Below are 72,089 nucleotides of genomic sequence, written 5' to 3' on the forward strand. Positions count from 1 at the left end.
ACTTGTGAAGTAAAAGCTGTTGGAAGTGTTTCAGGGCTTTGAAAACTGCAAGAAGCTCTAGGAGATTCGAAGGTGTATTTGTTGCAAGAAAAGTCCATTTTCCTTGGACATAGTTGTCCTGAAGGTGGGCTCCCCAACCCCATTGACTGGCATCTGTGGTAATATCAATCCATGGGATGTTTCCTAGAGGAAAACCTTGGAAGAGGAATTTCTTCTGCATCCACCACTTCAAGGATTTCTGAACATGATGAGGAATACTGATTGGCTGAGATAGACTCCCCGTTTTGAATTGGTAAAGAAAATGTCTTTGAAAAGGTCTCATCCTCTATTGAGCCAATCTTGTCAGGCCTATGGTGGAGGACATGGATCCTAGGAGACTCCGTTTTTTATGCCGAGGATACACTGGATGCCAACATGTCTTTGACTTTTCTCTGAATCTTTCTTTCTGGAGACAGTTGTATCAAACCTTTTGCAGTGTTGAAAGAAGCTCCCAGGTAAATCATGTTCTGAGATGGGATCAGATGGCTCTTGACGATGTTGATTTTCCAACCCTGTTGAAATTGCATACATATGAGACCGTGACTTGTTGGCTTTCTGCCAGAATTAAGATGTCGTCCAGATAATGATATATTGCAATGCCTTTTTTCCTGAGTTCTGCAATTAGAATAACAAGAGCCTTTGAGAAAGTGTGTGGAGCTGTGCTTAAGCCAAAAGGAAGCGCACGGAACTGAAAGTGACCTTCTTCCACTGCAAATCTGAGATATTTTTGATGCTGAAGAGCGATGGGAATATGAAAATATGCATCTGCCAAGTCTATTGACATATGCCATGCCGTGTGTCTGTTGTGCCCGTTTCTTTTCTACATATCTCCTGGCCTTTGCCGCTTAAATAGGCGTGTGACGTCATTAGTGATCTCACCGTCTTTCCCGCGCATGCTCAGATCGCGGCAAAAACAATTAAGCAATTGCAAAACGGATACCGGCATAATGAAACTAAAAGGTATTTGTTTGACCCGTGGGCGCTCGTCCTTGCTTATGCGCTAACACTTGCGCCCAGGACATAATAGATTTATTTCCCATTTAAATTGGGATGTTAGTATGAAGCGTGCATGCGCAAATCTCACACGCATGTGCGGATGGAATACTAGGACGCCAAAAAAGTTACAGAGAAGTATGAAAAGCTATTTAAAAAGAATGATGCAAGTAAATGAAGGTAAATAGGCAGGAGGGGGAACCCACATATAGAGGCATACTAAAATACATGATATAAGAGTATTTTATGTATACATACATGCAGGCTGCCAATATGGAGAAATATAAGGATGCTTCCATGATAAAATCTTCTCGCCACTTCCTGTTACCTCTTGGTCACTGCAGGGAATAAGATTATTGGCATTTTTATTCTCTTGCTACCCCTAGGGTCACAGCAAGCAAACCCCCGGTCACTAAGGGGGTATCTTCTGGGGGACACCTTTGCGCAGGGACGGATACTGAAGCCTCAGGTAAGCCAAAAAGAAAAACTGATTATAGTCCTGAAATAGACTAATTTGGTCCTACATGGATAGGACAGGAACAAATAGACTGAGGGAGGATGTACTTGTACATTTATTTTAAATTAGTTCCTGTCTAATTAGGGATAGGGGAGGAGCTACCCATTGTTGTGCTGCCATGGATATGGCCAGGAAATATAAATATATCTATCAAATTGCATAGAGAGAGCACTCCCAGGACTCCAAATGTTGATCTTTATTTTTACACCTTTGGAGTCCTGGGAGTGCTAGCTCTACGCAATTTGTTATACTATGCCGATAAGCACCGGGCAGAGACACCAGTAAGTGGAGTGCAAGACAATTTTTTTTGTTGTGTGTGTGTGTGTGTGTGTATATATATATCCCTCCTTCCTCCTCCCCAATGACCAATTTCTTCATCACACACGTTCATTTATGGTAGGCCGGATATTCATAATAATGGGAATAAACATTGTATAAGGAGCACACAAAGAGCACCTCTGGGCATATAGATGGCTGCCAAAAGCAAGTTGGGCCTTGACAAGGTGGGTGACCGATAAAGCTATGGGTAGACATTTTTTTATTTTATTTTGGTCAAGATATCAAATCAATTCTAAAACAAGAGCTTTCATTTTTAACAGAGTGACAGATTATCCACCCCTTTGTTCTCAAGGGTTTAAGGTAAAAATAAACATGTTTCCATTTAGGAAATGCGACTGCAAAAATATTAAAGGTGTTATCCATAGAAGTGAAAACATTGTTTGAACCTTTTCTTTGTGAGATTTTATTTTTACCTAAAGTTTCCATGACATTAACAAATGGTATTTTAGTCACTGTTTGTCAAGTGCATTAAAAAGGTTTTCCTTATTCTGACTTTTCCTAATGGTCCATACATTAATCAAATGTAATCATGGATCCATAACCACTAAAGCACTCTACAGAGATTATGGAGCCAGGAGACCCCAGGCATCAAACAGTAAGTAGTCAAATCAGTGGTTTGACACTTACTGTTTGAGGGTTTGACACTTACCAGGCACTCAGCCAGCGAATACTGTTCTTACACGGATTGGAAGGAATCAACAGTACAAATGAAGACTCAGGGACCTATGAATCAGCAATACAAGACCAGGGGAGCTCAAGAGACCTGCTTACTGTGGGATAGTCAGGGAACTCCTGGCACCATACCCACTACAGAGGGATGTAGTGGTCATGGTGCTTCAAGTGCCCCTTTAAATTAGGTAATGGTTTATAACCACAATGACAATTTCCAAAGCACAAAGCAAAAAACAATTTTGCACACTGCACAAGCAAAATACATTTAAAATGTATAGCTGCACTGCATTAGATACATACAACGGATTTCATACAATGCTTTCAAAATTAAAATTTATTTACTGCAGCATGCTAAATAATCATACAAGACAGTACTAGATTTTCACTAATTGGGAACTTAATTCAAGTATTCTAAATAAATAAAAATTTCATTTAAGCAAAAACAACACACATACCATACAACACAATACAACATAACACTAAGGTTTGTAAGAGCCAGGAACCTACCTTTTGCCCACTTCTGTATAAGATGGTCTAGAACAGGGCTCTCCAAACTCTGTTGCTGAAGTACAACTCCCATGACTCTCTGGCTATTTCCTTCAAATAATTATGGGAGTTGTAGATTAGCTAAATCTGGAGGGCCAGATTGGAGAACCTTGGTCTACAATAGACATGGAAAGTGTGGGACTGCATATGACAATAATAATACTCCTTTAAGACCCACTGGTAGAGGCATCTCAAGCTGAATGTGCAGCAGAGCCATCGTAGATGAAAATCTGGCCTATAATAGGCCCGCAGATGTTCCATTAGAATATGTTTTTTCTACTCCGCAAGATATAAAGGTGACTGAACTCTGACAATAAGGGAGCCTGCTTAGACGCAACAGGTTTTGGGTCTACATTAGCCGAAATTCTACTTGTTGGCCTAAAATGCTTTGCTAATCTTTAGTTGGACTTCTTGCATAGCTGGAAGGCAATTTAAGGACAACCCTGATTTCAGTATGTATATCAAAACACCAAACCATTACTTGAACTTTCAACTTTTTAGAAGGGACATAAACTTGCTACAGCTGACCAAGAACATAAGTTCTATGTATAACAGATTAATTATATATTCTAGAATATAAATTATATAATTCTATATTATTCTGATACAATGACTTTATACTTCACATCACCAATTTTACTGAAATGTACCATTTCAATTTAATTAAATCTAACAAATAGTTTAAATAATAGATATGAGCTTTAGTAACAAGGTTTTCAAACCAGTAAATGAGGCAAAAACATTTTTTACATCACAATTTAACCGCTTTAATACACTATATGAAGTTAAAGAGCAGCAGTCCGGTCATTTCATGTATTCTTAAAGAGTGATACCTTCAGATTTTTCTGAAAAGAAAAACAAAAGCACATCAATTTCCTATAATGAAAGGCAGACTAGAGAATTAGAAATGAAATACTTATTGATAAATGTAGCTGTATGGATACATTCACACACTATGTTTATAAAAGGTTTTCTTTTTTTTTTAAATATATTTTATACAATTTAAAGAAGAAAAAAAAAGTTTCAAAGTTAGCCCATTAAGGACAGAGGCCATTGTACAAATTCTGATCAAAACAAAATGTAAACAAAAACTGGAATTTGCGTTAAAAGTCTGTTCAACCATAAATCACCTCTTTCATGTTAAGTGCACCAACACATATATAATTTTGTTCAGGAGAAACAAGGCTTTCATTTCACAGCAACTATTCAGTTATATATAACAATTATGAATAAAATCTTTAAAAAGTTTTTTAATGTCATAATACGGTTAGCTTTTACTGCAATAAAATACACATTTCTATTCAGCGATGTCTCACAAGTACAACAGTACCCCTTTTCATGAACAGGTTTGATGGTGTTTTGGAAGGTTACAGGGCCAAATTAATATAGCACGTCTAATTTTTCAATTTTTACACATTAAAAATTTGTCAGGTTGGTTATGTTGCCTTTGAATGAGAAATACCCCCATGATGGCTTACCATTTGCAAAAGTGCCTAGGGTATTCAATATGGGGTATGTCCAATCTTTTTTAGTAGCCACTTTGTCACAAACACTGGTCAAAGTTAGCATTCATATTTGTTTTTGTGTGAAAAATGCAAAAAAAACAATGCTAACTTTGGCCAGTGTTTGTGACTAAGTGGCTACTAAAAAAGACTGAACATACCCCACTTGCAATACCTTGAGGTTTTCTACTTTTGCAAATGGTATGCCATCATGGGGGTAATTCTCATTCTTGGGCTACCATACGGTCTGAAATGCGACATTATCAATCTTGCAAATTTTAATGTGTAAAAAAACCTGAAATGCAAGCCTTATATTTGAATCAAATTTTCCAAAACACCATAAAACCTGTACTGTTATACTCGGGAGACTTCACTGAACATCAATATTAATGTTTCAAAACAATAATATAGTCAGTGAAAGTGTCGTTTGTGTGTGACAAATGCAAAAAACTTCACTTTCACTGACAATATCATCGTTGTAAAATAATTTACGATTTTGAAACACTAATATTTGTGTTCAGCCTAGTCTACCGAGTAAAACTGCACCCCCCCATGTACAGGTTTTATGGTGTCTTGGAAAGTTATAGGGTTAAATATAGTACTAGCAAATTAAATTCCATATACTTTCGGCATGGGTTGTCAGGCAGGTCCCGCTAATTGTAATTAATTAAGATACCTAATTATGTAAAAATATTACATAAATATATGTGTGTGTATATATTTGTGTTAAGGGCTCATGATAGTACAGAAGATACAAACACTGATAAGTGTAGGATGGTATTAAAAGAGCAAGTCGGTTGTGGTGTGCCGGAACCGACGATGAGGTAGGCCTGTAAATAAAGAGGGCCCACAAAGAAGAAATGTAAAGAGAAAAGGAGTTAATAATGAGGAGTGGGTGGGAGGGTGATGCAGCGCTGACCTCGAACGATATGGAGCCAGGTAAGGGGTGTCCCTTAAGTAGGGAAGAGGTGTGTCATACGCCCCTCCCACAATTACAGGCCAAAAGGCCTTAATACTTGTGTTAAGGGCTCATGATAGTACAGAAGATACAAACACTGATAAGTGTAGGATGGTATTAAAAGAGCAAGTCGGTTGTGGTGTGCCGGAACCGACGATGAGGTAGGCCTGTAAATAAAGAGGGCAAAAGTAGAAAATCAAATTTATTACATACCACCAATATACATACTTTAACCAGACATGTATTGAAAGGCATTTCTTACTTCTTGTACCGGGTTAGGTATGTATCTAGAGTAAGCCGATGATTTCCAGCGCCCTAGTGACTTGATAACATGAACTGGAATGTTTGCACTGGATGCTGTGGAGGCCGCTCCTATGCGGAAGGAGTGGCCCGAATAGTTAGCTGATTTGAGGCCCAGCTATGTAAGTAAAGACCTGACGTGTGTCATAAAGGTGGTGGTAGTGAGTACCGAACCTTGTAGACTGAAAGTGGTTGAGATGGTGGTTCGTTGTTATGCTGGGTATATGAGTCCAGTAGTTTGACGGGGCTCCACCTGTTGTGAGTAGGATAGTACTTAACCTCTACTGAAAGTGCATGTTGACTGGTTTTGGAGTGAGGCAGAGTCAAGATATAATAGTCCATGTGTTTTGTTAAGTGTGAATGAAGTAGGATGTGAGTGGACTGTGTTGTGCTGATGGCGGTAAATTCTCTTGGTCTCAAGAAACCATAAACAAGGCTACGTATATGGCGGTTTTAACGATGAGGTTTGTGTTGTTGGCAAAGGGTTTAAATCTAGTGAATTGTATAAGTCTTTAAAAATATGGAAATCTATGGGTAGCCTCTGGGCCGTACGTGGGGGTTCGGATCTCTGAATACCCCTAAGGATGTTCTTAATTGGTAGGAGGACACTTGATTTGTCTGGTTGTAAAGTTAGCATGTGATGTTGGATGCCTGTCAGATATGGTTTGATTGTGTTGTATGATAGTTTGAGTTTGAGGTGGCAAAAAGAAGCAAAGCCCAACCAGGATGTCACGATGAAAGGTTGTAAGATGTTGTGTTCAGAAAGGAATCTTTAAATCAAATGAAAGCTCTATCGTAAGTTTCCCAGGTATTAGTAGACAGTGCTAATTGGGACAATGTTCTGCTATGTTGCATAATAGCATCTAGTCCATTACTAGATGGTGGAATAGTGGGGTGTTCGTGGCTGTGAGTGCGGCTGACGGGAGTATTTGACGAAAAGCCTGGAAATTAAAGCGAGACAAATTGTCAGCAGCAGTGTTACATACACCTGGAACATGAATACAAAACAAGAGAAAATTATGACATGCAGCCAGCCAAGTGAGTTTCCTCAAGAATCTCATAATAGTCAGTGATTTGGATCGGCCTTGTTTATAATGTGACAAGTTACTTGGTTGTCTGAGTAGCAACGTACAGACGAACCTGCCCATAAATGCACCCATGCCACGGCAACCGTCACGATGGGATATATCTCAAACAGAGCTGAGGTAGTGGAAAAACCCTCCAGGTCCTGAAACTTCTGAAGGCCAGCTGCCCCAAAGCCATTCGTTGCTGAAAAACTGCTGCAAAACCTGTGGTAGACGCCGCGTCTGACCAAATGGTAGGTGAGGAGTCAGACAATTTTGGAAGGAACATGCTTTTACCATTCAAGGTGGTTAAAAATGTTCTCCACATAATTACGCCTGCCGTGGCTTGGGTATCCAGGGGTGACCTGTGTCCATCATGTCTAAAAGTGGGAAACATGGAAAGGAGTTGTGAGATGAAAGCCCGGCCTTGAGGTATGATGCGAATGGCAAAATTCAGTGACCCAAGCAGAGAGACTGTAATTCTTGCGGTTGCAAGTACCGAGTCGTATGTAGAGATTATGTTGATCAGAATGTTTTCTACCTTGGGCGTGGCAGGCTAGCTTGCATGGTGGCTGAGTCTAGTATGATACCCAGGAATGTGATGAAGGTATCTGGTCCTTCAGTCTTGGTGGAGGAGACTGGGACACCCACCTGTTCGAATAGACTGATGGTTTCTTTTAGGCTACTGGGAGGGGAAATATTCTCCTCGACCAGTAAGAAATCATCCAGATAATGTATAACTGTAGGGCATCTGGCTATATTTAATAAAACCAGCATAGGGTTTCGGCGAATACGTCGAAAATGGCCGGACTACTTTGGAACCTAAATGTTAAACGTGAGCAAAACAGTAGTTCCCTGCCCACTTGATACCATGCAGGTGACACAGTGTAGGGTGGATAGGCAGTAACTTGAAAGCATTGTGATATCAGTCTTACTGAGCCATGCTCCGGCCCCTGCCTGCATGATAGCCGTAATGGCGTGATCTATGGTGGAATATTGCAGTGAAAATTCCTCAGAGGGTATGAGGGAGTTCAGACTATGAGTGGCAGAGGTGTGAGGTGTTGATAGATCAATGATAAGTCTGTTTGTGAGAAGATTTCCCCGTGACAATACCGATGGGGTTTGTCCGCTATGTGGTGAACGGAGGGGACTGGAAGGGCCCCCATAGGAAGTTCTCTGCCACTTCCTGGCTATGAGTGTCTCCACCGCTGTAGGGTTTGTTGTGCGGATTGTAAATTAGGACATTCCAGGATTCCGGAAGGCATGTGTGAATCCTTCTGATAAACCCGAGATAATGAATTCCACCAAATGTCTAGATGGATGATGTGGCAGTAATGTCGTAAGTACAGAAATGTTTATTGATGTTAAGTATAGTTTTGGGATACATTTTATTTGGACACAGATTTAGCATGTGCCCTGAAACAGATGGCTGGAGAAAGTGATTGCAACTCAACCAGTGCTGGAGGGGGCGCAGCGGCCGACCCAGCCATGGTAAGGGGTGTAGTGACCGATTCCCCAGGGGTGATACTGGCAGGCTAACTAGGCCTGAAAGGCGAAAAATTAATCTTGTTTTGTGACAGGTGAGGCCCTGCTAGTTGCCAAGTGGCTATGAGAGGCTCTGTCTATGAGTTGGCGCGAGGGGTTATTGAGGCCACCTGTCGTAGTGGCAGGAATCGTAGGCCTCTCGGTGATAGTAAAAGAAAACAGGGGGAGGGAGTGACAGGTGAGGCCCTCTCTATAATATTGCGAGGCGGCTAACTCACGTGTGGCCCGATGGCGTTTGCCTCCGAAACGTTGAGGCGGGGTGTTGGCCTCGCGGACTACTAAACGATAGGCAGAAATGCCAAGAAGGTAGGTACCTATTTGGGCCTATACCCCTAACTTGCCAGTACTCTATGGCCTAGAAGAATGAAACGTATGTGAACTACAACGTGAGCAGGCTTACGTACCTGGTAGTATGTATGAAGTTTTGAGATTCGACAGGTATGAAAACCTGGATAAACCTAAAAAGAGAGAGTGAGAATGGATCCTGTGAGACCTGTGTAATCTGTATAGGCTGGGATTAGGGCTTCTAGCAGTATGTGTGGGAGGTGTAAAATCTATGAGTATGATAGTGACATGACTGCCCATGCTTGGTGACAAGCGTTACGCTGAGTCCGATACCTGGCAGCAGGGGGATTGGCCGTGTAATGTGTATATATGGAAGGTGATCAGATGATATGCATGTCACTAAACTGATCTGGGAATGCAAGGGACTTTTTAATGTGAAGTGACAATATGCAGAATCATAAATGTTGCTGTAAAGTGACGTATGAATGTATGAACCAGAACGTGTGATTCAAAAACCGAAAGTCTTGTGAGACGTATATGCCGTGTTCTTGAATACTCGTGTTACGTCGTCTGAGTGTGTCAAGAAAAGGCCTGAGTTTGTAAATGCCATGTGAAATTATGTGAAATGACATTCTATGCAGAAAATGTTGTAACGTGACGTATGAGTGGTTGAACCAATGCGTGTGATTCAACCCGAAACCCTCTGTGGAAGGTAGGACCGTGTTCTTATATACTCGTGGTATATCGTATGAGCATGATAAGAAATGGCCTGAATAGTTAGTGCCATGTAATCGTAATGTACATGGTTGTAATAACATCATATCTCCATTATACTCTTTGAAAATAGGACCGTGTCCTTGAACTCGTGGTATGTCGTACGAGCATGACAGAAAAAGGAGCCGTAATGTAGGCTAACCATAACAGTAATATACATGTAATATCTGCATTGTAAAATAAAATAACTTATTATTAAAACCATATATATATATAATAAGCAAACTGAAACAAAATAGACAACCTAAGATCGTGTAAAATAAGTATTTGAAAGTTTAACCGATTACTGTGCAGGAAACGTATGATTGGTTGGATCAGTACGTGTGATTCAACCCGAGTATGCATGAAAAGGAATTAAATCCTTGTGTCATGGTTAACAACAAAGAAATGAGGCCTGTAACGTAGGCTGATTTAATTGTAATGAAATGGATAATTATATAAAAAAAAAAAAACTCCAGTAAGCGTGGGAGTCCAATGTCTATACAGAAATGTTAGCTGGTTTCATACCCTTGATGTAATAAGTGATACCTTAAAAATAGCATGAAAATGGTCTGTCTATTTAACCAAGCAACTTTTTAACCAAATGTAAATACATGAAATGATGAAATGTAACTCACGAAAAAGATCTATGTGAATACATAGCAGAATAACCGAATCTTAGTATGAAGGGAAATAGAAGTTAGCATGAATAGCTTAACCGTATGCATTTTAATGCGAACAGCAATCTTGCATAGAATATACTATGAATAAGTGCCGACCAGAAAACACAAACTGAAATGAAAATCGTTTAAGTGAAGCAAGGTTGTTTTTTACATGAAATGCAATAATGTCTGAGAAGCCTGTAGTACACTGAATGACCGGTAGGGGTCAGTGTGTAGGCGAAAATGCAGTGGTTCGATGGTTTGTACATGAAATGCAATAATGTCTGAGAAGCCTGTAGTACACCGAATGACCGGTAGGGGTCAGTGTGTAGGCGAAAATGCAGGGGTTCGTTGGTTTGTACATGAAATGCGATAATGTCTAAGAAGCCTGTAGTACACCCAAAGACCGGTAGGGGGTTTAAACGAATGATATGCATGAACATGCAATGGTTTTAGAACAGACTTAGACAAAATGCAGCCGTAAAGTGAGGACCTGACCCGTGCATGGTGCCGTGGGACTGATGCCTGGCATAACGGGTAGGTTGACTTACAGTTTGTGAGTCACATGGACACCATCCACGGCGATGGATTGAAGAAAGAAGGTGGTAGGCCGGAAAAGCCTGTGGCTGGATTCCTGACACAGCTCTGCTTAAAAAACCTCATGGAGTAATCAGGTAAAATGGCGTCTGGATGACCCGGAAGTGGAAATGATGCAGCGCTGACCTCGAACGATATGGAGCCAGGTAAGGGGTGTCCCTTAAGTAGGGAAGAGGTGTGTCATACGCCCCTCCCACAATTACAGGCCAAAAGGCCTTAATACATATATATATATATACATATACACATACACATACACACACGTATATATATAGTGATATATACGTATATATTTATGTATATAGATATATATATTATTTCGTTCTACGAGTATTTTGATATAAATATATATATATATTAATATCACAATACAGTTAGAACGAAATTACACATCATATATTTTTTTATTATTTATTTTTAATTTAATTTTTTTACGTATTTACATATTTTTTTATATTATATATAAATATATATATATAACATTATATATATATTTAATCAGTATCAGTCTACGTGTAATTTGATAATATATATATATATATAATTATTTATATATTAATAGTAAAATACATCTAGACAGTGTATGTGTGTGTGTGTGTGTGTGTGTGTGTGTGTGTGTGTGTGTGTGTGTGTGTGTATATATATATATATATATATATATACACATACTTAGATTATATATATATATATATATGATCTAAGTATATAATTTTTTTTTTTTTTACACTTATTTTAATTCTTTTTATTTTATTTCCAGCCAGCAGGGGGACTACCTGTCATTACAGGCAGTCCCCCTGCTGGCAATGCCTGAGCCAGCTAACCCGGCCATGTGATTGTGAGGTCCTCGCAAGGACCTTACTCTCACATGGCCGGGGGGCTGCTGGAGGGCGGACGTGCCGCGGGGGGCTCCCTGGGAGTCCCCCAACCGCGATAAGTAAGTAAGAAAAAGTAAGAAAGTAAGTAAGAAAAAAACGGAGGGTGTACAATTACGCCCGGTGGCGTTTAGAGCCGCTTAAAATAGGGCGTAATTGTACACCCTCTGGTCTTAAAGGGTTAAATGGTCTCTCAGTCTGGTTCAGTAGGAATCACAATCATGGGGAAGATTGCTGACCTGACAGTTGTGCAGAAAACCATCATTGACACCCTCCATAAGGAGGGAAAGCCTCAAAAGGTAATTGCGAAGGAAGTTGATGATCCCAAAGTGCTGTATCAAAGCACAGTAATAGAAAGTTATGTGGAAAGGAAAAAGTGTGGAAGAAAAAGGTGCACAAGCAGCAGGGATGACCGCAGCCTGGAGAGGATTGGCAGGAAAAGGCCATTCAAAAGTGTTGGGGACTTTCACAAGGAGTGGACTGAGGCTGGAGTCAGTGCATCAAGAGCCACCACACAGAGATGGATCCTGGACATGGGCTTCAGATGTCGTATTCGTCTTATCAAGCCGCTCCTGAACAACAAGCAACGTCAGAAGCGTCTTACCTGGGCTAAAGAAAAACAGACCTGGTCTGTTGCTCAGTGGTCCAAAGCCCTCTTTTCAGATGAGAGCAACTTTTTCATCTCATTTGGAAACCAAGGACCCAGAGTCTGGAGGAAGAATGGAGAGGCACACACTGCAAGATGCTTGAAGTCCAGTGTGAAGTTTCCACAGTCTGTGTTGATTTAGGGGGCCATGTCATCTGCTGGTGTTGGTCCACTGTGCTTCATTAAGTCCAGGGTCATCGCAGCCGTCTACCAGGAGATTTGGGAGCACTTCCTTCCGCAGACGAGCTTTATGGGGATGCGGACTTCATTTTCCAGCAGGACTTGGCACCTGCCCACATTGCCAAAAGCACCAAAGCCTGGTTCAATGACCGTGGGATTACTGTGCTTGATTGGCCAGCAAACTCGCCTGACCTGAAACACATGGAGAATCTATGGGGCATTGCCAAGAGATGAGAGACATGAGACCGAACAATGCAGAAGAGCTGAAGGCCGCTATTGAAGCATCCTGGTCTTTCATAACACCCCAGCAGTGCTACAGGATGATAGCTTCCATGCCACGCCGCATTGAGGCAGTAATTGCTGCAAAAGGGGCCTAAACCAAGTACTGAGTTCATATGCATGCTTATACTTTTCAGAGGTCCGATATTGTTCTAGGTGCACTCCTTGTTTTATTGATTGCATGCAATATTCTAGTTTACGGAGATTGTGGGTTTGGGGTTTTCATGGGCTGTAAGCCATAATTATCGCACCCATGACAAACCACGGCTTGAACTATCTTGCTTTGTATATAATGCGTCTATCCAATTTTTTAGTTTCCCCTTTTTTACGTGGCATTACTGAAATAATTAACTTTTGCACAATACTTTTAGAGGTGGGTGGGTGCCCGCGGGAGCATGGAGGAGGCAGTCGCCCACCTGCGGGTACATGGAGGCGGTCGCCCATGGGAGCAATATGGGCGGCGCGCGATGGAGCAGCACTCTGTTTGCAGCTGCTCTCTGCTCCCTCGCGCTGTGTAATGATGTTGGGAGCCCGAATATGACATCATTCCGGCCCCGGAACCATTACAGAGCGCAAGGGAGCAGAGAGGAGCTACAGGCTGAGTACTGCTCCCTCACACAAAGGAAGAGTGCAGCCCCACTGGACCCCAGGAAAGACCCTCTCAGCTCTCCCAAAGGTAGGGAGACTGAGTGGGTTTCAATTCAAACATAAATGTGTGTGTGTGTGAGCCAGTCAGAGTGTGTGTGTGTGTGTGAGAGAGCCAGTCAGTCAGAGTGTGTGTGTGTGTGAGAGAGTCAGTCAGTCAGAGTGTGTGTGTGTGTGTGTGTGTGTGTGTGAGAGAGCGAGCCAGTCAGTCAGAGTGTGTGTGTGTGTGTGAGAGCCAGTCAGTCAGAGTGTGTGTGTGTGTGAGAGCCAGTCAGTCAGAGTGTGTGTGTGTGTGTGTGAGCCAGTCAGTCAGTGTGTGTGTGTGAGCCAGTCAGTGTGTGTGTGAGCCAGTCAGTCAGAGTGTGTGTGTGTGTGTGTGTGTGAGCCAGTCAGTCCGAGTGTGTGTGTGTGAGCCAGTCAGTCCGAGTGTGTGAGTCAGTCAGAGTGTGTGTGTGTGAGCCAGTCAGTCATAGTGTGTGTGAGTCAGTCAGAGTGTGTGTGTGTGAGCCAGTCAGAGTGTGTGTGTGTGTGAGCCAGTCAGAGTTTGTGTGTGTGAGCCAGTCAGAGTGTGTGTGTGTGAGCAGCTGCTCTCTGCTCCCTCGCGCTGTGTAATCATGTTGGGAGCCCGAATATGACATCATTCCGGCCCCGGAATCATTACAGAGTGCAAGGGAGCAGAGAGGAGCTACAGTACTGTTCCCTCACACAAAGGAAGAGTGCAGCCCCACTGGACCCCAGGAAAGACCCTCTCAGCTCTCCCAAAGGTAGGGAGACTGAGTGGGTTTCAATTCAAACATAAATGTGTGTGTGTGTAAGCCTGTGTGAGTCTGTCAGTGTGTGTGTGTGTGAGAGCCAGTCAGTCAGAGTGTGTGTGTGTGTGTGTGTGTGAGCCAGTCAGTCAGAGTGTGTGTGTGTGTGTGTGTGAGAGCCAGTCAGTCAGAGTGTGTGTGTGTGTGTGTGAGAGAGCCAGTCAGTCAGAGTGTGTGTGTGTGTGTGTGTGTGTGTGTGTGAGAGAGCCAGTCAGTCAGAGTGTGTGTGTGTGTGTGTGTGTGAGAGAGCCAGTCAGTCAGAGTGTGTGTGTGTGTGTGTGTGAGAGCCAGTCAGTCAGAGTGTGTGTGTGTGTGTGAGAGCCAGTCAGTCAGAGTGTGTGTGTGTGTGTGTGTGAGAGCCAGTCAGTCAGAGTGTGTGTGTGTGTGTGTGTGTGAGAGCCAGTCAGTCAGAGTGTGTGTGAGCCAGTCAGTCAGAGTGTGTGTGTGTGAGCCAGTCAGTCAGAGTGTGTGTGTGTGTGTGTGTGTGTGTGAGAGCCAGTCAGTCAGAGTGTGTGTGTGTGTGTGAGAGCCAGTCAGTCAGAGTGTGTGTGTGTGTGTGAGAGCCAGTCAGTCAGAGTGTGTGTGTGTGTGTGAGAGCCAGTCAGTCAGAGTGTGTGTGTGTGTGTGTGAGAGCCAGTCAGTCAGAGTGTGTGTGTGTGTGTGTGAGAGCCAGTCAGTCAGAGTGTGTGTGTGTGAGAGCCAGTCAGTCAGAGTGTGTGTGTGTGTGTGTGTGTGTGTGTGTGAGAGCCAGTCAGTCAGAGTGTGTGTGTGTGAGAGCCAGTCAGTCAGAGTGTGTGTGTGTGTGTGTGAGCCAGTCAGTCAGAGTGTGTGTGTGTGTGAGAGCCAGTCAGTCAGAGTGTGTGTGTGAGAGCCAGTCAGTCAGAGTGTGTGTGTGTGTGTGAGCCAGTCAGTCAGAGTGTGTGTGTGTGTGTGTGTGTGAGCCAGTCAGAGTGTGTGTGTGTGTGTGAGAGCCAGTCAGTCAGAGTGTGTGTGTGTGTGTGAGAGCCAGTCAGTCAGAGTGTGTGTGTGTGTGTGTGAGAGCCAGTCAGTCAGAGTGTGTGTGTGTGTGTGTGAGAGCCAGTCAGTCAGAGTGTGTGTGTGTGTGTGTGTGTGTGTGAGAGCCAGTCAGTCAGAGTGTGTGTGTGTGAGAGCCAGTCAGTCAGAGTGTGTGTGTGTGTGTGAGAGCCAGTCAGTCAGAGTGTGTTTGTGTGTGAGAGCCAGTCAGTCAGAGTGTGTGTGTGTGTGAGAGCCAGTCAGTCAGAGTGTGTGTGTGTGTGAGAGCCAGTCAGTCAGAGTGTGTGTGTGTGTGTGTGTGTGTGTGAGCCAGTCAGTCAGAGTGTGTGTGTGTGTGTGAGCCAGTCAGTCAGAGTGTGTGTGTGTGTGTGTGAGCAAGTCAGTCAGAGTGTGTGTGTGTGAGCCAGTCAGTCAGAGTGTGTGTGTGTGTGTGTGAGAGCCAGTCAGTCAGAGTGTGTGTGTGTGAGAGAGCCAGTCAGTCAGAGTGTGTGTGTGTGTGTGTGAGAGAGCCAGTCAGTCAGAGTGTGTGTGTGTGTGTGTGTGAGAGCCAGTCAGTCAGAGTGTGTGTGTGTGTGTGTGAGCCAGTCAGTCAGAGTGTGTGTGTGTGTGTGAGAGCCAGTCAGTCAGAGTGTGTGTGTGTGTGTGTGAGAGCCAGTCAGTCAGAGTGTGTGTGTGTGTGTGTGAGAGCCAGTCAGTCAGAGTGTGTGTGTGTGTGTGTGAGAGAGCCAGTCAGTCAGAGTGTGTGTGTGTGTGTGTGTGTGTGAGCCAGTCAGTCAGAGTGTGTGTGTGTGTGTGTGAGAGAGCCAGTCAGTCAGAGTGTGTGTGTGTGTGTGAGAGCCAGTCAGTCAGAGTGTGTGTGTGTGTGAGAGCCAGTCAGTCAGAGTGTGTGTGTGTGTGAGAGCCAGTCAGTCAGAGTGTGTGTGTGTGTGTGTGAGCCAGTCAGTCAGAGTGTGTGTGTGTGTGAGCCAGTCAGTCAGAGTGTGTGTGTGTGTGTGAGCCAGTCAGTCAGAGTGTGTGTGTGTGTGTGTGAGCCAGTCAGTCAGAGTGTGTGTGTGTGTGTGTGAGCCAGTCAGTCAGAGTGTGTGTGTGTGTGTGTGTGTGAGCCAGTCAGTCAGAGTGTGTGTGTGTGTGTGTGTGTGAGCCAGTCAGTCAGAGTGTGTGTGTGTGTGTGTGTGTGAGCCAGTCAGTCAGAGTGTGTGTGTGTGTGTGAGCCAGTCAGTCAGAGTGTGTGTGTGTGTGTGTGTGTGAGCCAGTCAGTCAGAGTGTGTGTGTGTGTGTGTGTGAGCCAGTCAGTCAGAGTGTGTGTGTGTGTGTGAGCCAGTCAGTCAGAGTGTGTGTGTGTGTGAGCCAGTCAGAGTGTGTGTGTGTGTGTGTGTGTGAGCCAGTCAGTCATAGTGTGTGTGTGAGTCAGTCAGAGTGTGTGTGTGAGTCAGTCAGAGTGTGTGTGTGAGTCAGTCAGAGTGTGTGTGTGTGAGCCAGTCAGTCAGTGTGTGTGTGAGTCAGTCAGAGTGTGTGTGTGTGAGCCAGTCAGTCAGTGTGTGTGTGAGCCAGTCAGTGTGTGTGTGTGTGAGCCAGTCAGTCAGTGTGTGTGTGTGTGTGAGCCAGTCAGTCAGAGTGTGTGTGTGTGTGTGTGTGAGCCAGTCAGTCCGAGTGTGTGTGTGTGAGCCAGTCAGTCCGAGTGTGTGTGTGTGAGCCAGTCAGTCCGAGTGTGTGTGTGTGAGCCAGTCAGTCCGAGTGTGTGAGCCAGTCAGTCCGAGTGTGTGTGTGTGAGCCAGTCAGTCCGAGCGTGTGTGTGTGTGAGCCAGTCAGTCCGAGCGTGTGTGTGTGAGCCAGTCAGTCCGAGCGTGTGTGTGTGAGCCAGTCAGAGTGTGTGTGTGACCCAGTCAGTCAGAGTGTGTGAGTGTGTGTGTGTGTGTGTGAGCAAGCCAGGTCAGAGTGTGTGTGTGTGTGTGCGCGAGCCTGGTCAGAGTGTGTGTGTGTGTGCCAGAGCCAGTCAGTGTGTGTGTGTGTGTGCCAGAGCCAGTCAGTGTGTGTGTGTGTGTGTGAGCCAGTCACAGTGGGTGTGTGTGTGTGAGAGCCAGTCAGAGTGTGTGTGTGTGTGTGAGCCAGTCAGTCAGAGTGTGGGTGTGTGTGTGAGCCAGTCAGTCAGAGTGTGGGTGTGTGTGTGAGTGTGAGCCAGTCAGTCAGAGTGTGTTTGAGCCAGTCAGAGTGTGTGTGTGTGAGCCAGTCAGAGTGTGTGTGTGAGAGCCAGTCAGAGTGTGTGTGTGAGAGCCAGTCAGAGTGTGTGTGTGAGAGCCAGTCAGAGTGTGTGTGTGTGAGAGCCAGTCAGAGTGTGTGTGTGTGAGAGCCAGTCAGAGTGTGTGTGTGTGAGAGCAAGTCAGAGTGTGTGTGTGTGAGAGCAAGTCAGAGTGTGTGTGTGTGTGTGAGAGCAAGTCAGAGTGTGTGTGTGTGAGAGCCAGTCAGAGTGTGTGTGTGAGAGCCAGTCAGAGTGTGTGTGTGAGAGCCAGTCAGAGTGTGTGTGTGAGAGCCAGTCAGAGTGTGTGTGTGAACCAGTCAGTGTGTGTGTGAGAGCCAGTCAGTGTGTGTGTGAGAGCCAGTCAGTGTGTGTGTGTGTGTGTGTGTGAACCAGTCAGTGTGTGTGTGAGAGCCAGTCAGTGTGTGTGTGTGTGAACCAGTCAGTGTGTGTGTGTGTGTGTGTGTGAGAGCCAGTCAGAGTGTGTGTGTGTGTGTGTGAGCCAGTCAGTCAGAGTGTGGGTGTGTGTGTGTGTGTGTGAGAGCCAGTCAGAGTGTGTGCGTGTGTGTGTGTGTGAACCAGTCAGAGTGTGTGTGTGTGTGAGAGCCAGCCAGAGTGTGTGTGTGTGTGTGTGTGTGTGAGAGCCAGCCAGAGTGTGTGTGTGTGTGTGTGTGAGAGCCAGTCAGTCAGAGTGTGTGTGTGTGTGAGAGCCAGTCAGAGCGTGTGTGTGTGTGTGTGCGAGCCAGTCAGTCAGAGTGTGTGTGTGAGTCAGAGTGTGTGTGAGAGCCAGTCAGTGTGTGTGTGTGTGAGCCAGTCAGAGAGTGTGTGTGTGAGCCAGTCAGAGAGTGTGTGTGTGTGAGCCAGTCAGAGAGTGTGTGTGTGTGAGCCAGTCAGAGAGTGTGTGTGTGTGAGCCAGTCAGAGAGTGTGTGTGTGTGTGAGCCAGTCAGAGAGTGTGTGTGTGTGTGAGCCAGTCAGAGAGTGTGTGTGTGTGTGAGCCAGTCAGAGAGTGTGTGTGTGTGTGAGCCAGTCAGAGAGTGTGTGTGTGTGTGAGCCAGTCAGAGAGTGTGTGTGTGTGTGAGCCAGTCAGAGAGTGTGTGTGTGTGTGAGCCAGTCAGAGAGTGTGTGTGTGTGAGCCAGTCAGAGAGAGTGTGTGTGTGTGAGCCAGTCAGAGAGTGTGTGTGTGTGTGAGCCAGTCAGAGAGTGTGTGTGTGTGTGTGTGTGAGCCAGTGAGAGAGTGTGTGTGTGTGTGTGAGCCAGTCAGAGAGTGTGTGTGTGTGTGTGTGTGTGTGTGAGCCAGTCAGAGTGTGTGTGTGTGTGTGAGCCAGTCAGAGTGTGTGTGTGTGTGTGTGTGTGAGCCAGTCAGAGAGTGTGTGTGTGTGAGCCAGTCAGAGAGTGTGTGTGTGTAAGCCAGTCAGAGAGAGTGTGTGTGTGTGAGCCAGTCAGAGAGTGAGTGTGTGTGTGTGTGTGAGCCAGTCAGAGAGTGAGTGTGTGTGTGTGTGCCAGTCAGAGTGTGTGTGTGTGCCAGTCAGAGTGTGTGTGTGTGAGCCAGCCAGAGTGTGTGTGTGTGTGTCAGTCAGCAAGAGTGTGTGTGTGTGTTTGTGTAAGCCAGTCAGAGAGTGTGTGTGTGAGCCAGCCAAAGAGTGTGTGTGTGTGCGTGTGAGCCAGTCAGAGAGTGTGTGCGTGTAAGCTAGTCAGAGAGTGTTTCAGAGAGTGTGTGCGTGTGAGCCAGTCAGAGAGTGTGTGCGTGTGAGCCAGTCAGAGAGTGTGTGCGTGTGAGCCAGTCAGAGAGTGTGTGCGTGTGAGCCAGTCAGAGAGTGTGTGCGTGTGAGCCAGTCAGAGAGTGTGTGCGTGTGAGCCAGTCAGAGAGTGTGTGCGTGTGAGCCAGTCAGAGAGTGTGTGCGTGTGTGTGTGTGTGTGAGCCAGTCAGAGAGTGTGTGCGTGTGAGCCAGTCAGAGAGTGTGTGTGTGAGCCAGTCAGAGAGTGTGTGTGTGTGTATGTGTGTGAGCCAGTCAGAGAGTGTGTGCGTGTGAGCGAGCCAGTCAGAGAGTGTGTGTGTGTGAGCCAGTCAGAGAGTGTGTGTGTGTGAGCCAGTCATAGAGTGTGTGTGTGTGAGCCAGTCAGAGAGAGTGTGTGTGTGTGTGAGCCAGTCAGAGAGAGTGTGTGTGTGAGCCAGTCAGAGAGTGTGTGTGTGTGAGCCAGTCAGAGAGTGTGTGTGTGTGAGCCAGTCAGAGAGTGTGTGTGTGTGAGCCAGTCAGAGAGTGTGTGTGTGTGAGCCAGTCAGAGAGTGTGTGTGTGTGTGTGCCAGTCAGAGAGTGTGTGTGTGTGTGTGTGTGTGTGAGCCAGTCAGAGAGTGTGTGTGTGTGTGTGTGTGTGAGAGCCAGTCAGAGAGTGTGTGTGTGTGTGTGTGTGTGAGAGCCAGTCAGAGAGTGTGTGTGTGTGTGTGTGTGAGCCAGTCAGAGAGAGTGTGTGTGTGAGCCAGTCAGAGTGTGTGTGTGTGTGAGCCAGTCAGAGTGTGTGTGTGTGTGAGCCAGTCAGAGTGTGTGTGTGTGTGAGCCAGTCAGAGTGTGTGTGTGTGTGAGCCAGTCAGAGTGTGTGTGTGTGTGTGTGTGAGCCAGTCAGAGTGTGTGTGTGTGTGAGCCAGTCAGAGTGTGTGTGTGTGTGTGTGTGAGCCAGTCAGAGTGTGTGTGTGAGCCAGTCAGAGTGTGTGTGTGTGTGTGTGTGTGTGTGAGCCAGTCAGAGCGTGTGTGTGTGTGTGTGAGCCAGTCAGAGTGTGTGTGTGTGTGAGTGTGTGAGCCAGTCAGAGCGTGTGTGTGTGTGTGTGTGAGCCAGTCAGAGTGTGTGTGTGTGTGAGCCAGTCAGAGTGTGTGTGTGTGTGAGCCAGTCAGAGTGTGTGTGTGTGTGAGCCAGTCAGAGTGTGTGTGTGTGAGCCAGTCAGAGTGTGTGTGTGTGTGTGAGCCAGTCAGAGTGTGTGTGTGTGAGCCAGTCAGAGTGTGTGTGTGTGTGTGTGTGAGCCAGTCAGAGTGTGTGTGTGTGTGTGAGCCAGTCAGAGTGTGTGTGTGTGTGTGAGCCAGTCAGAGTGTGTGTGTGTGTGTGTGTGTGTGAGCCAGTCAGAGTGTGTGTGTGTGAGCGCCTGTCTGAGTGTGTGTGAGCCTTTTGTCAGCGAGCCTGTCAGAGTGTGTGAGTGTGTGTGTGTGTGTGTGAGAGCCTGTCAGTGTGTGCGCGTTTAGGTACCTGCCCCCTTCGATCGCACGTGTTTTTACTCACCTTTCTTCCCATTTCCCACGCCATGCCAGTTTCGCCATGGCTGAGATGATCAATCTTTATGATCTCAGCTAAGGCAATGCTCTCCCTTAGAAAGAGAGCAAAACAGGATAGCGAGAAACAAACTAGAGCACTGAATACCAGAGGAAAAGTGCCTGTCTGTACTCACAGTCCTGCGTACCACTCTGGAGACTCCAGTGGTCTCCTGGGGCTTAACCCCTAAACAGATAAAGTACACGAAAGAAAAAGATGCTGCAAAGGTCTCAACTTAAAGCAAAGCATAAGACCCTCTGCATCCCCTGGATATAAATGTTACAATGTAGGAATAAACAGGAAAGTGTATATATATATATATATATATGTGTGTGCTACCTACACCCCAACAAAGTGTAAGGTCATGGGAACCAAAAAAATATATACAACAAAATAAAGTATATACAAAAGACTAATACCACTGACTCTCCAGATTGAGGATAGAAAAGGGAAAATAACGGCTAAATCATTAAAGGGAGAGATACTCTTAAAATAAAGCTTTATTAAGGTTAGGCTAAGCAGTGAGTATCAGTCCCAGCAGTGGCCCCTAATATATCCACATAGGCTATGTCCAAAAGCAATAATAGGAATCATAGGGAGTAGGAACTCCAAATACAAGTATACTAACTAGAGACACCCACTCTATATCCCTCAAAGTGGGTAATATATGTGAAGTGGGTTCCCTAGGTACAAAAAAATGCCATAGATCCCAATAGTAAATACCGGACATACAACAGATAAAAAAGGGAGGGGGGGGGGAGGAATTGGAGGAAATAAGATCAGTTCAAAATGAACTGATAATGTAGATTATCAAGCCTCTCTCCCTGTAAAACTAACTAGACAGATATAGTAGTAAAAGAAATAGAAAGAAAGTATAGGGTTATCAAATCATAATCAGGCTGCACAGTTCATGGAACAAAGATTGCCCGAAAGCCATAATTTGAAACCAGAAACTTCATAAGCCGTCCCTCCAAAACCTTTACAAACTCTTCCTCTTTACAGGAATTTGACGTAAAAACCTTTTTTAATTGTCAATCGAAAGGTCTAGTCTATTTACTTACCTGTTCTTGCAAGAAACTATGTGGGGAAAACTTCCCGCGCATTTAAACTGAGAATAAGAGAACATGTGAACTCGGTAAATCCGAGAAGACTGATTGAGACACCAGTCTCTAAACACCTTAAACTACACCACAGTGGATCCCCTGATGGGATTAGATTCTGTGGTATAGAAAAGGTGACCCTGGGACCAAGGGGTGGGGATTTAGATAAAAAGCTCCTACAAAGAGAGAGCTTCTGGATCTATAAACTGAAAACACTATCACCCCTTGGTCTCAATGAGGGTTTCTCATATACGTCCTTTATATCGGATTGACTTGACCTAATCCATATAGAAGTTGGACTAAGAACCACTCACTCATTTGTTAATCTGTAAATATCTATATATGCATGGTACACCGAATATTGTTATTTAGTGCCTGTAGTTATAGGTTTCAGGATTTGTATATATTTGTCTATATGATTGATTATTTATAATTATATTTATAATTATTTTCTGTATTTTCCTTTTTCAAAATAGGACTGCGATACATGTATGAGGTTGTTTAGCTGGCTTATCAATATCTGGGCATTGACCTTTATATCATTTAAGACACTGGTGGCTGTACATATAACATCCATATTTTACTATATTGGATATGTCACATATGGCTAGTTGTTATATAGAGTTCACTTTAGAACCTCCTCTGAGAATGTATCTGTATCCTACTCATCAGCCCCTTTTCTTCTAGGTATCACCCTGAGGCTATTATGTAAAGTCTTCAGGGCCTCAGTATCTGTATGCCACAGGGATCCTGTTTAGGCATTCCAGAGTTGATGCCTGAATGTGAAAGGAGTTTCTACGTTTTAGGAGCTCTCTAGAAATTAGTTTGTTAACTCCGCCCTTAGAGGTGGGACTTTGCAATATAATCAATTGAGGACATAATTTATCCCTCCTCTAAGGGAAATCTGCATATAGCCCATCTCGTATTCGCAACCAATCAGGTTCTGTGCGGTTGCGACCACGTGGGCTACTGACGTACACGGGTCCGTCATCATTGGATCACGTGACTCCACATAGCAGTATCACCTGGAGCCGAATCGATCCATGGTTACGATTGGTGAAGGGTAGGTAGTCCCTTTTTGGCGCTACACATATTTAAGTGAGGTCTGATTACCATTATTTTGGCCCCTGACGAAGGTGCAACATACCAAGCACCTGAAACGCACGTCGGGCGTTCTTGTTTCTGGTTTCAAATTATGGCTTTCGGACAATCTTTGTTCCATGAACTGTGCAGCCTGATTATGATTTGATAACCCTATACTTTCTTTCTATTTCTTTTACCACTATATCTGCCTAGTTAGTTTTACAGGGAGAGAGGCTTGATAATCTACATTATCAGTTCATTTTGAACTGATCTTATTTCCTCCAATTCCCCCCCTCCCCTCCCTTTTGTATCTGTTGTATGTCCGGTATTTACTATTGGGATCTATGGCATTTTTTTGTACCTAGGGAACCCACTTCACATATATTACCCACTTTGAGGGATATAGAGTGGGTGTCTCTAGTTAGTATACTTGTATTTGGAGTTCCTACTACCCATGATTCCTATTATTGCTTTTGGACATAGCATATGTGGATATATTAGGGGCCAATACTGGGACTGATACTCACTGCTTAGCCTAACCTTAATAAAGCTTTATTTTAAGAGTATCTCTCCCTTTAATGATTTAGCAGTTATTTTCCCTCTTCTATCCTCAATCTGGAGAGTCAGTGGTATTAGTCTTTTGTATATACTTTATTTTTTGTATATATTTTTTTGGTCCCCATGACCTTACACTGTGTTGGGGTGTAGGCAGCAAACACATATATATATACACTTTCCTGTTTATTCCTACATTGCTACATTTATATCCAGGGGATGCAGAGGGTCTTATGCTTTGCTTTAAGTTGCAATGTTAAACAAAAATCTGCACACCAGTCAAGCCATAAGACTTGCTTTTCCCACAGAAATCTCAAATTTGCAGTGATGTTACTACCGCAAAGGATTCTGGGTGGGCATATGCAAATTAGTTCAACAAATAATCATATTTTTGCTTTTCCTATGTTGTGTTTCAAAGCTGTTGTATACAGCAAACACAGACAAAGGAATCCATGTTTAAAATGGAATGAGGCAAAAATTGGATTCTTTGTTGAACTAAATTTGCATATGCCCCTCCAGAATCCTTTGTGGTAGTAACATCACTGCAAATTTGTGATTTCTGTGGGAAAAGCAAGTCCTATGGCTTGACAGGTGTGCAGATTTCTGTTTAACATTGTATTAACTATTCACAGACTTCAGGTGGAAGGGGTTTATAATCACAATTTTATATATACATACACACACGTGTGTGTGTATAAAGTCATTCTAAGTGTATTTTAATATTAATATACATAATTATAATTCACGAAGTATGAAGTTACATATATAGGATATGCGTATATTATATAAAATACATATACACATACATACATATATATGTACGGCGATCTCTAACCCTTTAACCCATGGGTGTCTAACCTTTTGGCTTTCCTGTGCTGCATTGAGCACAGGTGAATTGCCTTGGGCCACAGATAAAATTTATAACAAATAATTTGTATAATAAAACTTCAAAAAGCCCTTTTCTTAAGTTTGTTTAATAGATAACTCCCTTATTTGTTATCCTTATGTGGGATTGCCATGTTTAAGGATACCAACCTAGAGAAACTGCTATGTTTATATTTGGGTTAATCCAGCCGCTAGAGGCGCTTGCGTGCTTCTCACTGTAAAAATCACAGTGAGAAGACGCCAGCGTCCATAGGAAAGCATTGTGAATGCTTTCCTATGAGACTGGCTGAATGCGTGCGTGGCTCTTGCCGCACATGCGCATTCAGCCGAAGAGGAGGAGAGGAGGCGGAGAGGAGGAGGAGAGCTCCCCGCCCGGCATTCCTCTCCATCCAGTATGTTTTACTGGCACTATAGTGGTCCTTTAATTAAAAGGTCAGACAGTAAGCTCATTTCAGCAGGGTTCTCATCTAACTATTGTTCCTGTGTAACTGTCTCATGCATTGTAAATCCCCACCCCCCCCTTTCATAATATTGTAAAGCGCTGAGGAATTAGTTGGTGCTATATAAATACAAATAATAATAATAATAATATTATATAGTTTTTTGTATTTTCTACACACTTTTCTAGTCCTGTCTGGTGCTAAAACTTGCTAGATTTCCATCAACGTATCCTCCTTAAAACCAAAGTACAGTAAGGGAGTAGGGAGCTGTAAAACAGTTTTGGTTCCCCTGCTTGCAAGTCATAGTACTTCGAGCATTTTTTCACGGAGCAAAAACATACCCATATGTTGTGGTACAGAACAGCTGGTCTGCAAAGGGTTTCAATGTGGTTTTCCGTTTGAGTGGGATTTATAGGAACAGTCTAGACACAAAGCACTTGAGCTTGTGTCTGTCTTATTTATGTAGGTTTACAAAAGTTTGGTTTTAATTAAAACTGACACTATAATACAGCGCTTGAAAAATTTGTTTGTAATCTAGAAGCCAGCTAAAAAAGTTGGGAGCCAGTTTTGTTTTTTTGTTTTTTTAGGTTAGCATATTTACAACAAAAAATAAGCAAATCTTAAAGGAACACTAAAGTCACCAGAACCACTACAGATTAATGTAGTTGTTCTGGTGCCTATAGCCTATAGCTTTTTCAATGTAAACACAGCCTTTTCAGAAAAAGGGCAGTGCTTACATTGCAGCCTAGTAAGATCTAGTAAGTCACCCAGACAGCCACTAGAGAGTCCTGTGTTCACAGTGTGCAGCACTTATGTTCAGCGTCTCCATGCTCTGCATGGAGGCGCTGAATGTTACTCATAGAGAACATGAGTAATAACCTCCCAATACTTTCCTATGTGAAAGCATTGACTTAGCTTAGATCATAAAGATTGATGATCTCAGCTATGGAGGCAGGAAAAGCCGTGGCAAAACCGAAACAGCATGGTGAAAAAAATTTGAGTAAAAACACCTCTCATGTGATCAGAGGTTTTTTTAATTTTAATCCACCCAGCCTTCTTACCTTTGGGATAGCTGAGTGGATCTTTCCCTGGGGTCCAATGGGGCTGCTCTCTCTTCCTGCGTGCGAGGGAGCAGTAATCTACCTGCAGCTCCTCTTTGCCCCCTGTAGTGATGCTGGGGCCGGAATGATGCCATATTTCGGCTCCCAAAATCACAATACAGAGCGAGGGAGCAGAGAGGAGCTGCAGAAAAATCACTGCTCCCTTGCGTGCTGCCTCAGCCGACGACCATGATGCTCCCCAGGGTAGTCGGCCGGCTAACTACAATGCTCCCTGAGCCAGCCGTCTCCATGCTCCCCAGGGCCGGCCGATTTAGCTAACAGACTGACAAATCCCAGGCGCCAGGGCGAAATGTCTATTCGCCATGGCGACCTGCCACCTGGGATTTTTCAAGCCCTGCTTTAATAATTGGGAGATGAAACACCTCCCTGGCACTCCGCACTAATGTTTTGCTTTCATTAGTCCACAGAACTAAAGGACGCAGCAGACACACTAAGCTAGAGCATACCTCCCTTGTCCCCTTCTCACTGTGCAAAGGCTGCAGCTTTTGTAAATTGTTCTTTTGTTCCCATGCACCCCCAAAGAAAAATACAGGAAAACAAAAATATTTGCATGCATATTTCAGGTATATCTACTAAATTGTTACTATTTCCATTAAGTTACTGTATCTGTGCTTTGCTAATTCTCCCTTTCTTGTGCTTTACACATACAACCTTTCAAGTTTACCTGAGGCATGACCATGATTCTTACCATATCGGATTCCAAAACATTTTCAGAATAGGACTTTGGGTCTTCATTTTCATTGTGCCTTGCGTGTCCTTTGGAAACCAACTGATAAGCTAGCCTTCCTTGACCTTCACCATATATACAAACTTCGAATTTGTTGTTGGCACTTGTTTTAATAAACTGTATCATCGTGTCGTGTTTTTTTACAAATTGCAAAAAAAAGTCAGTTGCTTCTTTGGACCAATGGGATCCATGAGGAATCACACCGTGTAGTGTGCAGTGATAGGTTAGCGCTGGAAAACTTGCAAGTTCTTTTGGTATGATTTTTAATGCATCACTATCCACGTAAAGGATCTTCTTGAACACACCATAATCAAGAAGGTTCAGCAAAATGAAATTATTCACTATGCCTACAATTTCCACTCGGCACCACTCTTTTCCAGAAAAGCACTTTAGAAGGCAAACACATCCAAGGGCGAGTGAATTAGATGGCAAAGAGGGGATCTCGCTGGGAAGATTTGCCATCATTTCTGATAGGTTATTAATTGTGTCTTCGCAATCATCTAACTGAAGACAGAAGTCTGATGGATCATTGGCCGCAGTTACAAAGACAGGGTAGAGTGTCATAAACTGGAATTGGGCCACTGGAACTGACAATTTTGGAAAGGACAGGGCCCCTGAATTGTCACAAGTGCTTGGAACGTTACATTTATCATATACTGCAAAGCCTCTATTATGAAAATGCTCCATTAGAAGTGAGCCACTTATCAAAACCTCCACCTTCCAAGCACTGTCTGAGGACATGAAATCGAGAAAAAGGACCTGAATATTTTTTTGAATGTTCGATAACACCGCTTTTCTAAATGATGCTTCGTCTACATTTTTAGCCCAAACCCATTTACAGGCTACTGCCTGCTTTGGGATATTTAGTATATCACCTTCCAGCATTTTTGCATTGTGCATACTTATAGTTTCCCTTGTGCCATGATCAATAAAGAATACCAGCATTTTCATTTTATCTGGATAGGTCTTCTCCACGGTTGCACGGAACCACATTTCCATTTTAACAGATTTTGCTAAACACACCATCCCCTCGGTAATATTTTTCACAACAAGCCTGTTGTCAGCTTTGTGGACAGTAGAAGATATCAGTGAAGTTAAATTAGATTCCTGAGAATTTTGTTCTAATGTAACAAAGAATATTCCACAGTCCGAAAAGAAAACACATTTCACTTTTTCCAACTGGCTGGGCTGAAAACTCTGACTTGGCACTGGATGATCAGATTCAATCTTGCCGACCATGTCTACAGCTTTTTCACAATCAACTGCTAGACATAACTCAGGGATATATTCTTTTGATACAGAAGGGGATTTTTGAATGCTTGTTCTAAAGAGGCTTATAAATTCATCTGCTACAGTCTTACCTTCATAGGTTAAGCAGATCTTCCACCATGAGTTAAGAACACTTATGAAAGTTAAACTCAAAGGTTTGCTGTTGACCAGATCAGAGAAGCTGGAGAGCATATTTTCACTCCATTTATCGCTTGTTTGCAAATCATCAAGTCCACTAAGAGAAGCATGGATGCTTAACTTAGGCGTAGTCAAAAAGTTATCTGGAAGCATGAATATGTTTGAGGAATCTACATTTGCTGTATTACCATAGTCAATAAATTCTACTTCAAAGACATGCTCTTCCTTAACTTCTTTAATGACTGCTCGATACAAAGCCAAATCCTCTGGGTATCGAGCTATAACTAAACTGCCAGTTTTCAAGTCATTCACTGAAATCACCTGAAAAGATGCATTTTCTTTATTTAAATCCTCTGCAAGAAGCAGAATGGTTTCCTCATGTTCGGCAAGCTGGATATAAAAGTCATCCGGGTTATTTATATGACAAGTATATCCAATGAGAGTTGTGCCTGGCTCAATATTTTCTTGTGGAAGATCACTGCACTTTACAACAGTTTTTTTCAATGTCTGCAGCTCAGAAGTTTTACATTTAACACTTCTGTCACTTCTGGGTTTTGATTTCTGTGCAAGGTTTGTGTCCATAGGAATTTGGTTTGAAATTGTGGGATCTTCGCCATTCAAATCTGGCTTCAGACTCTGTTTTCCTCTTGGTTTGCACTGTATGGTGTTGGTTTTAGTATTTCCATTTTCAGTGTATCCATTACTAGGTTTCACTGGCATTTCAGAAGTCTCTATATGGGAACTTGTTCCCAAGAGGTCCTTAATCTTTTGATTTATTAGGATCTTTCCATCATACAGCTCTAACTCCAGTTGCCCATCACTGTTTTTCGCAACAACTACAGCTTTCAGTAATTTACCGATGCAGTGATCCTCAAACCATTTTTTAACTTTGGGTGTGATAATAGTATCTCTTAAATCAAAAAATGAACACTGAATGGCCTGCATTGGTACACATAATATATCTGCGGCATCACCTGGAATAGGTAGTCTCTCGTTTTCAGTTACCATCTGGTTGTTTCCAAAGTCAACAAAAAAGGCACCAAAGCAAGATGAAGTTGTTACAGGACAAGTTACAGCCCTGTAGTAATTACCATCTTCCGAGTACTTTACGATGCACAGACTGCTTTTTTTCCCTGTACATTCTTCAGGCTTTATTTTCTCTCCAATTCTAGAGAGATTCTCCATTAGTTCTTCAATCACGCTGGTATTCCTAGCAAGTTGGCAGTAAAATTTCCCAGAGTTATAAAAATAAGTAACATAAACTTGCTCCTTGTCTCCAACTTTAATACCAAAGTCAGAATAACAGAAAGTGTGTAGATTGACAGACTGAATAGTGTCACAGACGACAACAGCATGTCCTTTTTCAACTAAATACTGGCAGGCATCCTTATAAGGATTTTCCAATTTTACTGCATTGCAGAGACCAGAAGTCTCTCCGCTATACAGTGCATAGATGGTGCATTTTAAATTCGTAGTGGTTGCTTGAACAAATTTTTTAAAGTCCCTACAAGCTGCAGATGTCCATACAGGAGCAACTGCATTCAAGCTGCAGCGAAATGCTTGACCTTCTAGTTTAAGAAAGTGTGATTTAATTTCCCTGAGTTCGGAAAATTGAACTTTCTCAAGAAAGCCATAGTCCACAAAAAGCACCTCAGTTTTTTTTCCTGAGGTCTGGTTTGTGACTGAAGCCCTGTAAAAAATACCGTCACATATACGTTTAGCAACGCAAGCTATTTGTCCTGGCTGATACATACTTCTGCAAGTAGAATAGTATTTTTGAATTTCTAACATCAAGACATTTAGCTGTGAAGATTTGGAAAGCTGTTGACACCAAAAATCTGCTGGTGTGTTTACATGTGAAACATTTACACCCACTGCAGTCCCAGGTTTAAATGTATACTGCTTATAAGTAATAGTAGGTTCAGTAGTTGTTGCAGAATCCCACGTTTCTGAATAATCTGAGGATTTATCTTTGGGAGCAATCTGTGTGCTTACTTCCGTGATGCCATTTGTCATTTGAACAACTTTTTTTGACCTGCAGTTCTCAACATTAAAATAAGATTGTTGCTTAGAAAGTTTTTTACATTTCACAGTTTTGTGAAGCCGAGAGTTGCTCTGCATATTGGGTGCTGCAGGATTTAGTTCAATCTTCCAGATCTCCGCAAATCCAGCCTGAACCATAAGTGCAACAATATTTGAGTTTTCAGAGCTTTCTGAATTCCGTATATCAACCACATATTTGTATTTCTGTTTTGCAAGAACGTGGCAAAAAAGGGGCTTATCAGAAACAATTTGTTTAAAATAATCATTGGCACTTTTCACCCACACATCTTCAACAGGATATGCATAAGCCAGCGTGCAGCACATAGCTAACGCAGGCAAAATAGTGAATTGTGGTAACAACGTTTTAACATTGCAACGGTCAACAGTTTCAGTATTCCCAAAATCCAAAAAATAAACCGTGACCTCCAAGTCCATTATTTCAGTAATGACAGCTCTATAATAATGTCGGTCTTTAGTATAAAGGGCACAACAAAGCTGGCCAGGTACCAAGTCTTCAAGAAGTTTTTCAGCAGGTCCACATGAATCATACAGTTTTGTAATATCCTCCATCATGGCTGAATATGCATGCTGACAGTCATCAGTCCTTATCCAAAAATTAGAAGGGTTTAATATGTACTCCACAAATACCACATGGACTGAATCTACATCCATTTGTATAGTTTTGTAAGTTATTGTTTCAATGTCATCGTTTTCAGTTTCAGTTAAAGCGGATACAGGTGATTGTTTTCGCTCTTCTTTTTTGGAGACTGCTGCATTATGGAAATTCCCGTTAGCCTCTGAGATCTTGGAAACATGCTCATTTGACAGCTGGCATTCTACATTTAGCTCGTAGTCCTTCTCATACAAAGTTACATAATACAGATGCTCTTCACTACAAAATTGGTTGATGTGGGCTATAATTATATTTCCTAGCAGGCCTTGTTTGATTTGCATCAGTTGCATATTTCGGGTACTTTCAGTTTGGTCACTAACTGCCGCAAGTGAACAGGGGATAGCCATCATTGGCAAGGACAGAAACTCCAGTTGAAGTTTCTGCATATTAGAAGAAGACATTGTTTCATAGCTTCCTATATCCATAAACCAAATTCTCACTTCTTCACCAGAAATAAGCTTATGTATTACTCCCCTGTGCCATAACCCATCTCTTCTTTTTGCGGCACAGAGTACACCAAAATAGTCTGATACTGTATTTTGTTCCGCATTAATGGCTTCATAGTGTGAAGTCATAGAAGCAGTCAAATTATTCAAATCTTCCTCCCATGACAAAAGACGACAATAAAATCGATCTGTGCTCATAGCAGCGGAGATCCTAACCTTTTCAGTGGTGCCAAGCGATAGGTTAGGTTTAAGGTGATCCAGTACCTTTTTAAAACTAGGAGGATTATCACTTAAACGGAGAGAGAAATCAGAATGTATCTTTCTCTGCTGCAATAAGTCAGGCATTTGTTTCCAATTTGAGTTTGTTGGAAATTTGTGAATAATGTCAACGAGAAGACAGAACGAATTAGAATCAATGTACTTTGCCAAGTTTAGCTCGATGGAGTAGTTGATCACTTTTGGAATCTCCAATAGGACGACTTGATGTGGCAAAAATGTTTGCACGTGGCCTCTGATTTGTAGTCCAACCAAAGATGAAAAGTAATTTACTGCTTTAGGAGTCCACTTTTCTCCAGTTGGAAGAATGTTGGAAACAATACCACTGACCACTTTTGGAGGAAGGTTAAACAATTCCCCAGAAGCTGAGGCAATGTAACAGGAGCTAACTTTGACTACATTGCCTTGGTCAATCAACAGAACTTCATATATTCCACTTATTATATCCAAAATCTTTCCTCTGTTCCAAGTTCCAAATGGTTTGTCTTGTATCAAACAAAACTCTCCAATGCCAGTGTTGGCTTTAACTTTAGGGGCAAGCTGAATTTCATTTTGCAATATATGATAATCAAGTTCACAGTCCGAAATATATTTTCCTTGAAATTTCACTAGAATATCATTGGACTGACAATTTACAAAGGAGATCTTCAAATCCATATTCAGTTCAGAATGCGATCTCGAATGTTCAGGCTCCATCTGGCATAAAAAAAAAAAAAAAAAAAAAAAAACCATTTTCAAATTCCTATTGTGATACAACCATTTCAAACTGTACAATAAATCAGCTAGTTTACATAGATCAAAATGAACAAAAAAAGACAGCCAGAATGTGAAATTTTTGTTAATTTTTCCAACTTTACATAAAGCCATTCCATAATCAATGCACTGCTGTTCGATTCCTAGCAAGTCAACCAGACACTCAACTAAAAGACATACCTTCCCAAAAATGTTATTGGTTACACATACCTTCCCAAAAAATGTATTGTTTGCATTAAATTGAGTTTTTCATGTCGAAATCTGCAGATGCAATGTCTTTTGTGACTCCTAAACAGAAAAAGAAAGAAAGCAAATGTAGTAATGTTTGTATGTTGAATCTCCAGCCTAGTACAAAGTATTTTTAATGCTATCATGGTTATTCACTAAAGTGTGTATTGTCAAAATTCTAAAGGAGATTTCAAATTGTAGGCCAAAATAATAAATTACTAGTATTTATAAAGCACCAATTTATTTTGCGGCCACTTGTAAAAACTGGGATATTTGACAAGAAATTTACATAGTGTATATGACCTAGACAAGATGTGAAGAAGGACCCCACTCAAACAAGCTTACACTCTGAGGAAGTGGTAAACAGAAACAAGCTTACACTCTATGAGGAAGTGGTAAAGACACACAACAGAAATACCAACATGTCAGAGGGGTTATGGATTGATGGTAAAGATGCCGGTGTTGCAATATATTAGTAAAAGTGTTCTGTGGAAAAACCGAAGAGTGGCAGGAGATAGAGTGAGCTCTGCAAGGGAACCGATGTGGGCAGTGTCACCCAGGAAGATGGTAAGCTTTCCTAATGAGTTGTGTTTTCAGTTACTTCTTAAGGTTAAGGCTGGAAGGTAGGGGAGAGTATGATAGCAAAGGTTGGCAATTTCCCAAGGAACAGGGCAGCCCTTGATAAATTCTGTAGATGAGAGTTGGCAGTGTGGAAATAAGCAGATGTTAGGAGGTCATTTGTAGAACGAAAAGTTGTATATTAGCCGAGTAAAGAGGAAATATAGTGAGGAGTGGAGTTAGTAAGGTTTTTTTTTTTACGTTCGTATTAGCAGTTTGAATTGTAATGTTGACAAAGGGGTGAGGTGTGGGAGTAGGAAGATTAGCTTGGCTACAGCATTAATTACAGACTGCATGACACTCTTCTGTAAGCACTATAACCATTTAATTGAATATGCAATAATTATTGAGTCCCCTGGTGTTGTCAATCCATTCAGGGTTATGTTATTTTCTACCAATTTAACACTGAATGATGGTCCAAACTGCCCAGCCCCCATTGGAAATATGGTTAAGGCAGACTTACACCAGCAATGGGTGCTTGCCATAGGCTGGCACTCTCAGCTAATCAATGCCACCCATTGCTGTTATTGATTGCAAGTTGCAAGTTATTGATTACTCCTTAGAAGCACAGAAGGGTTTGGCTGCTGGTACTCGGATTTAGCATAACAAACGCCCCCCAAAAAAACCAAAAAAAAACGTAAGGACGACTCCAGACACTTTTAACACATCAATGAGCTGAAGCAGTTAGAGTGCCTACAGTGTCCCTTTAACTGGAAAATTAATCAAATTCATGTTTTAATTCTGTTTTTTTGGCCTAAAACTGAAATTAATTTTAAGTTTATAACAATTTACACTACTAAACAGTCAATGCACCATGAAGGACTAAGCAAAGTTTAACAGTGTTATTTACTAAAGCTAGAGCTATAGTCACAGTTTGGTTATTGTAGCTATAATTTTGCCATTTAAATTTAATTTGCTAAAATGTAGTTTGGCAAATAACCCAGTCTGTTTTACAACCTTTGTCAAGCTATTTCTTAGTCAATCCATGGCAAAATTAATTAAAAATATGACCAGTAGAGATTTCTAATAAAGTGCACTATCTTGCAATCGTTATAGATTCATAGTTTCTATTAAATGTACATATTCCTTCAATCCAATATTGCCCACTCCACTCTATTCGATATAGATCAGGAGTGAAGTGGTGCCCTCCCAGAGCAAGTAACCAAACTGTTTCAAAATTGTTTGACTTACCTGGACCCCACAAGACTGTGCTTCTGAAAGAAGCATTTAAAGAACTTCTGTTAACTCCCTTAACTTAAAGGGAAACTGTAGTCCGCAAAACAGCTTTAGTTTAATGAAGCAGGTTTTGTGCATAGTCACACTACTGAAGTCTCACTGCTCAGTTTTCTGCCATTTAGGAGTTAACTAATTTTTGTTTCTGTAAAAGCCACCTGTGACGGACCGCCTGGCAATCCCGAACGGGTACCTCCATCAATCGCTGCTTCCTAGTACTTGCGAGTACCATAAGCACTGCACTGGAACACCATAACCACTGTAAACACCACAAACCGCAGCAGCTTGGTTGGAGTCTCGCCAAGACCAGAATCCAGCTTCCAGTAGGAAGACCTCTCCTAGTCCAGAGAGCGTAGCTCTTACAAGAGCTTAGTGATTATACTCAGGGGAGTATAGTGATTATAGCAATCCCCAGAGTTAACGTAGTTCTCCAATCCCCCAAACATGAGCCTAGACTTCACAAGTGTGTTTAATGGAAGCCACAGCTGGCCTTTTATGCAAATCCCCAAGCAAGGTATACGCTCACATGGACCTTGTGGGGGAAAGGGGCACAAAGCTTACAAACCAATCTGAAAAGTAATTAAAACTGGCCCCTCCAAAACTTGTGGCAAACTCACAGAAAAAGGGGAGTTTGTCACACCGCCCCTGGCTGTGTAACAAAGACTGCATGACAAAATGTGTGATTAGGGCTGCATAAAGAAAGCGATTTAATTCCTAAATGGCAGAGAATTGAGCAGTGTGACTGCAGGGGCATGATTTATACACAAAAAGTGCTTCATTAAAGGAAAACTCCAGCGCCAGAAAAACAATCCGTTTTCCTGGCACTGCAGGTACCCTCCCACCTCCCTGTCCCTCGGCGGTGGATTCGGGTCCGCGTCGCTCCTCCTAGTGATTCCGTCAGCCGGTGGGCGAGACTGATCCCGCCGCGCACACGCATTAGGTCTCCTCATAGGAAAGCATTGAAAAAGTTTTTCAATGCTTTCCTATGGGGAATTGAGCGACGCTGGAGGTCCTCACACAGCGTGAGGATGTCCAGCGACGCTCTAGCAAAGAAAATCTTTGCTATGAATCAGGAAGTGCCCTCTAGTGGCTGTCTAGTAGACAGTCACTAGAGGTGGAGTTAACCCTGCAAGGTAATTATTGCAGTTTATAGTGGGAGTTGGCACCCAGACCACTCCAATGGGCAGAAGTGGTCTGGGTGCCTGGAGTGTCCCTTTAAGCTAAAGTTGTTTTTAGTGACTGTAGTGTCCCTTTAAAGGGACACTATAGTGACACTATAGTCACCAGAACAACTTATTGATTTTTTTTCTGGTGAGTAGAATCATTACCTTCAGGCTTTTTGCTGTAAACACTGTCTTTTCAGAGAAAATGCAGTGTTTACATTACAGCCTAGTGATAACTTCACTGATCACTCCTCAGATGGCTGTTATAGATCCTTCCTGGGTCATGGCTGCCTAAAATGCATTAAAACATTCAGTATATCCTCCCTCTGCATGCAGACACTGAACTTTCCTCATAGAGATTCATTGATTCAATTCATCTCTATGAGGACATGCTGATTGGCCAGGACTGTGTTTGAATCATGCTGGCTCTGCCCCTGATCTGCCTCTTTGTCAATCTCAGCCAATCATATGGGGAAGCACTGTGATTGGATCAGGCTACCACTTCTGATGATGTCAGCAAACTGCTTGTTTTTCTGGATGTAGTTACAGCTTCAGGCTTGAATACAGTAAGATTTTTACTATATTTATGGAGGCATGAGGGGCCCAGGAGGGCTTGATGCTGGTTTTAACACTATAAGGTCAGGAATACATGTTTGTGTTCCTGACCCTATAGTGATCCTTTAAGCCAAACAGTGGGTTGTAGTAATTATGGTGCTTGAGTGTTCTTTTAAGACATGAAGAAACTGGCTGTTTTACTTACCAAACTTGTTTCCCATAGCCACAGCAGTAGTAATGCTCAACAATGGCTAGCTGCCTTCACCTCTAGCAACCAGATAGGTCTTATAATATAAATATTAGGAAATTTAGTTTAGAATATTAATTCCAGCTCTAAGCCTGCCCCTAACAAATATCAGGAACTGCATGAATTGAACAACTACAGAAACCATATGTTCATGCAAAATTGAGAAAGAGGGGAAGACAGAAACTGTTGGTTTTGCCGACTTAAAGGACCACTCTAGGCACCCAGACCACTTCAGCTTAATGAGGTGGTCTGGGTGCCAGGTCCTTCTAGGGTTAACCCATTTTTTCATAAACATAGCAGTTTCAGAGAAACTGCTATGTTTATGAATGGGTTAAGCCTTCCCCCTATGTCCTCTAGTGGCCGTCTCATTGACAGCCGCTAGAGGCGCTTGCGTGCTTCTCACTGTGATTTTCACAGTGAGAGCACGCCAGCGTCCATAGGAAAGCATTATGAATGCTTTCCTATGTGACCGGCTGAATGCGCGCGCAGCTCTTGCTGCGCGTGCGCATTCAGCCGACGGGGAGGAGAAGAGGCGGATCGGAGGAGGAGAGCAGGAGGAGATCTCTCCGCCCAGCGCTGGAAAAAGGTAAGATTTAACCCCTTTCCCCTTTCCAGAGCCGGGCGGGAGGGGGTCCCTGAGGGTGGGGGCACCCTCAGGGCACTCTAGTGCCAGGAAAACGAGTATGCTTTCCTGGCACTAGAGTGGTCCTTTAACTTCAGTTTAAACAGCTTTCCAGCTGTTCAACCTTCAGTTGGGTCCCCAAGTCCCAACACTCGTGCCCCCTGACTTTGTTTAGGGAAAAAAAAAAAGTTTTGTTGGGCTGTGTGTGATATGCTGAAATGATCAGGTGATGCTCTCAGCCTATCACTAGCTACCCACTAAGAAAAATAATACGTACAATTTCTCACAAAGGGGCGCCAAAAAGCTTGATATTACACCCACTTTTACATGAGTATTATCACAAGCTCCCTACACTTGTCTAAGAAGGTATCAAATGAAAAAAGATGTTGTTCATGGACTATGTGCACCAGAAATTTGGTGCCTCTTTAAAGGGACACTCCAGGCACCCAGACCATTTCTACCCATTGGAGTGGTCTGTGTGCCAACTCCCAATACCCTTAACCCTGCAACTGTAATTATTGCAGTTTTCATAAACTGCAGTAATTACCTTGCAGGGTTAAGTCCTTCCCTAGTGGCTGTCTACTTCTGGGATGATCGCACAGATTATCTGTGCTATAGCGTCGCTGGACGTCCTCACGCTGTGTGAGGACCTCCAGCATCGCTAAAATCCCCATAGGAAAGCATTGAAAAGCATTTTCAATGCTTTCCTATGGAGAGGTCTAATGCGCATGCGCGGCATTGTCGCTCATGCGCATCTGGTCTCCCCTGCCGGCGGACGTAATGATGGGGAGGAGCGGCAGCGGAGGAAGAAGCAGCGACGTGGGACATGTCACTGCCTCTGGTAAGTTTTCACCCCTTCAGCAACCGGAGATGGGAGGTGGGAGGGAGAGGGGACCTGCACCTGCAGTGGAGAGTCCCTTTAAGTTATACATACTCACAATGTGTTCACATTTATATGGTAGGGTGTTTCGGAATTGGCTTGGAGATCTCAGCTTTTGCATGAATGTTTTAATGATGACTAGGGTGACCATTCAACTCTGATTAGAGTTACCATATTCTCTATTTATTAAATAGTCACGCCAAGCATCAAGCTTTAGTGATTATGGTGCAAAGACCATGTTTTTGCACTCTTCCCGTTTCAAAAGGTCATTATCTTTAGAAACAAGTTTTGCTGGAGCATATAGTTTCACCCTGTAGCTGTCCTACAACCAAAACGACTGTCATCCTATTTAGTAAGGTAGGGGTGTGTGTGTGTGTGTGTCTCACCTACATACACAGAGCATTGAATGGTTGCACAAAGCCCAGTTTACTAAACATTCCACATATCCTATGATAAGTGCTCTTGGAATATAAACTACTATAAACTCTTGTCTATACAGGATTATATGTATAAGAATACAACCCTAGGAGGATCCTGCCTTTATCCACAGGTAAGCACATTATTTACAGGTTTTGTGCATTATTTATATAGTACATAATATTAGTAACAGGCTTTAATTGACCACTGTCCTTTTAAATCAACTGGATTTCTAAAGGTTTTCAAGAAAGCACACACTATCCGGCAACATGATTCTTTCCACTGAACAGAAATCGAAGTTGAAAAGTTTTTTTTTTACCTGTAATTAGAGAAAACACCAGAATCTGCAGACTTCCTCTACGTGGACTCCAAATACAGCTGGGGTAAAAATAAAAACAAACATTTTTATTCTATTACAATTCATAGTAAATCTATCATTCATACATTACTAGTAGAGAGCACTATGGAATATAATAAACAGAGTGCTGGGTGGCAGATCTCCCTGTGTGAGAACTACAACTCCCATGAATCTTTGGGGGTTAAATTTCCAGTTCTACAATACAGGTGTGAGCAGTGCTTTATAGGCGGCCCTCCCTCCAGGCTGGCTGAGAGTGTTACTGTGGCGGGTTAATACCCTGTCCCTCCAGGCTGGCTGGGAGTATTACTGTGGCGGGTTATTACCCTGTCCATCCAGGCTGGCTAAGAGTGTTACTGTGGCGAGTTATCACCCTGTCCCTCCAGGCTGGCTGAGAGTGTTACTGTGGCGGGTTATCACCCTGTCCCTCCAGGCTGGCTGAGAGTTACTGTGGCGGGTTATCACCCTGTCCCTCCAGGCTGGCTAAGAGTGTTACTGTGGCGGGTTATCACCCTGTCCCTCCAGGCTGGCTAAGAGTGTTACTGTGGAGGGTTATCACCCTGTCCCTCCAGGCTGGCTGAGAGTGTTATTGTGGTGGGTGGCTCAGAGTGTGACTGTGGTGGGTTATTACCCTGCCCCTCCAGGCTGGCTGAGAGTGTTACTGTGGAGGGTTATTACCCTGTCCCTCCAGACGGGCTGAGAGTGTGACTGTGGCCGGTTCTTACCCTGTCCCTCCAGGCTGGCTGAGAGTGTGACTGTGGCGGGTTATTACCCTGTCCCTCCAGACGGGCTGAGAGTGTGACTGTGGCGGGTTATTACCCTGTCCCTCCAGGCTGGCTGAGAGTGTGACTGTGGCGGGTTATTACCCTGTCCCTCCAGGCTGGCTGAGAGTGTGACTGTGGCGGGTTATTACCCTGTCCCTCCAGGCTGGCTGAGAGTGTGACTGTGGCAGGTTATTACCCTGTCCCTCCAGGCTGGCTGAGAGTGTGACTGTGGCGGGTTATTACCCTGTCCCTCCAGGCTGGCTGAGAGTGTGACTGTGGCAGGTTATTACCCTGTCCCTCCAGGCTGGCTGAGAGTGTGACTGTGGCGGGTTATTACCCTGTCCCTCCAGGCTGGCTGAGAGTGTGACTGTGGCAGGTTATTACCCTGTCCCTCCAGGCTGGCTGAGTGTGACTGTGGCGGGTTATTACCCTGTCCCTCCAGGCTGGCTGAGAGTGTGACTGTGGGTCCCTCCAGGCTGGCTGAGAGTGTGACTGTGGGTCGCTCCAGGCTGGCTGAGAGTGTGACTGTGGGTCGCTCCAGGCTGGCTGAGAGTGTGACTGTGGGTCGCTCCAGGCTGGCTCAGAGTGTGACTGTGGTGGGTTATTACCCTGTCCCTCCAGGCTGGCTGAAAGTGTTATTGTGGTGGGTGGCTCAGAGTGTGACTGTGGTGGGTTATTACCCTGCCCCTCCAGGCTGGCTGAGAGTGTTACTGTGGCGGGTTATTACCCTGTCCCTCCAGACAGGCTGAGAGTGTGACTGTGGCGGGTTATTACCCTGTCCCTCCAGACGGGCTGCTAGTGCGACTGTGGCGGGTTATTACCCTGTCCCTCCAGGCTGGCTGAGAGTGTTACTGTGGTGGGTCCCTCCTGGCTGACTGAGAGTGTGACTGTGGTGGGTCCCTCCTGGCTGACAGAGTGTGACTGTGGCGGGTTATTACCCTGTCCCTCCAGGCTGGCTGAGAGTGTTACTGTGGTGGGTCCCTCCAGGCTGGCTGAGAGTGTTACTGTGGTGGGTCCCTCCTGGCTGACAGAGTGTGACTGTGGCGGGTTATTACCCTGTCCCTCCAGGCTGGCTGAGAGTGTTACTGTGGTGGGTCCCTCCTGGCTGGCTGAGAGTGTTACTGTGGTGGGTCCCTCCTGGCTGGCTGAGAGTGTTACTGTGGTGGGTCCCTCCTGGCTGGCTGAGAGTGTTACTGTGGTGGGTGGCTCAGAGTGTTACTGTGATGGGTTATTACCCTGTCCCTCCAGGCTGGCTGAGAGTGTGACTGTGGTGGGTTATTATTACCCTGTCCCTCCAGGCTGGCTCAGAGTGTTACTGTGATGGGTCCCTCCTGGCTGGCTGAGAGTGTGACTGTGGGTCCCTCCAGGCTGGCTGAGAGTGTGACTGTGGGTCCCTCCAGGCTGGCTGAGAGTGTGACTGTGGGTCCCTCCAGGCTGGCTGGTTATTACCCTGTCCCTCCAGGCTGGCTTAGAGTGTGACTGTGGTGGGTCCCTCCAGGCTGGCTGAGAGTGTGACTGTGGGTCCCTCCAGGCTGGCTGAGAGTGACTGTGGCGGGTTATTACCCTGTCCCTCCAGGCTGGCTTAGAGTGTGACTGTGGTGGGTCCCTCCAGGCTGGCTGAGAGTGTGACTGTGGGTCCCTCCAGGCTGGCTGAGAGTGACTGTGGCGGGTTATTACCCTGTCCCTCCAGGCTGGCTAAGCGTGTTACTGTGGTGGGTCTCTCCTGGCTGGCTGAGAGTGTTACTGTGATGGGTCCCTCCTGGCTGGCTGAGAGTGTTACTGTGGTGGGTGGCTCAGAGTGTTACTGTGATTACTGTTATTACCCTGTCCCTCCAGGCTGGCTGAAAGTGTGACTGTGGTGGGTTATTATTACCCTGTCCCTCCAGGCTGAGTGTGTAACTGTGGGTCTCTCCAGGCTGGCTGAGAGTGTGACTGTGGTGGGTCCCTCCTGGCTGGCTGAGAGTGTTACTGTGGCGGGTTATTACCCTGTCCCTCCAGACGGGCTGAGAGTGTGACTGTGGCGGGTTATTACCCTGTCCCTCCAGACGGGCTGCTAGTGCGACTGTGGCGGGTTATTACCCTGTCCCTCCAGGCTGGCTGAGAGTGTTACTGTGGTGGGTCCCTCCTGGCTGACTGAGAGTGTGACTGTGGTGGGTCCCTCCTGGCTGACAGAGTGTGACTGTGGCGGGTTATTACCCTGTCCCTCCAGGCTGGCTGAGAGTGTTACTGTGGTGGGTCCCTCCAGGCTGGCTGAGAGTGTTACTGTGGTGGGTCCCTCCTGGCTGACTGAGAGTGTGACTGTGGTGGGTCCCTCCTGGCTGACAGAGTGTGACTGTGGCGGGTTATTACCGTGTCCCTCCAGGCTGGCTGAGAGTGTTACTGTGGTGGGTCCCTCCTGGCTGGCTGAGAGTGTTACTGTGGTGGGTCCCTCCTGGCTGGCTGAGAGTGTTACTGTGGTGGGTGGCTCAGAGTGTTACTGTGATGGGTTATTACCCTGTCCCTCCAGGCTGGCTGAGAGTGTGACTGTGGTGGGTTATTATTACCCTGTCCCTCCAGGCTGGCTCAGAGTGTTACTGTGATGGGTCCCTCCTGGCTGGCTGAGAGTGTGACTGTGGGTCCCTCCAGGCTGGCTGAGAGTGTGACTGTGGCGGGTTATTACCCTGTCCCTCCAGGCTGGCTGAGAGTGTTACTGTGGTGGGTCCCTCCTGGCTGGCTGAGAGTGTTACTGTGGTGGGTGGCTCAGAGTGTTACTGTGATGGGTTATTACCCTGTCCCTCCAGGCTGGCTGAGAGTGTGACTGTGGTGGGTTATTATTACCCTGTCCCTCCAGGCTGGCTCAGAGTGTTACTGTGATGGGTCCCTCCTGGCTGGCTGAGAGTGTGACTGTGGGTCCCTCCAGGCTGGCTGAGAGTGTGACTGTGGCGGGTTATTACCCTGTCCCTCCAGGCTGGCTGGTTATTACCCTGTCCCTCCAGGCTGGCTTAGAGTGTGACTGTGGTGGGTCCCTCCAGGCTGGCTGAGAGTGTGACTGTGGGTCCCTCCAGGCTGGCTGAGAGTGACTGTGGCGGGTTATTACCCTGTCCCTCCAGGCTGGCTTAGAGTGTGACTGTGGTGGGTCCCTCCAGGCTGGCTGAGAGTGTGACTGTGGGTCCCTCCAGGCTGGCTGAGAGTGACTGTGGCGGGTTATTACCCATTCCCTCCAGGCTGGCTAAGCGTGTTACTGTGGTGGGTCCCTCCTGGCTGGCTGAGAGTGTTACTGTGATGGGTCCCTCCTGGCTGGCTGAGAGTGTTACTGTGGTGGGTGGCTCAGAGTGTTACTGTGATTACTGTTATTACCCTGTCCCTCCAGGCTGGCTGAAAGTGTGACTGTGGTGGGTTATTATTACCCTGTCCCTCCAGGCTGAGAGTGTAACTGTGGGTCTCTCCAGGCTGGCTGAGAGTGTGACTGTGGTGGGTCCCTCCTGGCTGGCTGAGAGTGTGACTGTGGTGGGTCCCTCCTGGCTGGCTGAGAGTGTTACTGTGATGGGTCCCTCCTGGCTGGCTGAGAGTGTTACTGTGGTGGGTGGCTCAGAGTGTTACTGTGATTACTGTTATTACCCTGTCCCTCCAGGCTGGCTGAAAGTGTGACTGTGGTGGGTTATTATTACCCTGTCCCTCCAGGCTGAGAGTGTAACTGTGGGTCTCTCCAGGCTGGCTGAGAGTGTGACTGTGGTGGGTCCCTCCTGGCTGACTGAGAGTGTAACTGTGGGTCTCTCCAGGCTGGCTGAGAGTGTGACTGTGGTGGGTCCCTCCTGGCTGACTGAGAGTGTAACTGTGGGTCTCTCCAGGCTGGCTGAGAGTGTGACTGTGGTGGGTTATTATTACCCTGCCCGGGTCGCTGTGTCAGGGCGGCCGCACGGTCTCTCACTCGCTGAGTCTCAGGGCCGGGAGCGGTGGGCGTGGCTCCAGAACGCTCCGAGAGGGTGCGTAAGCCAGTGCAAGACGTAGGCGTAGGGGCGGAGTCAAGCTGCTTTGAGGCAAACGGTGGGCGTGGTTACACAAAGCACTTGATAGGCTAGTGAGGTCAGGCGGACTCGAGCATTGTGTGTGGGATGTTCAATGTGGGACAGTGGGCGTGGTTGTCAAGCGCTCCGAGAGGGTGCGGAGTTTTCTGACGCACTGCGCATGCGTGAACACAGTCGCCTCGCCCCCTCCTTATGGGCGAGATATGGTAGGAAACGTGATGGCGTGGCCGTAAAGTGCGCTGAGACCAATGTTGCAAGGTACATGCATTGCGACATGTGCCCTGCTCTCACATTCTTTCTGTGTTGCTAAGGCTCTGACTCTGCTAATATGGCTGAGGCTTGGACCCAATAGACACAATGTAATTATATGTGTATCAGTATAGATCCCAATATGTCAATCAGACAGAGAAGGGTCCTGCCAGGGCTATTCACTACAGTGACCATTTAAAAGGAATGTGAGGTTTAATTCACCTTACATTTTATTTATTTATTTATTATTATTTTTTATCAGTGAGTAAACCTATTTAACCCCTTAACACCGCAGCCAAATGTACAAGTTGTGAACGAAACAAAACGTAAACAAAACCTGGCATTTGCACTATATGTCTGTCCAACCGTAATTCACCTCTTTCATATTAAATGCACCCCCCCTTATTATATATCATTTTATTCAGGGGAAACAGGGCTTTCATTTAATATCAAATATTTAGCTATGAAACATAATTTAATATGAAAAAAATGGGACAAAATAAGATTTTTTTTTATTTTTTTCGTTCTACATGACATTTTAACTGTCAATGTCATAATACTGTTTGCTTTTACTGCAATAAAATACACATATTTGTATTCAGCAAAGTCTCACGTGTAAAACAGTACCCCCTATGTACAGGTTTTATGGTGTTTTGGGAAGTTACAGGGTCAAATATAGCGTGTTACATTTGAAATTGAAATTCGCCAGATTGGTTACGTTGCCTTTGAGACTGTATAGTAGCCCAGGAAATAAATTTACACCCATAATGGCATACCATTTGCAATAGTAGACGACCCAAGGTATTGCAAATAAGCGATGTCCAGTCTTTTTTAGTAGCCATTTGGTCACAAACACTGGCCAAAGTTAGCGTTCGTATTTGTTTGTGTGTGAAAAATTCAAAAAACGCCAATTTTGGCCAGTGTTTGTGACTAAGTGGCTACTAAAAAAGACTGGACATACCCCATTTGCAATACCTTTGGTTGTCTACTATTGCAAATGGTATGCCATCATAGGGGTAATTTTCATTCTTGGGCTACCATAGGGTCATAAAGGCAACGTAAGCAATCTGGCGAATTTTAATGTGAAAAAAATTAAACACAAGCCTTATATTTGACGCTGTCATTTTTGAAAACACCATAAAACCTGTACATGAGGGGTACTGTTGTACTCAGGAGACTTCGCTGAACACAAATATTTGTGTTTCAAAACAGTAAAAAGTATTGCAGCAATAATATCGTCCCTGTAAGTGCTGTTTGTGCGTGAAAAATGCAAAAAACTTCACTTTTACTGGCGATATCATGGTTGTAATACATTTTACTGTTTTGAAACACTAATATTTGTGTTCAGCGAAGTCTCCCGAGTAAAACAGTACCCCCCATGTACAGGTTTTATGGTGTCTTGGAAAGTTATAGGGTTAAATATAGTGCTAGCAAATTAAATTCCCTATACTTTCGGCATGGGTGGTCAGGCAGGTCCCGCTAATTGTAATTAATTAGGATACCTAATTATGTAAAATTATTACAGAAATATATGTGTAGAATTAATATATGTATATATATACATATGTGTATATATACGTATATATATATATATTTTTTTTAATATTTTTATTTATATATAGGTATATATATAGTGATATATACGTATATATTTATGTATATAGATATATATATTATTTCATTCTACGTGTATTTTGATATAAATATATATATATTAATATCACAATACAGTTAGAACGAAATAAAACACATCTATATATTTTTTAATATTTTATTTTTAATTATTTATTTTATTTTATTTTTTTACGTATTTACATATTTATTTTTTTTATATTATTTATAAATATATATATAACAATAATTATATATATATTTAATCAGTATCAGTCTACGTGTAATTTGATATTAATATATATATATATAATTATATATATATTAATATTAAAATACACCTAGACGGTGTATGTGTGTGTATGTATATGTGTATATATATACTTAGATCATATATATATAATATATATATATATGATCTAAGTATAAATTTTTTTTTGTACACTTTTAACATTATTTTTATTTTATTTTCAGCCAGCAGGGGGACCAACTGTCATTACAGTTGGTCCCCCTGCTGGCAATGCCTGAGCCAGCTATACCGGCCATGTGATTGTGAGGTCCTCGCAAGGACCTCACTCTCACATGACCGGGAGGCACCGGAGGAGGAAGATGTGCCGCGGGGGGGCTCCCTGGGAGTCCCCCCAACCGCGATCGCCGGCGTGGGACCACCGGCGACCGGGTAAGTTACTAAAAACCGGAGGGCGTACTATTACGTCCGGCGGCGTTTAGAGACGCTTTTAAAAGGACGTAATAGTACGCCCTCCGGACTTAAGGGGTTAATGTTAGGAGTATTAGTGGGGATGTGGCCAGGGCGGGGGCTGTTCTGAGAAATTTTAGGTGACGTACTCATAGTTCATGAAACTAAGGTCTTACGAGACCCTCCATAGACCTACATTCTGTACTCTCACGCATGCAGTACAGCAGTGGCGTCAGCTCCTGGCGCTGTAGCGGGCTGCCCGGGAGAAGATGGTAGCGCCTGCTTTCATCTTTGCCTGCCCCTCCGGCTAGCAATGTCACCGTGATATTGGGTCTTTGCAAATGATTCAATGTCCCCGAACGGTGACAGTTCTACTTTACAGACACATTACTGGGAGTATTATTGCTGTGGGGCTCTGTTATACAGTCAGACACATTACTGGGAGTATTATTGCTGTGGAACTCTGTTATACACACAGACACATTACTGGGAGTATTATTGCTGTGGACCTCTGTTATACAGTCAGACACATTACTGGGAGTATTATTGCTGTGGAGCTCTGTTATACTCTCAGACACATTACTGGGAGTATTATTGCTGTGGAACTCTGTTATACTCTCAGACACATTACTGGGAGTATTATTGCTGTGGAGCTCTGTTATACTCTCAGACACATTACTGGGAGTGTTATTGCTGTGGAGCTCTGTTATACACTCAGACACATTACTGGGAGTATTATTGCTGTGGAGCTCTGTTATACACTCAGACACATTACTGGGAATATTATTCATGTGGATCTCTGTTATACACTCAGACACATTACTGGGAGTATTATTGCTGTGGAGCTCTGTTATACACTCAGACATATTACTGGGAGTATTATTCCTGTGGAGCTCTGTTATACACTGAGACACATTACTGGGAGTATTATTGCTGTGGAGCTCTGTTATACACTCAGACACATTACTGGGAGTATTATTCCTGTGGAGCTCTGTTATACACTGAGACACATTACTGGGAATATTATTCCTGTGGAGCTCTGTTATACACTCAGACACATTACTGGGAGTATTATTCCTGTGGAGCTCTGTTATACACTGAGACACATTACTGGGAGTATTATTGCTGTGGAGCTCTGTTATACACAGTCTGACACACCAACAATATGAAGAAAAGAGGGACATTAGGATCAGTGTCGGTGCCAGCATTTTTTGTCTACACAAGCAAAGACGCATTTTGCCGCCCCCAAAATTTGTCTTCACCTGTCTGTCTAATACCTCCCTTTTCCCCCTCTTACCCCACTTACTCATCCTTTTGCCCATTTTTGTGCATTTTAACACCTTTTTCTCTTTTACCTGTTTGCATATTGTACCCCCTGTTTGTCATTCTTTTCATGCCTTTGTGCCAATTTTGTGGTCTCTTAACGACCTTGTGTCACACACTCACTCAATGGCTCTTACACATACATTCACTGACTCTCACACATACTCAGTGGCTCTTACACACACACACACACTGGCTGGTACACACTCAATGGCTTTCACACACACTCACTGGCTCTTACATACAAACACACACACTGGCTGGTACACACACTGGCTCTTACACACACACACACACAATATCTTGCACACACTCGCTGTCTTACACACATACACACACACACTTTCCCTTACACACACTCACTCACTGGCTCTTACACACACTGTCTGGTACACACACTGACTCTTACACACATATAATCTCTTACACACACACACACACACACGGTCTCTTACACACACACACACACACACACACTTTTCCTTACACACCCACTGTCTCTTACACATACACACACAGTCTCTTACATGCACACTGGCTATTACACACACACACACACACAATGGCTCTTACACACACACGTAATATGTACTATTATTGTTTAAAAAGGGTCCCACCAGGTAAAGCTGCACTGTGGAAGGTTCCCTTCTCTCTCCATGCCACTCGACCTCTGGGATATTAAGTCATGTATGCCAGCAGCCTTTAGCTCATGATGAGATTGGCCGCAGCCGTTCCTCGCTGTTCCCATTGCTGGAACCCTCCCCTGTGGCTGCATACTTTTTTAACATATCACTTAATAAGTCAGAAAGGCATTGCTACAGTGAGTGATTGGCAGGAGAGGTGTTCTTTGTGCTCCCGCTGGTCACGTGGGCATCTTTGCACCCCTTGGGTCAGTGCGCCCTCAAGCTGCCACCTGGGCCACCTTATGGTAGTGCCGGCTCTGATCGGGGTATAAAATAAGGATAGAGAGATTTGGGCCCAAAATATGGTCTGTCCCTCTTAGATAATCATGCGAGGCGACAGAATTTTTTGTTTGTTTGTTTTTTATGCTTGGAATGTTCTGTATGTGCTTGTGCATCACATACTTCCAAAGCAGTGAAAGTCAACTAAGAAATGAACACTTAATGCACCATAACCACACAACGCAGCTATTGAGTGGTGTTGGACTGTCCTGGTACCCTTCCAAAGTGATCAGTTAAACAGTTTTAGAACAGTTTGACAATTTACTCAGGTACCCAAGGTGCTTGTGCAACATCCAGTTTTCTTCTGCAGGAGAATCCAGATGTCTCTGCTCAGCCTAAGCACAGCGGATACAAGACCACGTTCAGTGACTAAGAGAGCTCAGCTGACACTATCAGCAAATGAGTGCAGCCCTACTTGGCCTTACTTTGCTCAGTAGAGCTAACCCAATTTGTGATGGGATTCCAGCATGGTCAAAATTTAGTAGGCCGAAATCTCCACATGGCATATGCTAATTAGTATATGATTACAAACAGTTGAATGAGTCATCAGTATACTGAGCATGTGTGGAAGTGGATAGAAAATTCCTGTCTTCAACAAGCCATGTGGTCTGCCCATATAAGGTAATCCTGAATATCCTGTGTACTGATTGGTCTAAGTGCATGTGTGGGTGGAGCTATTAATGGGAGGAGTTATTGTTTAATAAAATGCTTCTGAAACATGTGCTCAGGGCTCATTCCTTTTGAACACAAGTTCAGTGTGAGACCCGATCGGTACGTGAATAAAGGCCTGTTACTTCCTGAAGACTTGTGTCCATATCTCTATGTGTGGCTTCTGCGGTTTGTTCCTGTTATTTTCCCGGTAACATTTGGTGCATTGTGTCCGGGAACCTCATCGCATGGAAGCTGGTGCAGAGATTTGAGACGGTAATCTTTTACCAAATCCACTACGCTGCACCCCTGGACTTCTTGTAACGCTCAATTGTTGATAAGATGGAAACAACTGCAGATTTCTGAGTTTGATAATGTTTATTACTTTAAATAAAAAAGATAATCAAATTGAACTGTCTCTTTAATTCCTGGCAGGTTATAACCAGCAGCGGTGTTTGAAGTTGTTTTAGGATAAGGTAAATTTAACACAACCAGCGAGAAGTTCCAAATTAGGATGCAGATAATTAATAAGTAGGTGTTGGAAACAAGATTATGAGTTGATGTGGAGCAGATAGCGAACCACTTAGATTTAGGATGGTTATATATTAAGTTTGAGCCAATCTGGTTTACTTAACTTATGAAGGAGTGATAATCCAAATTGGTGATGGAGATTCCACAGAGAATCGAGGTTGCAGCAGGCAAGAGAATATCCAAAAACAGTCCGAGGTCGTAGGAGAGGAGAAGGAGGGTAAATGATTAAACAGTCCGGGTCCGATACACAGTAGAAGTAAATATTCAGTTTGAAGTTCGCGGGAGCTTTCGAGTTGATCCAGCACTGTGGTGTTGACGCGGACTCTCTATGAACCCTGGGAACGACCACGTCATAGGAGGGGGAGTGGCCGCGCTCCGAGAACCCGGAAGTCCACGGTTAGCGAATGCCGGAAGGTCTGACAGAACCCCCCTCATAAGAAGCAGCCACCGGATGCTGTCAACGAGGTCTGGATGGGTAGCGAGCATGGTACGCGTTGATAAGTCGACGAGCATGCACCGCGGAGGACGACACCCATGAGTCTTCGTCAACTCCGTAGCCCTTCCACCGGACAAGATATTGTAAGGAACCACGATGGATTCGTGAGTCGAGAATCCTCTGAACCTCGTATTCCTCTTCACCTTGTACCAGAATGGGATCAGGAGTGGTATGAACATCCCTCATGAAAGGGTCGGAGTGGTGTGGTTTAAGCAACGACACATGGAAGACTGGATGCAGTTTCATGGTAGGTGGAAGTTTCAATCTAACCACGTTTTCGTTGATGAGTGACAATATACGAAAAGGGCCAAGGAAGAGTGAACTTAGTTTCTTTGAGGGACGGTTGGTAACAATGTTTTTTGAAGAGAGCCATACTAGATCACCAACCTTGTATGTAGGGGAAGGTCGTCTACCAGTATCGAAAAACTTTTTCTGAGCAGATGATGCATTTTTAAGGTTATCACGTAACCTGAGGAAGAGGGCAGACATGAACGAGTTATGGTTGGAGACGTATGGATTAGAAGAAGGAAGTCCTTGATCGGGGAATGAAGAAGGATGGAATCCAAAATTTGAGAAAAATGGAGTCATTTTGCTACTAGTGTGTACCGAGTTGTTGTATGAGAACTCTGCCATTGGTAACCACGTGATCCAATCATCTTGTAAATGAGAGCAATAACACCGCAAGTATTGTTCAAGACATTGGTTAACTCTCTCTGTTTGTCCGTTGGTTTGAGGATGATAGGCTGAAGATAATTTACGTTGAATGTTGAGGGAGGAACACATCTCATTCCAGAATTTGGAGGTGAACTGTGTTCCTCTGTCTGATATGATTTCTTCAGGAAGACCATGGAGTTTCACGATGTTGTTGATGAATACTTTTGCAAGTTCAGATGAAGAAGGTAATTTCTTTAAAGGAATAAAATGGGACATCTTGGTGAAACGGTCTACCACCACCAGAATGGTGGTATGATGTTGCGAAGGAGGGAGTTCTACCAAGAAATCCATTGAGATGGACTGCCAAGGTCTTTCTGGAACAGGTAGGCTCAGTAATTGACCGAATGGTGGATGATGGTCAGATTTTGATCTCAGACAGGTTGGGCAGTTTTTGACATAAGATTCTATGGTTCTGTCCTGGCGAGGCCACCAGTAATATCTTTTAGACAGCTCCAGTGTTTTTCTTGTACCAGGATGACCAGCCAGAGGGGAATCATGAATCAAGGAGAGTATTTTATTCCTAAGCAAGGGAGGAATGTATAACCTGTCTTTGAAGTAGTACAACCCGTCCTTTTTTGATAGATTGTCTTGTTTGGGAAGTTCAAGATCTTCTTCTTTAAGATGTTTAATATCATCAGTTAATGACGAAATAATACCTATGATTTTAGGAGGTTGAGTTTCGTTTACAGGAAGATCTTGGTGAATTCTGGACAGGGCATCTGCCTTTTTATTTCTGGATCCAGGTCTGTAGATGATTTGAAAATTGAAACGGGAAAAGAAAAGATTCCAGCGTACTTGTCTGGCAGAGAGTGTTTTGTTGGAATGAAGATATTCAAGGTTCCTGTGGTCGGTATAAACAATTACAGGAGTGCGTGTGTCTTCAAGTATGTGACGCCAGTTTTCGAATGCAGCTTTAATACTTAATAATTCTTTTTCTCCTACAGGATAATTTCGTTCAGCAGGAGACAAAGATCGTGAAAAAAAAGCTACTGGATGGAGAGGATCTTGAGGCGTTTGGTGTTGAGAGAGGACAGCCCCGATAGCTGTATCAGAAGCATCCGTTTCCATGACGTAGAGAAAAGCAGGATTAGGTAGTTGAAGAATGGGAGCACTTGTGAATCTCCGTTTTAATTCATCAAAGGCTGCTTGAGCCTCTTCGTTCCAAGCAAAGGACCGTTTACTGCTATTGAGCAGATTGAGGGGATGAGCAACCTTAGAGTAATTTTTAATGAACTTCCTATAGAAGTTGGCAAATCCCAAAAAACGTTGTAAGTCTTTAGTATTAGTAGGAGTAGACCAGTTGACAATGCAATCTATTTTGGAGGTATCCATACTTATTGAATGAGGGGAGATAACATATCCCAAAAAAGTGATTTCATTGACTTCAAATATACATTTTTCTGGTTTTGCGTATAATTTGTGTGTTCTTAATCTGGATAATACCCATCTCACGTGTTTTCTGTGTTCTTCAAGGTTGTTGGAGTAGATGAGAATATCATCTAAGTAAATGATGACACAAACGTCTAGGAGATCTCGGAAGATATCGTTGATGAAATGCTGAAAGGTTGCAGGGGCGTTACATAGCCCGAAGGGCATGACAAGATATTCGTAAAGACCATATCGGGTTCTGAACGCCGTTTTCCATTCATCATTGGCCTTGATTCTAACAAGGTTATATGCCCCACGAAGGTCAAGTTTAGTGTAGATGGTAGCTGTTCTTAATCTTTCAATCAACTCATTGATCAGGGGAAGAGGGTAACGATTCTTAATAGTTATTTTATTTAAAGACCTGTAATCGATGATGGGGCGTATAGTCTGGTCCTTGTTTCTCACAAAAAACATGCTGGAAGCGGCTGGTGAACAGGAAGGTCTAATGAACCCCTTCCGGAGGTTTTCATCTAGGTATTCCTTGAGGGTTTTTAGCTCTGATTCAGAGAGGGGATAAATATGTCCAAAAGGGATAGGAGCACCAGGAACAAGGTCAATCGGACAATCATAGGGTCGATGAGGAGGAAGTGTCTCTGCTTCCTTTTTACTGAACACATCAGCGAACTCCGAATAGCTGGAAGGTATAGTGGATTCCCTAGTAACATGCAAAATGGGGATGTGTTGTAGACATGTTTTCTGGCAATATGCAGAGTTAAACGTGAGAGAGAAAGGAGCCCAGGTAATAAGTGGGTTGTGAGTCCGTAACCAGTCTATCCCTAATATTATAGGATAAAGAGGAGAATTTATGACATCAAAAACAAGAAATTCAGAATGGACATAATTAGTAGTAGTCCTTAAAGGGACAGTTTCAAGGCGAATGGGCCCCGAGGAGATTAAGGAGCCATCAATAACTCTGACAGAGACGGAATTACGTTTTTGAACACAAGGAATTTTATTTTTTGTAACAAAGGATGAGTCCAGGAACACCCCATTAGCACCGGAATCAATAATGGCCTTAGTCGTAATTCTTTCTTTGTCCCACTGTAATATGAGAGAGACAGAGGAGAAATGAGAGGTTGGTTTAGAAGGAAGTACACTCATTATAGTCGTGGTAGAACCATGCTTACCGCCTCTTGGACGTTTCAATAGGGGACAGTCTGGGACCACATGTTCTTGCGAAGCACAGTACATGCAGAGGTTCAGTTGTCTTCTTCTGGTTCTCTCTTCTGGAGTAAGAGGACTTCTCACAACCCCTATTTCCATAGGTTCAGCGGGAGTTATAGGTTTCTCCGGTGCCTTTGAAGAGGTGAAGGGTTTTTTCCATAGAGAGTTAGTGAGTGATTTCTCAGCTTTTCTTTCCCTAAGTCTTCTGTCGATACTGATTGACAGTTGAATAAGTGTATTTAGTGTAGTAGGTAGTTCAGTTCTGGAGAGCTCATCTTTGACAGCTTCAGATAACCCAATACGGAACTGGTTACGTAGAGTTATGTCATTCCACTGAGTTTCAGGTGCCCATCGTTTGAATTCAGCAATGTAATCTTCAACAGGCCGGTTTCTTTGCTGCAGTGTTCTAATGGTTAAATCTGCAGTCGCTTGTTTGTTTGGGTCTTCGTAAAGGAGAGACATGGCTTCAAAGAATTCATCCAGAGAATCCAATATGGGATCATCATTCTCAAGAAAGGAATGAGCCCAGGCCATGGGTTCACCTCTCAAAAATGAAATAACAGAACAAACTTTAGATCTTTCTGTGGGATATGATCGGGGTTTTAATGCAATCAACAACTTGCAGGAATTGATGAACTCTCGGTATTGGGACCTGTCTCCAGAGAATTTTTCGGGGTTGGAGACAGCAGGGTCACTAGCCGAGTGTGTAACTGTGTGAGGAGTATGGGTTTGCAAGTCCCTTACATAAGTAAGGATTCTTTCATTGGTGATCTGTAGATCTTGCATGCCTTGAGTGAGAGTATCCACCCTTTGGTTTAATCTGGTGATTTCAGAAGTGAGATCTGCTGTATCCATTAATTAGGCTGGATCAATCTGTAACGCTCAATTGTTGATAAGATGGAAACAACTGCAGATTTCTGAGTTTGATAATGTTTATTACTTTAAATAAAAAAGATAATCAAATTGAACTGTCTCTTTAATTCCTGGCAGGTTATAACCAGCAGCGGTGTTTGAAGTTGTTTTAGGATAAGGTAAATTTAACACAACCAGCGAGAAGTTCCAAATTAGGATGCAGATAATTAATAAGTAGGTGTTGGAAACAAGATTATGAGTTGATGTGGAGCAGATAGCGAACCACTTAGATTTAGGATGGTTATATATTAAGTTTGAGCCAATCTGGTTTACTTAACTTATGAAGGAGTGATAATCCAAATTGGTGATGGAGATTCCACAGAGAATCGAGGTTGCAGCAGGCAAGAGAATATCCAAAAACAGTCCGAGGTCGTAGGAGAGGAGAAGGAGGGTAAATGATTAAACAGTCCGGGTCCGATACACAGTAGAAGTAAATATTCAGTTTGAAGTTCGCGGGAGCTTTCGAGTTGATCCAGCACTGTGGTGTTGACGCGGACTCTCTATGAACCCTGGGAACGACCACGTCATAGGAGGGGGAGTGGCCGCGCTCCGAGAACCCGGAAGTCCACGGTTAGCGAATGCCGGAAGGTCTGACACTTCTACTGCGTGGACCTCCTTTCGTCTCGGCGCCACTGGCCTTTTGTCCAGGAGATCATCGGCTTCTGCGCAGTGAGTACCGGGGTGCCCCGTCGATGAGTGAGAGCCCAGGTCCAGGAACTAAAAGGTAAGACTGATACCGTTAGAGCGGTAGGCCCACAAGGGGTTTGTATTTGGAATTGGTTGTATGGAATCTGCCCCTTCCCTCTGGAAGGAAGAAGCAAAGGCGCACTGCTTATGTTGACATTAGACGCTCTGTAGTCAGCCTGTCTGTAACCGCTGGCGGGTTCCCTTATTTACCACTATAATGTCTTAAAGCATAGAACTTAGTAGGGCTAACCATACAGATATCTTAGCCATAATTTTATATAGTCAGTGTAAGAGATCCTCTATTTAACATATATAAATAATTGAGAATACAATATAAAATAAGGATTGTCTTGGAAGCAATAGTTTTGTCTTTTAGATATTTATTATATAAAAATATAAATATAGACATATAAAATCCATTATAGCAGAGTTTATAAGATGAAATTAAATGCTTGCAAATATCATTAATAGGTTAACATACCCTTCTGAACATGTCATCATGTCAGCCTCTCAGTCATTTTAAGATGGAGCAGCGTCTGTCTCCAAGTCTCTCCTCTGTTTCTTAACATTTTAAAAGTACACCTATTTATACCTTAAGTGTCGTCATTTTAGAGTCACCATAGTTCATATATGAAAAAGTAACTTGTCTACTTTAAATCAATTTAGGACCTCCCTTAATTTGGCAAAGATACAAGGCCATAACTAAAGGGTGTATACGTCATGGACATTTTCCTGACTTAGTTCAAGATGGCATCTTAAAGTCTGAATAGCTTATCTGTTGTTTATACTAAGACGTAAGTGCACAGTCGTGGGAGATTCCCGGATTTGGGGAAGTTCCATTAACTTGGGGTTACCACAGTATATTGTGTACTGAAAGAGTCGTAGTATAGCCTTGAAACTTGTTTATGCGTTATTGTTATTATAATTCGTCTGGGACAAAATGGCGCAAACATATTATGCACTGAGGTTATTGCTTAAAGAAACATCCAGGAAAAACAATATGTTCCATTTCTAACACCTTGTCAGTTTGCAATATCTCTTAAAGACAAAGTACACAGTTTAAGAAATACAACATTTCATTCTAAAACTTGTAATATTTGCATTTGCCCATAACACCCTCTCCATTAAACTGTGGGCATTGTAGAGCATTTCTTCCTTAAATTAGTGAACCAAAGTTCTCCAACAGTCTTTAGGTTTTTTGTGTTCCCAGCATCTTTGATCATTGTTGTAACAGTAAAATATCCGTAGTGTGATCTTTTCCTGTAAAGGTGGTTGATTAAAATGAGCAAAGCTTTTGTCTAGGAAAGAATTGAAAAGAACACAAAGTTCCAGAGTAAGATATTCTTGGATGGATCCGGATACGAATTGTAATCCAAAGTTAAAAGTAGTAATTGTATTTGTAATCCAAAGTCTTTAAAGGTCTGTAGAAGTTTACATTCCTTAGATACATTGCTGGAGGTTGTGTTTGTAGAATACCCGGGTATTTGTTATAGAGTATAGGTTGTAGAGTCCAGCTTTCCAAATATTATTTGGCTAGAATTGGTTGCAGATATGAAATCAGCATCATCTGTTATCACTGTGGTGATGATGTTGGTATTTATCTTTGTCTTTTGTTTTTTATTTTGTTTTTTTCATGAAACATTTTTACACCGTTTATGATGTGTATAGATTGGATACTCTTCGATATTCTTTTACGGAATAAATTAATTGACAGCATTTCCAAGACATTGTCTTAAGTGACATGGATCCCATTATAGTAAATGTTATGTTGATACAGCAATCGAAGTGGATTCTCAAGAACGCCTCTTTTTGCTGTATTGGAATCTTTGTAACATCTCAGTGATAGACATCTCAATGACATCAGGTGCTGTTGTGCTAAAAATGTTAACAGGTAAAATCTTTACATTTGTTATACTTTGTATAATAATGATAGATGAAATAGTAACATAGTTAATCTTTCTAGTGTTTTGTTTTAAAGATAAACACCCTTGTATATGATTTAGAGATATAAGGATAATTTGAAACAGTATTTACCACCTTTGTTCACAATGATATGTAAAATGATATTCTCTTTAAATGTTAAAAATACTCTTTTATTCAAAATCTCTCAATATATTTAGAATCGTTGCTAATTGGAAATATGACGTTATTCATCTTTATTTGTCCTGTTAGGTAGAAGACAACTTATTCTCTAAGTTACAATTAGTAAATATAATAACTACAGTTATTAGTGGCTTAAAATACCAGAAACACCCAAAAATTGTCTTAAAAACATTATTATTTTTTTTTTTTTTAAACCAAGATCTGACAGCCATTGTGGAAAGTTACGTTCATGAGATTGGATGCTTAACAATGAGAATCTTAATTGTTTAAGTATATTTTTCAGTGGCTGTTGGGTGTGGCTTAAGATGATTTGAATGTTTTATTATTTCTAAAAGTGAGTTAAGAAAGCACTCAGATACAATATTGAAGGTATTTATATTATAACTCTACCTTTGTATAGGTGGTTTTATGTACCTTTAACCATCACAAACCAAATAACAATTTATTGGTATTTGAAAAACCGATAAAATATTTTATTACATGTATTTTAATATATATACATAGAGTGGTATGGATGTTGAATTTATATCTTTGACATCTTTTCACCAGTTTGCAATAGGTGACCTAAATTATCAATTTCCAAAATCATCATGTATATCACCTGGACGGGTTAATCCATAATACTCTTTTACTTTCCATTGACTGGCCTTGGCTCTGGCAGAATGAATATTTTTATCATTATAAATAAACTTTATGATAGTTGAAGTAAAGTTTCTGCCTGTCTTTCAGTTAAGTTTTAACTGTTGAAGTACTTCACTTATATTAATTATACCACTCTGCAAACTTATACGGATAACGAGTAGTTTCTGATTTAATAAGAACAGTTCACATTTTCTTCTAAAGTTTAAACGTTATTGCAGTTGTTATTGTAATCATATGATCTTTAACTATCATGATTCAATTATTTATCTGGGTAATTAGCTGTTATGCTCTTATACTTTATCTAATATATTTGTTTGTAGGCCATACTGCAGCTGCATTTGGCATTTTAGCAATAATTTCCAATTGCGTTTCAGATATTCACAAAGTCTATCCACCTTTGTAATTAACACATTATGTGTTTATTTTATACCATTAATTATAGTATCTGTATTATATTACACGTTGTCACTGACACATTTCTGATACAGGGAAACAAATAGCATGATTGCTTTAGTAATTATAATTTTTCTGTCCATGCACCACATTCCTGGAAGTCCAGAATATAGCAAAAATCCTTTGTCGTTTGATTCTATGGAGCCATTTAACGTTTTGATTGGTATAGTTATACCAAAAGAGCAAGGAGTACATCGGTAGATCACATCTGCAACAGAACAATTACAGATTCCTTGTTGTAGCAATGTCTCTGTGTTTATGTATACAGGAGTTCCTTGCTTTGCAGGTATGTACATAATATGTAGAGTTTAAGAAAAGCTGCAAATCGTGCTTTAGTACAAGTGTTCCATGATGTAAGGTTTCTGACAGATTTTGCTGGTCTTTTATATTTCATTCTCTTGGCAGGGCATCTGCTCTTAGTAGGCCTGTGTTGTTATTATTTATTAATTGCATTAAGGTTTCTTTCGTGAATTGATATGTTTCTGCCGAATTCAAATTCATATGCCACCAAATGTCATAATAAAGTTCATTGTTACAGAATATTGTTCCAGGATGGTTTTTCACTCCAGTAGGAAATCTATATTCCTCTTCTTCTGCTCCTTCCTATTAACCACGTTTTCTGAGTTGTAGGCAACAATCTGTGTCTTGTACTGTGAGGTGCTTTGATAGTCAATCAGGTTTTCTCAGTACCATGTTCCATCTTGAGAAACAGCTGGGTGTTGACAGTTATCAGCCTTTATTTCTTTTTCCGGTCATCTTCTGTCTGGAAACATAATAGCAATGTCCAGAACTAGCATAGTACTTCTTTTCAGCATAAGAAGGCTGTTTGCGGTAGTCATTCAATGATAAACTATATGGCAAAGTCTTTTCTTACATCACCTTCATAGGTGCATCCAAAGTCTCTCACAAGCATCTGTCCCGTCTTTTTCTGATTTCAGCATGCTTTGCCATCATTGTTGAGTCAGTTATTAGGATTTGAAATAGTCCAATCACATCTTTCTCATGTATAATCGGTTTTTGGAATAATCTCAATAGGTTCCTTGTGAAATACCAGTGTAGGTCACATTAGCAATCATTTCACTGTGAGCTGTGTCTCTCCTTTTGAGATGGTTCTTGGAGGTAGTCCTCACGATCACAGAACTTGTATAGTGTGCAGTCCAATTCAGTTCAGGTGCTTCCTGCTTGTTAACATAATCCCAATGCAGTTTTAAAACGACAGCTAGGGTTGATGTTATGATAATGCTGCAGATTGTAAGAAGGAGAAACCATAACCAATTTTCTAGCATCCTTTTGCTTCCATCTTTGCATTTCTTTCTTACTGTATAAGATAATTCAGGTTCAGTCTCTGTTTTCTCCAGAGTCTTTCTGATAATGATGTTGATGATTCATTTTTCATACATTCCATGTTAACTGTGAATGTATCATGTCTGTCTGTTCATCCTTCTCCTTCACATTTGCAGGTTCAGATGTCAGATCATGATTCAGTCTGTTACGTGGCTATGATTCTGGTGGCTGTGTTCTGGTGGAATTTCTGTCCTCCTCTGTTTGTTTTATCTTGTCATCTTTAACAGCATCCATTGTACCAGTCAGTGGTTCTGTGAACGTCCTGTTAGTATTTAGCAGGTTTTAAAATATCAAAACTTACTGTTCTCTGTTGGCTCTGATTGTTCTCTGTAGTAAAAGTTCTCGGAGTCACCCTCTCCAGGACAAGCTGGCCAACAGCAGGAAATAGGTGGTGGTGCATGGTGAGGTGGGCTGGAAAAAAAAATTCTCTAAATTTCTCTAATAGAACCAATGGTTCTAAGCTCTCTCTGGTGCAGAAATATGTTTGTCAGTTAAAAACATGTAACATTTCATATGGTGTCTCACCATTTGTACCATCAGGTATGTTGTGAATGCTCATCTGTACCACAGGAATAAATAGATACCACTGTGTGGGGCAAGCAACTAGTAACTTGGTTAATAATCATTTAACCTCAGCATTTTCCCAGACCACAACCCCATTACTTTGGGGGTGGTTGGGGCACTGAAATCCCAAAGTAACCCAAATGTGGTTACCCAGTTTTAGGTTTCCTTTGCAGTAACTGCAGGACCACCATCCAAATGGATGGTCCTGGGATTATCAAATGCATACTAAGGAAGTGAGACTAGAAAACGTGGTATCAGAGGTTGCACTTCGCACAGGATATATCCAAGTAAACCTGGTACATGCATCAACACATACAAAAACATATTTATAACCATGAGATGTTGATAAACTTCCAATATATAGTAATTCAAAAAGTACGTTAGATATTAATATTTCAATAAACAGTACATCAGTAATGTGGCAATAAGCAAATGCTTATGATTACTAAACACATGAATTACAGTATTTCCCATATTGGACAATCAATATTACTTTTCAGGAGTCAGAAGTACATTACCTCTCTCTATAGGAGCTTGTCCTAGCCATGAAAAAGCTTTTAGGGCAAGTCTATCTTTCCTCTATAGGAAGAACAACCAACATATTACCTTCAATGGTTATTATGTAATTAACCCCTCTAAACGATAGGAGTATTTATGTGGATACCAGGTGGATTATTTCTGGATATCCTTGCAAGCATAAACTCTGCATCATGACTGAGAGATAGGGTATGCTTTTGTGATCCAGTGACCACAGACACATTGCATCAAAGTGCCTGTTAACATCCAACTATATGAGGAGAGGGCCCATGCTTTGTTATAAGCATGTCCGTACACGTATTACAATGCCAGGCTTTCAATTTGTTACCACAAAGCAAAATGCAGTTGTGGATATAAACTCACGACGTATCGTAAGAAAAACTGTTTGAACACCAGACTGAGACTCGAGATCAGTGGACCAAAATAGATAAATAAAATCTTATCAAATAATATACTTCCAATATACTTTCTTTAAATGACTTTATCCTCTGTATTAACTATGAAATATTAAAGTTAAAACAATAACATTTAAAAGCCAACTTTTAGTGTGCATAGGAATTACAAGGCCGTTCGTAGTGTGAGATAAAGAACAGCTTTTTAAAAATCCGAATAGTCTGTGAACACAAAATGACCTTGCGCTGAATATTCACTTGCAGGGGAAAAAAACAAAACCTTTTTTTCTTTTCTTTAGTAAATTAATTATTTAATTAAACATAGTTAGAACCTCCCTCAAAGTCCCGATGACTTTGCAAGAAACATGTCGTCCTTAAATACTGGGTAAGTCTATTAAACAGTGAAATAGCATTTTTACTCTGTATATTATTTTGTTACAGCTATACTGTGCAGTATAACAAACTATTTTATGAGTGTTGTGCAAACTGTTCATTAAAAGCCAGTGGTCTAGCGAGCTATTGAATATTTATTTATTTATTCTTTAAAGCTCTGACCTCAATCGGTAAAGCAATATTGTAATGGTGTCCATTGCAATCTGCTGTCTTACTTGCTGCTCTCAAAAATTCTGAATATGTTCAGAGATTTTTTGGGCAATAATAAATCCCCAAAAAACAACAACTTTGCATTTATGCTAAACTTGCCTGTTGTAAATGTATTCTGTATATTTCTTGACATAAGTACTTGTACTTAAATCTGTTTAACAAAGCTGTTTATATTGTGGTAAAAATATATATATTTTTTATTATTATTATTTATTTTATTTTTTTAACATTGCTTATTTTTTAAAGATACTTGAATATTTAATTAAATATCCTTTATATGTCTTTAAGGTATAAAATATCTGCAAATTAAGTTTATATACAAAATGCATGTTCTGGATGTTCCCACAATACCTCTTCTATTATTATATTTTTTATTTTATTTTATTTTATTTTAAAACCTACTTTTTTTTTTTTTTTTTTTTAAATCTGTTTCTGGCTCTGAGGGAGCAGGCTGCTGAATGCATGTAAATGCTCTTATTACCTAGTCTATATACATTTATTTATAAACAACATTGGTGTATTTATTTTATTTTATGTGTTATGAAAACCTAGTTTATAAAATTCACTGAGATTACATGTGTCTGATCTGCTTAGAGTCAGTAGTACAATATCATTGTTCTAATTTCCTTACTGCTAGCAATACAGGTACAGTGGGATAGTACCACTTATTTAAGTAAGCTTTCCCTTTTAAAATTGGTGGATTTTAATCCTGCCATTGCAATAGACTAAAGACTGTACCTGAGTAAGCAAAGTCATTATGTGCAGGAATTGTGCACTTTAATTAGTAGAATACTTATGCTATTCTAGTGAATTGGGCTGGCAACTTAACACATCATTTAGTATATTTTGGTTACATTTAAAGCTGTAAATGTATTTAACATTTTATTTAAATAAGCCTTTAATAATTTCAGTTTAAAAGTTATCAGAGATCCTGTATAGTTACAATTTTATTTTGCCCTGATTTATCTTACATATATATTATTTTTAATCATTTTATAAATATTTATTTTTGCAGAGCATTTAGGGAAGCAAAGGATGTATAACCACCGGTTGCATTTTTTCTAGGAGGGTAGTATAATTTCAACTCTGTTTAGGAACAAATATGAGCTAGTTAGCATATATTATATAAAATATATGCTGCAGTGTACTGCATTGTACTGCACTGAATGTATTTAAAAGCCATGTCTTTCTCTTTATGGCTGTATGTAATAATGTTGTTCATAATTTGAAATAAAAAACAACGGCTTCTCAATTCCTTGGAATGTTTACATGTCTCCTATCTCCGCAACCTTGGCTGGAAACTCCAGACTTCAAAAATAGTTATACTGTTATGATTCCTGATTTTTTAATGAACAGCTAGCGCAACTGACAGTATGGAAATTATCACTGTTTTATAAAACGTTTCTTATATAGTGGACTGTCTGTCTGTGCTTCTGTGTCATAAATGTTTTCATTAAGCCATAATGCAATTTTCTTTGCATTCTTGGAATTAGACTTCAAATTTAATCGTTCTGTCTTATCACTTTTCTTTTGACAACATTTTGCATTAATCTTTTTCTTGCGCAAGCATACTAAGCAGCTACGAAGAGAACATATCCCCCTGCCTGCAATCCACTGTCCTGGAACTAATGGGCCATGCTGTGCTGGTATATTAGGCATATCAGGGAGTTTACCAACTATGTATATTTGTTCTCTTATGATATTAAGATCCACAATTTCAGCATTGTATGCTAATTACAATGTACCTGTCACCTGAACTCGAAGTGCCTTGTTCACATTAAAATCATCTCTAATGATGAAGATCTCTCTCTGAGTCTGGGCTGCTAATAGCTCAATAGATTCTTGATATTTCAAGACTTGTGCCATGACAAAGTATTGTGTCTTCTCTTACGTATAAGAGGTTACCTAGGTATTTATTATTTTTTATTTAACGCTTCCAAGTACAAGTCCCTTCATGGTCGCCAATTTGTAACCGCTGGCGGGTTCCCTTATTTACCACTATAATGTCTTAAAGCATAGAACTTAGTAGGGCTAACCATACAGATATCTTAGCCATAATTTTATATAGTCAGTGTAAGAGATCCTCTATTTAACATATATAAATAATTGAGAATACAATATAAAATAAGGATTGTCTTGGAAGCAATAGTTTTGTCTTTTAGATATTTATTATATAAAAATATAAATATAGACATATAAAATCCATTATAGCAGAGTTTATAAGATGAAATTAAATGCTTGCAAATATCATTAATAGGTTAACATACCCTTCTGAACATGTCATCATGTCAGCCTCTCAGTCATTTTAAGATGGAGCAGCGTCTGTCTCCAAGTCTCTCCTCTGTTTCTTAACATTTTAAAAGTACACCTATTTATACCTTAAGTGTCGTCATTTTAGAGTCACCATAGTTCATATATGAAAAAGTAACTTGTCTACTTTAAATCAATTTAGGACCTCCCTTAATTTGGCAAAGATACAAGGCCATAACTAAAGGGTGTATACGTCATGGACATTTTCCTGACTTAGTTCAAGATGGCATCTTAAAGTCTGAATAGCTTATCTGTTGTTTATACTAAGACGTAAGTGCACAGTCGTGGGAGATTCCCGGATTTGGGGAAGTTCCATTAACTTGGGGTTACCACAGTATATTGTGTACTGAAAGAGTCGTAGTATAGCCTTGAAACTTGTTTATGCGTTATTGTTATTATAATTCGTCTGGGACAAAATGGCGCAAACATATTATGCACTGAGGTTATTGCTTAAAGAAACATCTATGAAAAACAATATGTTCCATTTCTAACACCTTGTCAGTTAGCAATATCTCTTAAAGACAAAGTACACAGTTTAAGAAATACAACATTTCATTCTAAAACTTGTAATATTTGCATTTGCCCATAACAGTCTAATACAGGTGGTTTTGGGTCAGACTGAATTCTGGTGTAAATAGTTCATGTCGGACACCGGTGTCCTGTCTTGACTAGCATATCTAGGTGTAAATTTTGGTCGCCAGGTTAGACTAAGCGGACTCTGTTATACATTCCGTCTGCTAGATCTCACCCTATCTTAGCTAAGTGGTAAGGCGTGTAAATTTAACCACTATTGATAGCGTATTTAGACTAAATGAGTCCTGTTATACATTCCGCTCATTAGTTCGCTATATGTGGTGCTTGGGCAGCGTAGACTAACCGAACCTTGGTGTAAATAGTTTGATAGTTCTCAAGGTGCTGGCCAATTAGAATAGTTGGGATTATTGTAAATGTTGTTAGATATACTGTAGTTGGTGAATTGGTTAAATTGTATGTCCTGCTAGAAAGCTTGAGCTCTGCCATCTAGTGGGAGTGTAAATTGTGTGTATAACTGTAAAATATTGCACGGTACCATAACCACTAACATGTATTATAATTACTGACATTGTGTATTGTATAGAACTACTAGAAAACTGTTGGTTTTGTGTTATATGTGTAACACCATAACTGTTACTAATTGACTTGTACCCTAACTACTTCAAAATACCATAACTACTTTATAATACCATAACTATGTAGAGACAAAATTGTTGAAATGTTATGCTATCGGTTAGTTAATGTTGATTAATTGTGTGGACAATTGTATGACTTGCTTAATAGTTTCATGGATTAGTATATAGTGTTTGGTGAGTCTTGATTTTACTTGTATGTGCGACGTTGTGATATTGTTGAGCATGTGAGGATCCTGGGTGTGCGTGCCCGTGTGTTTGAGCCTAGTAACTGTGCCATGTGGTGCTGGTACTAAGGAGATTAGTGTGACTGTTGAAACTGTGTGTATATTTGTACAGCTTTTGAATCAGATGTTCTGTTGAAATCATCTTCTGATTCACAAGGCTGTTGGTCTTTTGTCTCGTATGTTAAAGAAAAAAAATTAAAAGAAAAATTGACTACACTGTGTAGTAGGGAGTGGCCTGTCCTGGTGGCCGCGTGGCCTCCATGTGGCAGTCTTGAGGAACAATGGAGCCACATGGTGGTCAGAACTAAGGACTTAATTCCACCTAGTTTGGACACCTCCCCCCTTGCATCTGATTACCAACCCCCTATTCATCCTCCAGAGCCAGAGTAGCCACTCCCCCACTCTTCCTCTTAAGCTAATACTAGTATAACTGGTATTTGCATTCCCCCTGCTCTATTTTCCCCGCCTACCCACATACCTATCTGTTCTTTTGTTTCAAACTCTTCTGTACCATCCCCCACTGATTCCAACCCCCACTGATTCTTTGTAAATTTAAACTGACTTCCTTTTTGGTAGGAGTGTATTTTAGCATTGAATTTTATTAACAGTTAAATTGTGAGGAGAATTCTTAATAACAGTAACTGAGTCTATTGGATCAGATAATTCTCAGCAATGACATTGTACCATAATCATTGAAATAGCACTAAAACTACTGAACAGTCTAAAATACAACTGGAAGAAATGATCAATGGTATAAGATGCTAGAGTACACTTTTAGCCTTTTTTTAAGTTTCTGGATGGGCTCTTCCCAGCTTTGTTCAAAATATCCCCTTTACTAAAATACAAACTGAGATGCTTAATTTACCATAGAACTAAAGCTTTAATCAAGCCTAGATATCAGGGTGGACAGTGATTAAAATAAGTAAAAATAAAATAAGGACATATACTTATTATCTGCTTCATTAGACTTTATTAGACTTTAGGGAGGCACTCTAGGGCCACCTATTGGCCATCTTCGGGAGTTACATTGATATTACATCATCTTTAACTCTATACTGGCATACAACAGACAGAAGTAGGATTGCTTACCCTATTTTGTCCAGTTCAAATTCTAGGACAAGATCTATTATCAAAGCTTCAAGCTCAGATAATAGCTTTTCTACCTAATGGATCAACGTCTCTGAAGTTTAATAAATCACCTGGCATAATAGCGGTATTGGTGCCAAAAGAAGACAAATGGCGTTTCTATTCTGTAATGATAAATGCGAACCCAAAGAGTGATGGATCTGTATTTGACATTCAAGGAGTATGGGCAGAAAATAATCCTCTAGGACTTGCTCGTAACATCCCACTGATACATATTGAGTTAAAGCTCGGGGTGTATCCTGTTAGCCTTTGTATGTTGTTCTTTTATCTACCCCAACAGCTGTAAAGGTGGCAGAGGTGACTCCTTGGATTCATCACTCTAGGGTTAAACCAGCGGCAGATTCCTGGCAAGCTACTCCAGATCTTGAGAATCCTTGCAAGATCCGGTTGAAGCGCATGACCTAGTCGAATTGAGCGTGACTTGAGAAGTATGAGGTGATTTTTGAAGAATCGTGGTTGAAAGTAACATCAGAGATCAGCAAGTAGGTGTTTTAACGGCCATAATAAAGCCTGACCACCTGCCTATGTTTCATAGCCAGAGTGTCTCGAAGGGACCTCTGTGAAGGAAAGTGAGGATCAGAAGAACGCCAATCCTTGCAGCCCTCACAGTCGGAAAGCTCAGGTGCCGTCGCACGGTTGAAGAATAAAGATGAGGACCGCAAGAATAATGTGTTTTATTATGTGTCTTAGTATTTTTATGATTTTTCAGGAGGTTAAGGATATTCCAGGCTGTGTTAGTTGTATTAAGACTACGAAAACAGGTAACCAGATATCCCAGACCCCAATTTGGCACTCACACTATGAATGTAAATGATCTGTGTCTAGGTGTAGGTACTTAGATACTGATTTTAGTGTGTGTGTCAACCGATATCAGGTGAGCCCAAGTGTTTTGATCCCCAATTCCAACCCCGTACAATTTGGTTGGTAATTCAGAATAGTAACTCCTAGGGGACATTAATAAATAGGACTGTGATAAGCACCATACATTCCACGGGTATTCTATTATTTGATGCATGTAAGGCGATTTCGGGTAGTGGAAAACCTTGGAATGTATGTGGTAATCTTAAATGGGAACGGACTTATGGGTTCAATGATAAATATTTATGTCCCAGTAAAAGATCTACTGATCCTGACTGCCCAAATAGAGACTTTAACTGCTGCCCATATTGGTCATGTGTAGGGTGGGCAACCTGGGGTAAAACAGTAGATCAAGATATAATTATCCAAATGTTGCCCACTGCACTGTATTGTAAAACTGTGGAGTGTAACCCTGTGCATATGACCATTTCCAATCCACAGCACTTCATTGATACGTTTGGGAATCTCTTTGGGGATCAAAATACATGGTACAGGAGTAGATCCAGGGTCCGTAATATATGTAGGTCTTGAAATGGAGACAGTAGCAACCCAGACTCATCAGGTGTTTCATTCCTTCTATGAGGAGATGAGTATTGAGGATAAAATTCCCCATAATGTTAAGAACCTATTTATTAATTTGGCTGAGAGTATTGCAGGTAGTCTTAATATAACTAACTGCTTTGTATGTGGAGCTCTGTTATACTTGTATGGGAGACCAATGGCTATGGGAGACAAAAAAGATTTGGTACCCTGGTTCTGAGACAGATGAACAACAGATGCCTTCTCAGTCTGATCATCAAGTAAGTACTAGAGGTAAATCAGAATGGCTTTAAAAGACATCTATTATAGGTCACGTATGTTTAGCTAGAAGAGGACCAATGTATAATACACCTGTTGGCGAGTTAACATGTTTGGGACAGAAGGCCTACAATGCCGATACTAAAGATACTACTTGGTGGGCAGCTTCAAATGTCTCGGAACCTACTAATCCGTTTGCCAATTACACAAATTTGAAAGAGGTATGGTTTGACTTATCTGCTACATCTAAAAGAGCCCCATCGAATTTGTACTGGTTTTGTGGTAAGAAGGCATATTCGGAGTTACCACAAGAGTGGGAGGGGGCATGTGTACTAGGTATGCTCAAACCATCCTTCTTCTTGTTGCTAATCGAAACAGAAGAGACCTTGGGAGTTAAGGTTTATGATGTAAATCATAAAAAGAAGCAAGCATCTTTGAATATAGGTAGTTGGGAAGATGATGAGTGGCCTCCCCAAAGTATCATTAATTATTATGGACCAGCTACTTGGACGGAAGATGGTACTTATGGTTACCGAAACCCCATATCCCAATATATATGCTCAACCGTATTATAAGACTACAGGCGGTGGTTGAGATTATCACCAATGAGACATCACAAGTGTTCAATCTCCTAGCTAAACATAATACTCGAATGAGATCAGCCATCTATCAAGATAGATTAGCTCTGGACTACCTATTAGCAGTAGAAGGAGGTGTATGTAGGAAGTTTAATCTTAGTAACTGTTGTCTGCACATAGATGATGAAGGGCAGGCAGTGCCTGAACTTACAAGCCACATGGTTAAACTGATGCATGTACCAACTCTGATCTGGAATGGGTACAAGCCTAGTAGTTGGTTTGGAAGTTGGTATGAGCAGCTTGGAGGGATTAAGGCACTAGTAGGAGGAGTAGTATTTATTATATTCTTATGTCTTTCTGCCCTGCCTAATTCCATTAGTGGTCAGATCTATACGTAGTATCATGGAGAGTACTATAGAGAGAAAGACAGCTGCCCATGTAATGGCTGTCTGGACGTATGAACCCCTAGCCCAGAGAGAGAATAATTGGGATGAGGAATGCTGAAGGAGTTTGTGATGATGCTAAGATGCTTACTAGGTCTGTTCTGGTTCATGGTTACTTGAGTGGTGTTGGCAAATTCTGATTAGCGATGCATCTGGAATAATGTTATATCAGAAGCATCAAAGGGGGGAATGTGATGGGATTCCAGCATTGTAAAAATTTAGTAGGCCTATGCTAATTAGTATCTGATTACAAACAGTTCGATGAGTCATCAGTATACTGAGCATGTGTGGAAGTGGATAAATAAAATGCTTCTGAAACATGTGCTCAGGGCTCATTCCTTTTGAACACAAGTTCAGTGTGAAACCCGATCGGTACGTGAATAAAGGCCTGTTACTTCCTGAAGACTTGTGTCCATATCTCTATGTGTGGCTTCTGCGGTTTGTTCCTGTTATTTCCCCAGTAACAAATTGTTTTGCAAGAAGAATCAGGAAGCAGAGGCTGGAGTCACATGTTTGTAAAGGGACCCTTCAGTTACCAGAACAACTACAGCTCAATGTAGTCTGCAGACTTTTCAATGTAAACGCTGCCTTCTCAGAGACAAAACAGTGTTTATGTTGGTTCCTAGTAACACCTCTATTGGCAGTTACTCAGTTCTCAGCATGAAGATGCTGAACGTTCCCCATAGAGATGCATTGATTCAATGCACCTCTACGAGGAGATCCAGATTGGAGCAGCACTGCATTTTACAGCGCATGCACAATGGCTTCCCAATGCTTTCCTGTGGGAAAACATTGGATTGGATTAGATCATCAAGTTTTATGATCTCAGCCATTGAGGTGGGGCCAGCCGTGGCAAAAAAGGACTAGCGTGGGAAAAAGATGAGTAAATTCACCTTTTCAGGGCGATCAGAGTGAGGCAGGTCGCCTAAACAGCCACAAATGTTTGTATCCCTGACACCAGGGCCGGCCTTAGCGGTGTGTGAGCTGTGCGGCCGCACAGGCGCATGGAGCAGAGGGTGCACTGCAGCCGCACAGCTCACACATGGCCGGCCGGGATTAAAAAAAATAAAAAATTGTGGGGGGGCTTACCTGCTTTGGGGCGGAGCTTCCGTGTGGTGGGGGCGGAGCTAAAGGTGTCGGATTACTGCTACAGGGGAAGCAAGGAGTCCCAGACTGTCTGCCTGTGTGTGTATGACTGCCTGTGTGTGTGTGTGTAAGACTGTCTGCCTGTGTGTATGTGTGTGTGTGTGTGTGTATATGACTGTCTGCTTGTGTGTGTGTATGACTGTCTGCTTGTGTGTGTGTGTGTGTATGGCTGTCTGCGTGTGTGTGTGTGTATATGACTGTCTGCCTGTGTGTGTGTATATATGACTGCGTGTGTGTGTTTGTGTGTGTGTGTATATGACTGTCTGTGTGTGTGTGTGTGTATGACTGTCTGCCTATGTGTGTGTGTCTGCCTGAGTGTGTGTGTGTGACTGTCTGTGTGTGTATGTGTCTGCGTGTGTGTGTGTGTGTGTGTGACTGTCTGCCTGTGTGTGTGTGTGCATGTGACTGCCTGCCTGTAATTGTGTGTGTGGCTGTCTGTCTGCCTGTGTGTGTGGCTGTATGTGTGTATGTGTGTGGCTGTCTGCGTATGTGTGTGGCTCTGTCTGTCTGCCTGCGTGTGTGTAAGACTGTATGTGTGGCTGTGTGTGTGTAAAACTGCATGTGTGCCTGTGTGTGTGTGTGTGTGTGTGTGTGGCTGTCTGCCTGTAATTGTGTGTGAGTGTGTTTATCTACCTGTAACTATGTATGTGTGTTTCTGCCTGATCCTGTGTATGTGACTATCTGCCTGCGACCAGGGCCATCTTTAATGCGGGGCAAACAGGGCAGCTGCCCCGGGCCCTGTCCCTGCTGGGGGGCTCAAGACAGCTGCTCCGTTTGCCCTCTGCCCACTAACTATGGGGGCTCATCGGGTGGCCCATGCACTTAGGGCCACCCAGTGGGCCTGTGTCAGCAGGGGCCCGGTCGGGCGCTGTGGCGCTTTAACAGCGCGACCGGGCCCTTGCTTTTCGGCAGCCGACTGGGAGGAAGTGACAGCCGCACGTCACTTCCTCCACAGAAACAGGAGCCGCGCGGGAGGAAGAAGCTGTTCCGGAGGGGTCCAGGCCGGGAGAGCTTAACTCCCAGCCACCCCAGCCAGCCCACTGGACCCCAGGTAAGCCACCCTCCAGGAAAAGGTAAGAAACTGGAGGGTGGTTATCAATTTTTTCATGAGTGTGTGTGTGTGTCAGTGTCAGTATATATGTATGTGTGTATGTGTTAGTGTGCCAGTATGTCTGTCAGTGTATCTTTATGTCTGTGTGTGTGAGTCTGTCAGTGTCTGTGTGGTTCAGTATGTGTGCATGTCTGTCAGTGTATGTGTGTATGTCTGTCAGTGTGTCAGTATGTGTATGTGTGTGAGAGAGAGTCTGTCAGTATGTCTGTGTGTGTGAGTCTGTCAGTGTGTCAGTATGTCTGTGTGTGTGTGTGAGTCTGTCAGTGTGTCAGTATGTCTGTATGTGTGTTTCAGTATGTCTGTCTGTGTGTATGTATGTGTGCCAGAATGTCTGTATGTCTATGTGTGAGTCTGTCAGTGTCCGTGTGGTTCTGTATGTCTGTGTTTGTCAATATGTCTGTCAGTGTATGTGTGTTTCAGTATGTCCATCTGTCTGTGTGTATATGTGCCGGTATGTCTGTCAGTGTATCTGTATGTCTGTGTGTGTGAGTCCGTCAGTGTCTGTTTGGCTCAGTATGTCTTTGTGTATGTGTGTTTCAGTATGGCTGTCTGTTTCAGTACGTCTGTCAGAATGTGTCTCTGTATCTGTATGTTGTCCATTTGTGTTTGTGTGTGTATCTGTATGTGTCAGTGTTTGTATCTGTATATCTGCATGTGTGTCAGGTTGTGTATCTGTGTGTCTGTATGTGTGTCAGTGTGTGTGTCGGTGTATCTATATGAAGTCAGTGTGTGTACCTTTGTATCTGCATGCATGCCAGTGTTTGTATCTGTGTGTGTCTATGTGTGTGTCAGTGTATCTATATGTAGTCTGTGTGTATCTGTATGTTCTTGTGTGTATCTATATGCGGTCAGTGTGTATCTGCGTGTGTGTGTGTCAGGTAGTGTATTTGTGCGTATCTATATGTA

The 72,089-nt window shown here is 42.5% G+C and overlaps 1 protein-coding gene across 1 annotated transcript; it reads right to left on the reverse strand.

Annotated features, from left to right (window-relative positions):
- Positions 1–3,878: 3,878 nt before the first annotated feature.
- Positions 3,879–32,160, reverse strand: TDRD15 (tudor domain containing 15). The gene is made up of 3 exons (XM_063440861.1): positions 30,148–32,160; positions 26,618–30,057; positions 3,879–3,951 (listed from the first exon to the last, which is right to left on the reverse strand). Exons 1-3 carry the CDS (start codon positions 32,156–32,158, stop codon positions 3,916–3,918), a joined length of 5,487 nt encoding a protein of 1,828 aa, XP_063296931.1. The 5' UTR covers positions 32,159–32,160; the 3' UTR covers positions 3,879–3,915.
- Between the last annotated feature and the right edge of the window lie 39,929 nt (positions 32,161–72,089).

The sequence above is a fragment of the Pelobates fuscus genome, chromosome 2 (genome assembly GCF_036172605.1).
Source record: "Pelobates fuscus isolate aPelFus1 chromosome 2, aPelFus1.pri, whole genome shotgun sequence".
NCBI lineage: Eukaryota > Metazoa > Chordata > Amphibia > Anura > Pelobatidae > Pelobates > Pelobates fuscus.

Coding starts and splice junctions, on each gene's coding strand:
- TDRD15 (XM_063440861.1), bottom strand. CDS start 32,158: ATGGATTTGAAGATCTCCTTTGTAAATTGTCAGTCCAATGATATTCTA. Junction 30,058..30,147: donor GCTTCACAAAACTGTGAAAT/GTAAAAAACTTT, acceptor GCATCACGGAAG/TAAGCACACAGATTGCTCCC. Junction 3,952..26,617: donor ATGTTTTGGAATCCGATATG/GTAAGAATCATG, acceptor TTTTCTTTTCAG/AAAAATCTGAAGGTATCACT.